The following is a 72,089-nucleotide window of genomic DNA, read 5'->3' as shown; positions in this document are numbered from 1 at the left end:
GTGATATAGATATGTCGTTGTCACAGACAAAACTCAATGTCTTGTTTTATTGACACCTGTGTGTCTGCCTGCCTGTCTGCTAATGACAATATTCAATACACAACTGCGATCACTGACCACATGCAATTTGAACTTAACACCAATCAGGCTATACACCATAAACAAAACGCATTGATTTATGGCCCGAGTTCGGTCTCTGTCACATTATGTAATTACACAGACAGGCAGGTGTGATACTTGAACACATGACATGTTATGATGTCTGTTGATTGCAAAATGTTATACACAAAAAATGAGCATGTATTTACAAAACCCAACATCTCTATATATACACTCACAATGAGCTGTGAGGGCGGCATCTGCAAATGAACCAGCCGTTACACTTGAGTGCACACCCACCTGCTCTGACTGGGTTCGGTATCCCGGCTGTTTCGTTTCGAGGGAGGTAAACCCAAGTACAAAATATTGCATTTTTTATTTGCGATTATACGCTTATAATTTTGTTTATTTGTTTTTTCATAATCAGCAATGCATATGATATGTCATGAAGAAGTGATAATTGTGTTTTAATTATGTTTGATTTTTTGGTTGCATGTGACCTTTAACGGCGCAACTTACCTTCTGGTTGGACAAAATTCAGACTATACAGAAATAAAGCTACATCATCCGTCAGAACGGCTAAACAATTACATACAGACAAAATTGATAAATTAATGAATGACAAGCATGGAACCAAAGTCTGGTGGCGTCTGATTAAAAACTATACAAAAGGCAAATAATTCATCAAGCTCCTTTCCTCCAGTATTAAATAAGGATCAACTTTATGACGATAGCACTGAAATTGCAAATATAAATGATGAATATTTCACAAATCAACCAAAAATTAGTTATCCAACAGGAATATTGAAGAGGTTATTTCGTATACTGATAATTCTTTATGTGACGTTTATCTGAACCAAAACGAAGTTTATGATAAATTCTTTCTTCTGTAGATACTACACAAGCAATAGGCCCAGACGGAATTAGCAATAAGTTCCTGAAACTGATCATGAACGCCCGATTTTTGGCTCCCCCTCTATCCGATTTCTGTAACAAATCCCTTTCTGAAAATACCTTTCCTCAAGTTTGGAAGAAAGCCTCTGTCGTCCCTATTCACAGAAAAGTAGTATTAATGACTGTTCGAATTATAGACCCGTTGCACTCACAAGTTGTCTGGCAAACATTTTTGAAAAGTGCGTTTTCAAACACGTCTTCAATTATTTCAGAGATAACGACATAGTTTCTAATCGTCAATCAGGATTCAAACCAGGCGATTCTACTGTTAATCAACTAACGTAGTTATATGATTTTATTGCTGGCGCAGTAGATAAAGGAAAAGAAATAAGAGCAGTATTTTGTGATGTAACAAAGCATTCGACAGGGTTTGGCACAAGGGTATCATTTATAAATTGAAAAGATATAGTATAAAGGGTAACTTATTAAAATGGTTTGAGAGTTATCTTGAAAATAGAGAACAATGCGTGCCGTAATTAATGGATTTAGATTTGATAATAAAGCTGTTTTTGCTGGAGTACCCCAGGGTTCAGTATTGGGGCGGCTCTTGTTTATTGTTTATATAAATGATATAGTTGAAGGTATAAATAGTAATATACGCCTTTTTGCGGATGATACTTCTTTATATGAAATCATTGATGATCCTGGGGTAACTGCTATTGTAATGATCGATGATTTGCAGCGAATTACCGAAAGGGCAGAAAATGGCAGGTATCTTTTAATCCCAATAAGACAGAGTCAATATGCTTTACTCGTTAATTGCAACCAGCTCCAATGCCGAACCTAACCATGAATGGTAATGTCATTAATTCCGTACAAAGCCATAAACATTTAGGTCTTATACTTGAGCATGATTGCAAATGGAATGAACACATTAACGGCTGTGCTAAAAAAGTTGCACCAATCGTGAATTGTCTAAGAAGTCTCAAATATCGTTTAAAACGAAACACATTAGAAACCATGTACAAACATATTACCAGTTTTTGATTATTGCAGTCATATATGGGATAATTGTACTAAACAGCAAGCAGATATACTTGAAAATCTTAATCTTGATGCTCTAAGAACCGTGTGAGGTGCTGTTCGTGGTACCAACCATCATAAAATATACAAAGAAACTAATTGTCACCCGTTTTGTCGTAGAAGGTACCTTCATAAAATGACTATGTTTACAAAATGGTTAATAACACTACGCCAAGTTACCTTAGTAATCTTGTTCCGCATAGAGTATCAGATATCGGTGGTTATAATCTGCGCGGTGATTCAAATCTTCAGACTATAAACTGTAAATCTGTAAATTATGCAAGATCCTTTCTTCCAGATACTGTTAAATTATGGAATTAATTACCAGCTGAACATAGAGAATCACCGTGCCTATAGAGATTCAAAAATGTACTTTTAATACTAATGTACTAATATCTACAGTAATTTTGACTTAAATTTCGGTAGCAGATTTTATCAAATCATACATTCTTGTCTCCGACTTGAATGTAGTAACCTTAATGCGCACAAATATGGAAGATTTATATCTCCAACGTCATCTTGATCTTGTGACCACAACTATGAAGACTCTGCTCATTATTTCTTTTCATGTACTCTTTACAACGATATACGTCAAATTATGTCTTTTTATGCTAAAGGATTTGACCTAAAATCAATTTTGTTTGGAAACCAAAGCTGTTCCTCGATAGTAAACAAAGAACTGTTAATTTCAGTGCACTCGTTTATACATTTAATAGGCAGATTTGATCCAAAATAATTTCTTCATATGACATATACTGTTTAACAACAATTGGCGATATTTCTCGTTTTTGCAACATTTATATATCATTCACATTGTACATTCATCATGACATGTTTACTCTTCCTTCCATTGTATCCCGGAGCGGTATTCATATAAGCTTATGCTCGCTTACAATCCGGTTCCTTTCTTTGGAAATAAATATGTTTAAATCATTAAAAACATCTCAATTGATGGTTATAAAAAATCAGGACGTTTGTAACCATAATGACTATATTGGTTGGAACACTTGAAGAACGAAAATAATTTCACACTTCAAAATGAGCTGGAACAGTAACATTTTTCATGTTACCATATGAGCTTCAAAACATGGAAGAAATGCTGTATGATGAAATGTATCAGTGAACGTTATAATGACAAAAATGACGCTTTAATAACACATGTAATGGCGTTATACATGTGTGTGTGTATATATATACTAGGCACATAAAGAAACTGTGCATACAAAAATTTAAAATCTAAATTTATCAAACCTGTGTAGACACATAAGGATTTAAACTCAGAGTGAGTGGGTGAGTTAAGATTTAACGTCATATCGGCAATATTTCAGCCATATCGTGACGAGAACAATTAATTTTATGCACAGTAAGCAATGGTAAACTATAAAAACCTGTCAACGAAGGACAGTAAAATAACTAGATTATCACAGATTCGAATTTAAAACTAGTAATTAAATATAAAACAGTTTAACTATAGATGACAATACAAGGTAAAAACAGGCTATATATTGCCAACAACTGAAGGTAGAACACCATACTAGGGACCATGGGGACTTACAGTACATCAATTTCTTTTAAAAAGCCAATAATTAAATGAAAATTAAGAGTGTTAAAAAGATCCTTAACTGTTTTCACATTGAAGTATTTATCCCTTATGATGGAGAATTCAACACAGTCAAGCAGGAGATGCTTGAGGATCCTCACCTTTCAGTAGGTATGCATGAGTGTATCTAGTGTGGCCAATACGACATCGTCGCATGGTGACCTCTTTAAATCTGGACTAACAACCCAAGTAAGTGTAACCAATATAGGGTTTTATTTCATGTAATTTATTAATACCTACTTGAGTGTCCCACTTCTTCTGCATCAGATCACGGATGTAAGTTCTAATGCTGGCTTTGTAATCAGAGTATGGAATAAGAAGTGGTGTCACAGATTTGTTGAGTGCTGCCTTGTCAGCAAGATCGGCCATTGTATTCCCAGAAATACCAACGTGGCTGGGTAACCAACAGAGGACGATGTCGTATTGGCCAGTGGCAAAATCATTATATAATTCAATAATTTCTAATAAAAGTGGATGTTTAAAAGAAAGATTTTTAATAGCCTGAAGGCAAGAGAGAGAGTCAGAAAAGATTATATATTGTTTATATTTAAGATGTTTATTAATATATTGAAGAGCTGTAAGTATTGCGCTTGCTTCTGCCGTGAAAATTGAACTGTCATTGGGTAATCTGGAAGATATTGTTTTGGACCCAATGACAGTGGCACACGCCACTGCGCCACCATCCTTGGACCCATCTGTAAATATGGATTTATATGTATTATATCTACTTTTTAATTGATTATAATCTTGTTTATATTGTAAGTCATTTGTTTCCGATTTTTTAAATGTTGTTAGTGTTAAGTCAAGTTCTGGTCAAACTAACTGCCAAGGAGGAGAAGAAAGAAGACGGGAAGGAGCTATATTTTCCAGCTCAATGCCAGCAGCAGCAATAAATGGCTTAATTCTGAGCCCAAGAGGCGGAACAAGAGAAGATTTTTTGCAGGCTCCAACATATACGATGGAGCCACAAGCAAGCTTCGAGCGGACAAGTGATCTGTAAATGTGTAGGAGCGTAGCTTGATCCCCTCCCCACCTTGAATTAGACACGACTTTCAATAAATCGAGTGCCTTCAGGCATTTAGTTTTTAGAGATTTGATATGCGGAAGAAAAGTTAAATGGTAGTCGAAAATTAGACCTGAGAACTTGGCCTCTTTTACAGCCTTGATGGGAGTGCCATTTAAAAACAGTTCTGGGTCTTTATGTGGTTTATATTTACGGCAGAAATGTATGCAATTAGTTTTTGATTTTGAAAATTTAAAGCCGTTTTCAAGACACCATTCATGTATTTTATTTAAACACAACTGTAGTTGCCGTTCAATAGTATGCACATTCTTACCGCTACAAGAAATGTTAAAATCATCCACAAAAAGTGATCCATCAATTGAATCGTTTAAAACCTTGGATAAGCTGTTGATCTTAATGCTAAATAAAGTGACAGACAAAACACTTCCTTGGGGGACACCCTGATCCTGATTATAATGGTCAGACAGGGTTGAACCCACTCGGACTTGAAATTGCCTGTCTTTTAAAAACTGTGATATAAAAAGAGGCAAACGGCCTCTCAAACCAAAAGCATGTAAATCCTTCAAAATGCCATGCTTCCAGGTTGTATCATAAGCTTTCTCAAGATCAAAGAAATTTGATACAGCATGTTGTTTATTTACCATAGCATTTTTAACAAAGGATTCTAAACGTACCAAATGATCAATAGTACTACGATTTTTCCTGAAACCACATTGAATATTTGTTATAAGGTTATTGGTTTCAAGAAACCAAGTTAATCTATTATTCACCATACGTTCCATGGTTTTACAGACACAGCTAGTTAGAAATATCGGTCTGTAATTAGACGGATCTGTATGATGCTTGCCAGGTTTTGGTATTGGGACTACAATGGCATTACGCCATGAAGGAGGAAATTCTCCAGACGTCAATATTTGGTCAAATATATCTAAAAGTGTCATCAGACATGGTTCAGGTAAGTGTTTCAGTAGCTGGTAATGTATATTATCATCACCCGCTGCAGTGTCATGAGCTTGCTCAAGAGCAGTATGTAGCTCATGTAATGAAAACACTTCATTATAATCTTCACCGTAATGTGATTCGAAATTAAGTTTTGTCTTTTCCTGCTTCTTCTGATATTTCTGAAACTCAGGGACATAATTTGCCGATGATGAATTTTTGGCAAGAGTTTCGCCAATTTTTTCTGCAATTTTAGATTTGTCAGTAATTAAATTATCGCCATCTTTAAGATGGTGAACAGCAGATTTTGAACCTTTGCCTTTAATTCTTTGAACCATGTCCCATACCTTAGACATTGGCGTGCGTGAATTAATTTTGGAGACATAATTTCTCCAAGATTTTCGTTTGTTTTGTTTAAAGGTACGACGCGCCTTTGCATTGAGTATTTTAAATTTATTTAAGTTATGGACAGTTGGATGATGGCGGAAATAACGCTCGGCCTTTTTCCTCGCTTTTCTGGCTTGTCTACAATCTGTGTTAAACCATGGTTTTCGTACATGTGGAGTCGTAGAGGACTTTGGTATACACTCATCAGCTATTTCATTTAAAACGTCAGCAAAAGTTTGAATGGGATCAGTTATATCACTGAAACATTAAGGTCGCAGTTTCGATTTACATATAGTTTGATATAAGACCAGTTAGCCTTCGAAAAGTTCCATCTTGTATACTATGGGGAATCAGATGGAGTTATTCCTGAAAGGATAGTTGGGAAGTGGTCACTTCCACAAAGGTCATTATGAACAGACCAATCAAATTCATTCAGGAGGTTAGAATCTGCAAGAGACAAATCCAGAGAAGAATAAGTGCCAGTTGCAGGATGCAGATAGGTGCTTGAATCATCATTAAATATGCACAGGTCATTATTGGAAATGAAATCCTCAATTATTTTGCCTTTAGTATTAGTGTTAGGAAGTACTGCCCCAGAGTGGGTTGTGACAGTTTAGGTCACCCATAAGAACACATGGCTTTGGGAGTTGATCATAGAGTGATTGAAGATCAGTCAGCTGAAGGTTCGATGAAGGCGGAATATACAGAGAACAAACTCAAAGGCTACACCCAGAGTAAGTCGCACTGCAACAGCTTGGAGATTAGCGTTAAGTGTAACAGGGCTGTGAATAACATCCTGTCGTATAAGGATAGTAGAACCTCCAGTGGATCTATCACCTGGAGGGGAAAAATAATGATACGGTACAAACTGACGTAAGTTAAAATTATCTGTCTGTTTCAGATACGTCTCTTGCAGACAGAATGCTGATGGTGTTTAATCCTGGATTCATAGCTGTATTTCATTCAAATTTGTCCGTAGTCCTCTACAGTTCCATTGCACGATATGTTTAGATAGACCTATCTTTTAGGCGGATTAATGGGGGATCTACCCCACACCGTTTTCGAGGGCGACAAGCTGTGTGCCCTAGAGCGCGCGTTTTCGGACACGTCCATGTCCTCAAGTGATCCATATTTGTTGCTCAAGTAAATTTTTTTTCTGACCCCTTTGGAGCTCTGCCACTTAGCTTTTTCAAGGAATCTGGCTTTTTACCTTTAGTTTCAGCAATTTGTTGAGACCTTACTGTTGACTGTGAGGATGATTCATGATCAGAGGATGTCTCTGATTGGATTCGGGAAGTACTAGGAAGTGGTCCTGCTGTTTGAGTAGATATGGCAGGTGCGATAAGTTGAGGAGAATCTGTTTTCACCCATGTTAAGTTAGTCTGATAACTCGCAGATGATTTGGTGACTGCAGAGGTGACTGCAGATGGTGTTGCTGACGTTTTGGCAATGGGAGCATAGCTTTGTGTTTGTTCTGAGCTTTGGACCAGTTTCTTTGCGTCTGCAAAACTAATATTTTGGGTGAATTTTATTCTATTGATAGCCATTTGCTCTTTCCAAACAGGACAGTCTTTAGAGAATGATGGGTGTTCCCCTTTGCAGTTAGTGCATTTTTTGACATTACTGTCACAATCTTCTGTTGTGTGTGTCTTTTTCACCACAGTGAGCACACAAAACAGACAATGTGCAAGTATTTACGCCATGGCCGAACTTTTGGCATTTGAAACACCTAAGTGGATTTGGAATGTATGTGTCCACGCTGATATTACAGTACCCAACCTTAAGTGATTTGGGAGCAGTAGGTGAAGAGAAGGAAAAAATATAGGTATTACTTTTAATGGTTGTGTTGTGTTTACGGGTTGAAAAACGTTTGACATATAGGACACCGTGATCTCTCATCTCAGAAACTATATCAAGCTCAGACATGTCTGCAAGCAAGCGATCGCAGTCTCGCACGATTCCCTTGCTCGTGTTCATGGTTTTATGGGCTGTGATGGTAACTGGAACGCCAAAAAAAGTACCTGTGTTCAACAATTTGGTTGACTGTTGTTTTTTGCTGCACTCAACCAACAGCGCACCAGAACGCAATCTTTTAATGCTCTTTACATTACCGGCAATGCCTTGAATACCCTTAGACACAGCAAAAGGGTTTAACTTCAGTGGTGTGTCATCTTTGTTTCAATAACAACAAAACGTAGCTAGTACTCAATTTGTTTTGGCAGTCTGAAGTCGTTTTCCGGAGGGTCATTTTCAAGAGGACGTTTGCTCTTTTTAGTGGGGGTTTCGTAAGCCATTTTGAGTTTTTTTAAATTTCATCATCCAAGCTCCCCACCCACCACGGAGTATCACAAGGACAATGCTAAAAACAAGTGGGTCTCCGACTTGCAGCACCAAGGATACTCGGATGATATACTCAAGCAGAAAAACTAAAAGATTAATTTTCCCACAGATTGGCCCATGAGCCACCGCTTTCTGGGCATAAGACTCTAGGCAAAGTTCATAATATACATATTACAAAGTCAAATGCTGTTCAATAACAAAGGGTGCCAAGACCAAAATGTAAACAATTCCAAATAAAATTTTGTGCAGTTACGTAAAAGCCATGCACAGGGCTTGGCGTGACCAGCCGATTGATAGAACCGGGCCAGTTCTACCACCCGTCTAGGTGAAGTAAGGGCCGAAGCGGTGTGATGGGCAAAGGAACGCTGTTCCTGGAACCAATGCCCTCAACCACCAGAATCCCGTCCTCCTCCGACACAGGGGCACAACCCACGGCAAACGGGTTAGTGGACCAAATATACCCCCGGGTCCACAACGGGGGGTCGAAGAGCGCTTAGCGTTACCCAGCACCCACCACGAGGAGGTGGCTCTTCACGGGTGCCTTTAAACTCAGAGATTAGTGATATGTATCCAACATCCATGCACGTGCCACGTTCCGTGACGTCAGTGGGTTCGTCCTTGAGACGTGCAATACGTTGTTGCACGTGCATTCCGGGAAAGAGAAACAGAGCAAATGAATGCCACACAATACTGTCACTTTGGAAAGCTCAACCCCTCCCCTTGCGGTCGTTCAAAAAATTAAACTGCTATTGAAACGCATAGCATGCTAAGGCTCACGTCTGCACAACGTCATGAGGCCATTGGGATGGTCCGTGGGGGAATGTCTCAACGACAAGTGGCTGCACATTTCCACTGCCACCGGAACACCATTTCTGCACTGGTGAGACGCTACCAGAACACAAATGACGTCATCGATCGGCCACGTTCTTGACGTCCACGTGTAACAACGCCAAGACAGGACAGATGGATAAGGGTGACCCATCTTCGCCACAGGTTTCAGACTGCAGTGATGACTGCCTGAACCATCCCAGGACTTCGCAGTATCCACCCCAACACAGTTCGACAACATTTACGTCATCACGGGATAAGAACACGACGTCCCGCCATACGGCCTATCCGACAAGCTCGCCGAATGTGGTGCCGAAATCATGTCCGCAGACCCTTGTTTTGGTGGAGAAATGTTGTTTTTACAGATGAGTCCAGGTTTAACAATTCCCATAGTGATGGACGTCAACGTGCCTATAGATGCGTGGGAGAACATTATGCACCGGCCTGTGTCTTGGAGAGGAATCGCTTTGGTGGTGATTCCGTGATGATTTGGGGTGGAATAACAGCACGCCAAAGAACTCCTTTGGTGATTGTTCAGGGCAACTTAACTGGTGTAGGCTACATAGATCAGATTCTTCGACCTGTGGCAATTCCTTTTCTGCAATGTCTTGGCCCTAGGTTAACCTTCCAACAGGACAATGCCCGCCCTCATACGGCAAGGGTTGCTATGGATTTCTTGCAATACCACAACGTTGACTTACTGTCTTGGCCTGCAAATTCACCGGATCTCTCCCCGATAGAGCATGTTTGAGAGGAGATGTATCGACGTCTACGCCGTCTTCCTCATCCGCCAGATAACGTCCTTGACCTTGCAACAGAACTTGAGAAAATTTGGCGTGACATCCCACAAGCCTTCCTTGCACGTTTGATAGGCTCTATGCGTCGTTAATGCACTGCTGTTCTCAATGCCGATGGTGGACATACCCGTTATTGAGTTTGTGACGTGGTGGTTTGATCCCTGTCCCGCTTGTGGACTCGTGACGTCATTGTGATTGACTTTTCAATTGAAATTCGCCCGAATCGTTATGGTCCTCCCTTTTAGTTTATATGTACCATTGACATTGTTATCGTACTTATCAACTGGGACAATATTTTGCCAATGCACAGTTTCTTTATGTGGCTAGTATATATATATATATATATATATACTCAGCAGCCAAAAAACCCATCAGTACGAATTCAAAATTAGATAGGCTTTGTAATTAAATCATTACAGAAATTGACAAAAATAAGCAGATCAAAAACATGTTTTGTGTACAATATCTTGACACATCGATGAATAACTCAGCACAATTTCAAGACATTACGTGAACATTTGCAGTCCATTCAGACTCTTGACTTCAGTATCTAGAGTGACCACCACGAGCCGCAATAACTGCAGCACAGCATCTATGCATGGAGTGCACCAAACGATTGATGAAGGCCATTGACACCTGGAACCACTCTCTGAGAAAGGCCTGGCACAATAAATCGGCTGTGTTTGGCCTTGGTATGACATTATTCAGTCTCCTCTGAATTTCATCCCAAAGATGTTCAATTTGGTTTAAACCAGGACTAAGGGCTCGCCACTGCATAATGTTGACACCGTTCTGATGTAGGAAGTCCCGTGTAACTCTGGCAGTATGGGCCCGGGCGTTATCATGCTGGAAAAATGTTGTTCCAGTGACGTGCAAAATGTGGTATGACGTGGGGTCAGAGAACTTGGTCGATGTAGCGCACGGCTGTGATACCGCCTACTCTCCCTGGACCAAGGTTCTGGAACACCACAGGACCCACTCTCTGGTTCAGGCCTATTCCACCCCATACCATAATGCATGCAACTCCCCATGAGTCTCTTTCCATACGCATTGGTCTGAGCAACGCTTGCCACGTCGTCGCCATATTCTTGTTCTGCCATCTCCATTGCCTGTATCGCCAGTTTTGGTGTTGAAGGGCAAACTGTAGACGTTCACGTCGATGACGAGGGGTGAGGATAGGTCCACGCTAAGGTCTACGGCAATGGAGGTTCCCGCTGTTAGGACGTCGGCGTACTGTATCATTACATGCTGTCGCACAACATGGCGATCTTGTCGTCTTGTGGTCACCCTTGGTCTGCCAGAACGGGTGCGATCATTTGTAATGTTGGTGGCCCGGAAACGTTGCTGCAGCCTGTAGATGGTTCGAATGTTGACCTGGAAGTGATTGGCAACTGCTTGTGCAGTGTGGCCAGCTTCAAGTCTTCCTAGCACCTGCTTCCTCTGAGCTGTCGTGAGTCGCGGCATCCTACTGACGTTGTCATGAGAATGTTTCAACCAGGTGTGGGGGACATTTTATAGGGCTGGTCCTCGTGAACAGCACGTGCAGCATGAGTTGCATGAAAAACATGGAGAACACCGTACCATCTCCGAGATCAGGTTGCGTTTTTGAGACTATTTCCAGGGTTCCATTCTGAGTTTGGGAAGGAATGTCTTTGCTCAGGTAAAGTTGGAGATGTTGTCAAAAATATACAATCAAAACAATAAATGAGTTTACAGTTATCCGTTTCTGCGAAGGAAAATTCCAAACTGACGTTTCTTTTGCTGCTTAGTATATATATAATCACTATGTTCGTTAACTCATGACTAGATACGTCAAACTGGTACCGATTTCTATCTAATATGTAAAAATTCAGTATTTCTTAGTAACTGAAATAGGATTACACGAATTTGGAATGAGATGTTTTAATCTGAGATCAATTTGTTTGGTAGCAGTTTTCTAAAGTAGAACTGAAATCAACTTGAAAAGATTGGTCATTCGCAAACTGAAGCAGATCTCAATAATACTGCAGTAAACAAGTATGGGGATACATAACGAAGCAAACCACTTACGTGATAACAACTCCCTATTTGTTGCATAGAGTGTCATTTCGATGTACATTATTCAGGATAAACAAGTTGATTGATTCCATCACTTGGACAATGGAGTGGATTTCGACTTTGTCATACGGATGTTGATTTAGAAATAGAATATGTCAATTAGTTGTTCAATTAGCATGCAATCAGTCTGTTTATAATGTGTTGATGTTACTCTGGCCCCATCCAACGATGTGCTACTTCCCAAATCACCTGTTATTGTTAATTTGTTGCTTGTCACTATGCATATATACTTCTATTCTTCCATCACAAAGGATAACTATTTCAAATCACGAACTATGAAGGATCTTTTTAATAATATAAGTTCTCGTTTAATTATTGCATTTTTCAAAGTATTAGATTTGTTGAATGATTTGTAAATAGATGAATATTTTATGAATGGAAGTTTATATTAGTAACTTCGATTGCGAGTGGCTGTATCCTCGAAGGGAGTTAAAGTACTGTAAAATTTGAGTCATCCTGAGAGGATACGTAAGTCCCTAAACATTCAAAGTAAATTAAAACTTTCCACATTTTTAATCGTAGAATACGTGTCGTTTTAATGTATGGCTAGATTTCCTGAATTGCTAACGGCTGAAGGGATGGTGTAAATCCAGCTAGGGTCCATGCAGGAAGCAAATGTACTGTAAGTCCCGATGGTCCCTAGTATGGTGATCTACCTTCAGTTGTTGGCGATCTATAGCCTGTTTTTATGTTGTATTTCTAAATAGTGCTATCAGTTTTAACTTTCCACACTAGTTTTAATTGTATTTGTGACATTCTAGTTGTTTTACTGTCCTTCGTAGACAGGTTTATATAATATAAATATATTCCATTTCAATGTCAAATATGTTCTCGTCACGATATGGCTGAAATATTGCCTATGTGACGTAAAATATTAACTCACTCACTCACTACTTCTATTCACCTGGTTGTAGTAACGTTTATCTTGATAACGGTGTAAGAATAAACTCCCTTCTATGCATCAACAAGAAATCGACATTTGTAAAGTCGTACATTAAGAATGCCGATCAAACAAGCATTGGATTACGAGTGGCGTTGTGTTCTCAATGCAGGTGTTTAATTTTCAAATAAAAGTTCCTTCGTCTCAGGTGTCACTACAAGGACATAATTTTATGTCAATACATCAAAAGATGAACATGCAGATGTTGGTTCAAGCTTTTTAAGAATCGCATTTAACAGGAGGCTACTGCAGATTTGAACACTTCTCAAACGGTTGGGGCTCGGGACGTCGACCTTTGGTCCAAACCTCACGGATAAGTGAAGAACAAAGGTTGACATCGCGTCCGTTTCGACAATTTAGCAATTAACATTGGATTATAGAGGCAATGATGGGCCTACGTGTTATGCTGATGAGAGGACACGTAATGAGAAAACGAGCCAAATTTGGTATAAAGATAGTGTTTATTTCAGTCTCAGTTCACTTAGTATATATACGGGGCGGTGGGGTAGTCTAGTGGTTAAAGCGTTGGCTCGTCACGCCGAAGACCCGGGTTCGAATCCCCACATGGGTACAATGAGTGAAGCCCATTTCTGGTGTCCCCCCGCCGTGATGTTGCTGGAATATTGCTAAAAGCGGCGTAAAACGAAACTCAGTCAGTCAGTCAGTCATATATGTGTCATATCTCGAGTCTGTCCACCACCAAGGTTTAAGACTCTGTCTTGGGTCCTTTAGAATGTGACCGCCTCCGTGGTGTAGTGGTTAGAGCATACGCCCAGAGAGCGGAAGGTCGCGGGTTCGATCCCCGACCGCGTCATACCAAAAGACGTTAAACTTGGTACTTGCTGGTCCCTGCCTGGCGCTCGGCATTAATGGGTACAACAAGAACTGGTCGGCTCGGAGTCAGTAAAATGTGTCTGAGTGGGGTAATCATGCTTCACTGCGGCATGGTATCTCAATGGGCTAGCACTATAAAACCAGCTTCAGTCTGGGCTAGTACAGGCAGCTGCACATACACATACACACGCTTGCACCTCGTCCTATGAGCGAAATATTCTCAAGTACGACGTTAAACCCAATTTCACCTCACCTCACCTCACCTCACCTTTAGAACGTCGGGGACGATGAGCCATCACTTACACAACGCCGTATAAAATTATCTTTACAATATATTACAAAACTATACTGTAACGTTAACGATCCTAATCCTGCTTATAACTGTGTCTTCAATCCCATCTATGATGATTTGTGCAACGAGAAGTCTTCTCTTGTTCCGCCTCTTGGTGTCAGAATTAAAGTATTATTTTAGGTATAAAAAAGGTTTTGTACCTGTACATACATAGTTGCCTCCCTTACACTGCATTACTCTTTGCTATTGGTTTAAGCCTAACGGAGTTATCTCCCTTAGTCACTAGAGGCGTTAGCGTCAACAGTCGACAGTTTGCGGCAGACGAGCACAAGACACGCAGATCTTAAACATATTTGCTAATGATGACTGACACAGCAAATGATGTAAGGCCAAAACGGCAGTCTGCAGGCAAGAAAATGACAGAGATCTTGGAGGCGCTTCGGGGGCAGGCACAAGCTAGTCTCGGTGAGATTACAGAGGCAGAAGCTACGGCAAGCCAAAGCCGTAGTGAGACCGAGCGTCACGCCACACCACATGGCGGTCGTCAACAATCCTTCAGCGAAATAGAACAGACCAAAACTGAAGTAGATGTCTTTGAAGCGGAACTGCAGAGACTGAAACTCAGTGCCCGAAAACGACAGCTCCAGACCGAGATTGCACAATTACGATGCGAGGAGGACAGTGCTACGTTCAACAACCCGCCAGCCGCGCCAATTCAAGATGGCGGTCGCCATCTTCAGCAACCATGAGGTAACAAGACGCGCAACCTTAAAGACTATATTTGGAAAGATTCCTTATACTCTGATCGTGAGACTATTCATTTGGGAGTGGGGATTAGATTAGAGTTTGGCAAGCAACACGGTAAATTACATCAGTCGAAAATGACCCTTGAAATGTGGAATTTGTGCCTGTTTAGGAATGCTAAAAGACTTGATGGAACATAAGGAGCTCACACTACAAGGTATTCTGGATTTCTTGAAGTATGCACAAGTCGTTAACCGCTTGTCATATGACAGAGTGTATTGCTATATGATGAAGAGTACAGGGCTTGGTTGTCGAAGGAAGGGTTTCGTTGGGGTACTCCAATACAGGAGATACGGGACTTTCAGCTAATCCCGAAACCACACACCAAGACGGTCAGAGTGTAGCGTCAAATGGAAAGCGCAGTTAGTAAGAGATCTCAGGGGTTCAGCCAGCGCCCTTCGCCCTAAAGGGACCTCTTATCCCGGATGGTCTTGAAATTTGCTCTCAACTGTTCTCTCAACGACTGTAAAATGGCCCACGTTTGTGCGCAGTGTTTTAAACGGGGTCACACGAAGAGACAGCATAACAGCCCGCCGCCTGATAGTTTTCTCCCAAACATGGTAACGATACAAACAACTGGGGACCAGGGAGTACCCCACAGCAATATTAAACCTTACTGCATGGGAGACGTTGTTGCCTCGTGACGACCCTGACAGGGACTACATACTAGAAGGGGTGTGGGATGGCTTCAAATTAGCTGATGTTGAGAACGTTGAAATTGACAATGTTAGTGTTAAGAATCACCGTTCTGCTTATTCGCAGAAATATATTACGGAAAAGCAAATTTGGAGGAGATTACATTAGGAAAGTATGTTGTGACTGATCAAGTACCTGTGATTGTTAGTGCTATTGGCGCAATTCCTAAAGACGATTCGTCTGTGAGACTCATACATGATGGTAATTTACCCCAAGGTAAAGGGATGAATAGTTATATGAAAGAATGAGACTGCGCATAAATGGACCTTAGGCATGCAATCAAACATATACAGCCAAGGAGTTACCTGGCGAAGGTGGATCTCAAAGGCGCATATAGATCAGTCAACATTCATCCTTGAGATTATGGGTTGACAGGACTGTGTTGGTGGTTTGAATGCCACTCAGAGTGTACTTACCTGTATGACTGCAAATTGCCATTTGGGGCATCGAAGAGCCTTAAAATATTTCAAACACTTAGTGCAAGTTTCTGTCGTATCATGAAGCAGTGCTATAGGTTTACTGTGTTAGCATATATTGATGACTTTCTCATTGTTTCGGATTCACCAGAGTGACTTAATAGTTAACGTCACATCGGCAATATTTTAGCAATATCGTGATGTGCAGAGGATTGTGACAAGGCCCAAGCCCAGTTACTGCGTGTTCTACGATTCCTTGGGTTTAGTACTAATTGGAATAAAGTGGAGGTACCTTCTCAGAAAATCACTTTCTTAGGCATTGTTGTCAATACATGTGACTGTACCCTCGCTATACCTGGCAATAAACTGTTAGATATACAAACTTGTCTTGTATGAATTCTCTTTGAAAGAGAGGGCAAGCAAGAGACAGTTGGAGCGTTTCATTGGCAAGCTAAATTGGGCGTGCAATGTTATACAAGGGGGCAGAACCTTCCTTCGTCGTGTTATTGACATTAAAAACAATCTTAAATCATCAAGTGACAGGGCAGTTTATGACACAGCTTTAATGGATGACATTTCGTGGTGGGTTAAGCTTTATGAAGGGCTTTAATGGGGTGAAGAAGTTTCTAGATATAAAACCTGTGTGCACAGTACAGACTGATGCCTGCAGTCAGGGGGCAGGTGGATATTGTGATGATGATCTGTTCTATGTGAATTGGGCCATAGACATGAGGCCGGTGTTTGATATGCATATAAACATTAAGGAAACAATGGCCATTGTCTTAGCCGCTTTGCGATGGTGACAATTTTGGAAGAACAAACGAGTTATTGTTAAAACAGATAATATCACTTCCAAATCTATAATAACTAGTGAGTGAGTGAGTTAATATTTAACGTCACATCGGCAATATCTCAGCCATATCGTGACTAAAACAATTTATACAAGAAAAAGTGAAATTTTGAAGATTAACACCTGTCGACGATGGACAGTAAAAATACCAGAGAATCAAAGACATGAATATAAAACTAGCAAGTAAAGCTAAAACATTCCAATTAAAGAAGACAATACACTATAAAACACGGGCTATAGATCGCAGACAACTGAAGGTAGATCACCAAAGTAGGAACCATGGGGACTTACATTACATTTGCTACCTGTATGGACCATAGCTGGATTAACACCATCCCTTCAGCTGCTGGCGCTTGTAGGAACATTTAGCCCACAGTTAAAACAACAAACACACTACGTTTAAAATGTGGTAAATTTGTATTTTACTTTGAAAGTTTTGGGACTTACGTACCCTCACAGGAGGACAATAATTTTATAGTACTTTAACCCCCTCTTTGAGGGTGCAGTCACCAACAATCTAAATTACTAATCTAACCTACCAATCTTTAAAATGTATCTATTTACAAAACACATTAATCAGAATTCATCAAATAAATCATTTCATTTAAAAAAACAATAATTAAATGAAAATTAACATTTGTAAAAGGATCCTTAAATGTTTTCACATTGACATTTTTATCCCTTATTATGGAGAATTCAACACAGTCAAGCAGGACATGCTTGACTGTGACTCTCATCACAAGGGATACATAACGGAGGATCTTCACCTTTTAACAGGTATTTGTGAGTATAACGCGTATGGCAAATGCGACAGCGTCGCATAATGATCTCCTCATATCTGGACTGACAACCCAAGTAGGTGTAACCAATATACGGTTTTATTTCATGTAGTTTATTGTTACCTACCTGGGTGGCCCACTTCTTCTGTACCAGATCTCGGATGTAGGTTCTAATGCTAGCTTTGTAATCAGAGTACGGGATAAGAAGTGGTGTCACAGATTTGGCAGCAAGATCATCCATTGTATTCCCAGAAATGCCAACATGGCTGGGTAGCCAACAGAAGACGATGTCACATTGGCCAGTAGCAAACTCATTATATAATTCAATAATTTCGGTTAAAAGTTAATCTTCCTGAGAGGGTACGTAAGTCCCGAAATTAAACTTTACCAGCTGTTTTAAATGTAGTATTTTTGTCATTTCAATTTTGGCTAAACTTGACTTCAATCGCCAGCGGCTGAAGGGATGATATTAATCCAGCTAGGGTCCATGCAGGTAGCAAAAGTACTGTATTGTCCAAATAGTGCTATTTGTTTTAACTTTCCACGCTAGTTTTAGTTTCAATTGTGATATTCTAGTTGTTTTACTGTCCTTTGAAGACAGGTGTTTTTAATCTACACATATTACAATTCAAGGACAAATATGTTCTCGTCACGATATGGCTGAAATATTGCCGATGTGACGTTTACCAGCTGTTTTAAATGTAGTATTTTTGTCATTTCAATTTTGGCTAAACTTGACTTCAATCGCCAGCGGCTGAAGGGATGATATTAATCCAGCTAGGGTCCATGCAGGTAGCAAAAGTACTGTATTGTCCAAATAGTGCTATTTGTTTTAACTTCCCACGCTAGTTTTAGTTTTAATTGTGATATTCTAGTTGTTTTACTGTCCTTTGAAGACAGGTTTTTTTAATCTACACATATTACAATTCAAGGACAAATATGTTCTCGTCACGATATGGCTGAAATATTGCCGATGTGACGTTAAATATTAACTCACTCACTCACTCGATTAAAAGTGGATGTTTACAAGAAAGATTTTTAATAGCCTGAAGGCAAGAGAGAGAGTCAGTAAATATTATATATTGTTTGTATTTACGGTGTTTATTAATATATCTAAGAGCTGTTAAGATAGCGTTAGCTTCTGCTGTGAAACTAGAGCTGTTATTTGGTTGTCGAGAAGATATTGTTCTGGATCCAATGACAGTGGCACTAGCCACTGCGCCACCATCCTTGGACCCATATGTAAATAAGGATTTGTCTGTATTATATTTACTTTTTAATTGATAAAATTCTTGTTTGTATTGCAATTCATTAGTTTCTGACTTTTTTAATGTAGTGAGTGTTAGGTCGACTTGTGGCCTAACCAATTGCCAAGGAGGAGAAGAAAGAAGACGGGAAGGAGATATATTTTCCAGCTCAATGCCGTCAGCTGAAATGAATGGTTTAATTCTGTGCCCAAGAGGCGGAACAAGAGAAGACTTTTTGTTGTATAGATCCTCATAAAGAGGATTAAAAACACAATGAAATGCAGGATTGGACTCGTTAGAATATAGTTTAGTTATATACTGCGAGGATAATTTTATACGGCGTTGGTTAAGAGATGGCTCATCGGCCTCTACATAGAGACTGTCAATAGGAGAAGTTCTAAAATATCCAAGACAAAGTCTTAGACCTTGGTGATGGATAGAATCAATTATATTGAGGTTGCTTTTACAGGCTCCACCGTATACAATGGAGCCGTAATCAATTTTCGAACGGATGAAAGATCTGTATAGGTGTAGTAGGGTAGTTTGGTCCCCTACCCACTTAGAATTTGAAACGACTTTTAACAGATCAAGTGCCTTCAGGCTAATAATAATATATATATCTATTTACAAATCAGTTAACAAGTTTAATGCTTTTAAAAATGCAATAATTAAATGAGAACTTATATTACTAAAAAGATCCTTCATAGTTTGTGATTTGAAATAGATATCCCTTGTGATAGAATATTCAACACAGTCAAGCAGGACATGCTTGACCGTGATTCTTTCATCACAAGAGATACAAAACGGAGGATCCTCACCTTTTTAATAGGTACTCATGAGTGTATCTTGTGTGGCCAATACGACATCGTCGCATGATGACCTCTTCAAATCTGGACTGACAACCCAAATAGGTGTAACCGATATAAGGTTTGATTGCATGCAATTTATTGATACCTACCTGGCTGTCCCACTTCTTTTGCATCAGATCACGGATATAAGATCTTATAGCAGCTTTGTAATCAGAGTATTGGATAAGAAGTGGTGTCACAGATTTGCGTAGTGCTGCCTTGGCAGCAAGATCGGCCATTGTGTTCCAAGAAATGCCAACGTGGCTGGGTAACCAACAGAAGACGATGTCGCATTGGCCAGTAGCAAGATCATTATATAATTCGATTATTTCAATTAAAAGTGGATGTTTGCAAGATAGATTTTTAATAGCCTGAAGGCAAGAAAGAGAGTCAGAAAAGATTATATATTGTTTATGTTTAGGATGTCTTTGAATATATTTAAGAGCTGTTAAGATGGCGTTTGCTTCTGCTGTAAATATAGAGCTGTTATCCGGTATCTAGAAGATATTGTTCTGGATCCAGTGACAGTGGCACATGCCACTGCGCCAGCATCCTTGGACCAATCTGTAAATAAGGAGTTGTATGTATTATATTTACTTTTTAATTCATTATACCCTTGTTCATATTGTAATTCATTAGTTTCTGATTTTTTAAACTTTGTCAGAGTTAGGTCAACTTGTGGCCTAACCAATTGCCAAGGAGGAGAAGAAAGAAGACGAGAAGGAGCTATATTCTCCAGCTCAAAGCCGGCAGCAGTAATGAATGGCTTCATTCTGAGCCCCAGTGGCGAAATAAGAGAAGATTTCTGGTTGTACAAATCCTCATAAAGAGGATTAAAGATACAGTGAAATGCAGGATTCGATTCGTTAGAATATAGTTTTGAAAGATATTGTAAAGATAATTTTATACGTCGTTGGACAAGAGAAGGCTCGTCTGCTTCGACATAGAGACTGTCAGCAGGAGAAGTTCTAAAAGATCCAAGACAAAGTCTTAGACCTTGGTGGTGGACAGAATCAAGTAGTTTGAGATTGCTTTTGCAGGCTCCACCATATACGATAGAGCCATAATCAAGTTTCGAGCGGACCAATGATCGATATAGGTGGAGGAGGGTAGCTTTATCCCTTCCCCACTTTGAGTTAGAAACAACTTTCAACAAGTCAAGTGCCTTCAGGCATTTAGTTTTAAGGGATTTATTATGTGGCAGTAACGTTAAGTGCGAGTCAAAAATTAAACCCAAGAACTTGGCCTCCTTAACAACTTTGATGGGTGAACCATTTAGAGATAGTTCAGGGTCTTTATGCGGTTTGTATTTACGGCAGAAATGTATACAATTAGTTTTGGATTTAGAAAATTTAAAGCCGTTTTCCAGACACCATTTATTTATTTTGTTTAAACACAACTGCAGTTGTCATTCAATAGTATGCATATTTTTACCACAACAAGAAATATTAAAATCATCCACAAAAAGTGATCCATTGATTGAATCATTTAAAACCTTGGATAAACTGTTGATCTTGATACTAAACAATGCGACAGACAAAATACTGCCTTGTGGGACACCCTGATCCTGAATGTAATGATCAGACAGGGTTGATCCCACGCGAACTTAAAATTGTCTGTCTTTTAAAAAGTTAGCTATAAATTGAGGCAAACGCCCTCGCAATCTGAAGCCATGTAAATCTTTTAAAATGCCATATTTCCACGTAGTGTCATATGCTGTTTCAAGATCAAAAAAGATAGATACAGTGTGTTGCTTATTAATTAGAGCATTTTTAACAAATGATTCCAAACGCACTAGGTGATCGACAGTACTTCTGTTTTTACGGAAACCACATTGTATATCTGTTATAAGGTTATTTGTTTCCAAGTACCAAACAGAGTCGATTATTTATCATCCGTTCCATGGTCTTGCAAACGCAGCTAATTAGTGAAATTGGCCTATAATTGGAAGGGTCAGTATGATCACGTCCAGGTTTAGGGATGGGCACAATTATAGCATCGTGCCACGACGAAGGAAATTTTCCAGATGTCTAAATATCATCAAAAATAGATAAGAGCGTCTCTAAACATGATTCTGGTAAGTGCTTCAGGAGTTGATAATGTACGTTATCAGCTCCGGAAGCAGTATCATGAGCCTGGTCAAGAGCAGTATGAAGCTCGTGGATTGAAAAGGTTTCGTTGTAATCTTCTCCATTATCTGAATTGAAATTAATAGCTTTCTTGTCTTGCTGTTTTTGATATTTTTGGAATTCAGGTACATAATTAGACGAGGAAGAATGTTTGGCCAATGTCTCACCAAGTTTATTTGCAATATCAGATTTATTAGTCAATAATTGGTTCCCATCTTTGAGATGATGAATGCTAGATTTAGAGCCCTTACCTTTGATTTTCTGCATCATATTCCACACCTTTGATATTGGCGTGCGCGAATTTATTTTTGATACATAGTTTCGCCAAAATTGGCGTTTACTTTGCTGGAAAGTACGCCGTGCTTTAGCATTTAAAATCTTAAACGTGTTCAAATTATGAACCATAGGATGGCGACGGAAGTAATGTTCTGCTTTTTTCCTTGCCTTCCTAGCTTGTTTGCAGTCATTGTTGAACCATGGTTTTCGTATGTGTGGAATTGCAGAGGACTTAGGGATGCACACATCCGCTATGTTATTCAGTTTATCAGAGAAACTCTTTATAGCATCATTAACATCAATGAAAAGTTCAGGTTTAAGTTCGTCAGCACACAGAGTTTCATATAAAGGCCAGTTAGCCTTTTTGAAATTCCATCTTGATGATGGAGGAACATCAGATGGGGCTACTGGTTTTAGAACTGTAGGAAAGTGGTCGCTTCCACAAAGGTCGTCATGGACGGACCAATCAAATTCATTCAGGAGATTTGAGTCAGTGATGGACAAGTCAAGATTAGAACAGGTACCAGTACCAGTATGGAGATAAGTGTGTGAGCCATCGTTATAAATGCATAAATCATTGTTTGAAATGAAATCTTCAAGTAACTTTCCTTTATTGCTTGTATGCATACTGCCCCAGAGTGGGTTATGACCATTTAGATCGCCCATAATGATGCAGGGCTTGGGAAGCTGGTCGTAAAGCGCTTGAAGGTCAGTTAGTTGAAGCAACGATGTGTGAGGAATGTAAAGAGAGCACAAAGTAAAAACAATGTGCATAGTTATCCGAACTGCAACAGCCTGAAGATTTGTATGAATTAAAACAGGGCTGTGGCTGTACTGAATGATTCAATAGCATCACGTGTATGGACTGATGAACAAATCTCTGCATTGTTAAGCAGGTTATCAAGACAGTTCTTTTATGAAGAGATCTCAATACTGGAAGCCTTGTCCCATTTAATGAAATGAGCTTCTTTAACCTTTGCCTTTGTATTACCATTTATTTGTATGGTAGCTACGCATGGAAAGTGATCAGATGTATCATAATTAGTGAACAACACTTTACATGATGTGACATTATTAAGTAAATGTGTGGGAATCAGGATGTAATCAATGAGAGATTTGTTCATGTTATCCTTGCTTCTGAAAGTATGTGAATTGGTATATTGAATAACATTCACTAAGTAACGAGTACTAACAAAGTGAGACAGAAGTTTGCCACGTGGTGACATAATCGCTTACATATATCCGAGTTGAAACCACCAAGGAGAATTGTGTCGCCCTGAACACACAGCTCATCATATAAGTCACAAAGTTCGTCGAGTGCCGTGCTATACCTAGAGTGAAGGGCATTGGTGGATGGAAGCCGACATGCAATCACATACATGTCGGCGGAGCATGGGTGAGTTAACTTAACAGCAATACAACAGTTGGCAGACGAACGTACACACTGTGCTTTCCATTTAGAATTAGTGTTCTGTAGTAGAGCAATACCACCACAACCTCTTGTGCAGGTAGTTACATCATCACATATGTGGGACAGAAGTCTACATCTTTCAGACATTGAATATTGCTTGTTTTCAACCAGTGTTCTTGTACAGCAATGACGTCGACATTTTGTGGGTCTGGTGGAACACACCACGCGCATTCCAGGTCAACACACTTAGCCCATCACAGACACCAGAGTTAGTATGTACAGATCCATGTTATTCGTAGATGTTTTCTCTGTATTGTTGGTGTTTCTGATCATTTTGGCGATACCTTGGCACATAGTCCCGACACACAATGTCCTCAGGCCAGAAATATTCGTCATTGTTCATGACGTCATAATCATTTAGTGGCAGGTTAACTTGTACAGTATATGTTTCTGATTTATGGAAGTGGGTCCGTTTCTTCATGAGGCAGACATACGTTACACGGACGTGACGTTCTTGGGCATAGTGGGATATGACGCTCTTTAGTTCCACAAAGGACTTGTCTGCCTTGATGTTAGACAGAACAATCCGCTTCGTTCGAATATGCGACACACCTTCCAGAGTGTTATAGGATTTGCTGAGAGATCGTATGGGATAGCCTTTGTTTTGTGGGTTACTCACGATATTCCGTTGGGTAGATTCCTTCCTTGATCCACGCGTGTCGTACTTGGTGGTCTCATTACTATCTCCATTAAATTCAAGGCCATGGGAATTCTCTGTGTATAGTTTCCATATATATTCGGCAACCGTGAAGACATTCGTAACTACTCGGGTCATTCCGGCAAGCCGGATGGCGTCTCGTACCCCGCTCTCCTACCCAGAGTTCCATGCGGCAAGCCAGCATAGTACCTCTGCCACAGGCCAGAAAAATGTGACGATTCGTCACATCTTGCAATGTCCATTCAATATAATGTACAGATTTCTTTTACTCTTTTATTTTTGACGAGTCTACACATCTAACTAAACATCTTTAATAGAATGGTTTAGTTTCACTGAAAAAATATCCAAAAACATGTAACACTATTTCGATTTGCGTAGCGATCCTTTGTTTACATAGGTTGTACGGCTCCACGTGCTGTCATCGAAGCTGATGGAGAGCAAACGATGCAGACAGTTTGATGTCTAAATATTTACTGTCATAGACCTTACTGTCGCAATTGTGGAAGAATATATATGTAACAATGTAAAACATTATGAAGAGAGCGCAGAAAGCTTTCGTGAGTCCAGTCTCTTCTTATTATGAATATGCGCGTTTGATTACAAACAAGAGAAAAGTCCGGTCACGTGATATGCAAATTAGCCTGTGGCAGTGATGTTATGTTAAGTCATCGCTGTGCCGGAGCGTGCTCGTACCCCTCTCGTGGCCATGTTTACGACTGGGCCTTGTCTAAGCGCAAACGGGCACGGAGTTGAAACTAGTCTAGATTCACGGACTATTTCCAAGGAAAGATAACTCTAAGTTTCCAAGCATGGCTACTCCAAGAAAACAACAAGATCAAATTTGTTTAACCTGCAGGAAGAAGACCGAAAGATTACTCAGTTTAAAAGGAAAGAAATTAACACAGGATCTAGCATTTAGGGACAGGTTGAGGCAGTTCATACGGATAGAAATCAATGACACGGACTTGCCGTTCGTGCCACAATAAGGTCGAAAGCTTTGCTGTCTTCCAAGCGACTGCAATAAGCAATGCCAAATCGGGACTAGAGCAACTACAACGGCCCGAAAGACTAATTGGAACACCGAAGGTAAGCACACCTAAAAGGTTAAGCGTTGCGAGTCAACTGATTTCTTCTGTAGAGAAACTAAGAATTAGTGATGAGTCCACATCCCTGTCAGACAAATCAGACCAAAAAGAATCCAGAAGAAAATTGTTTTCGGAGGATACAACATCTTCTGCTGACAAGAGAAATGATTCGTCACAGAGTGTTGACATATCTAAGCACGATCATCTCTACGCAGCAACAACACAGCCACAACATGACCCTATGAAATTTGAACATGTGTATGCAAAGTGTACTGTCCAGTCTGCTTCAGAACAAACTGACAGACAAAACAAGTTGTCTGCAGAAAGACTTATTGAGACCAAACCAGATACAAGTGGATGGGCCTCACACATTGAACATGTGTGTCAAGCACTGACTCAGATGTGTGCACCAGGAAAGAGGTTCTCTATTCAAAGTCCCCTCAGTATTTGTCTACCTGTGATGTATTTTCGGAGGCAGTGTGTGAACTGCAGAGGGTGTCCCCTTTTCTCTTTTCCATTCTGCATTCTGCACTAGGTGACAAGATAACTCTTTCCTCTAAGATTTCTACCATTGCTACCATCTATGGTATGATACTCCACTCAAACAACAATAGAGTGTCAGCTGTTCAGAGACTATTTACGACCACAGCCATCAGATATCATGCAGATAACATGGTACCTTTATTTGAATAACGTTTTGAGTTTTGTTTTATTTACAAGCTCTTTTGAAGCATGTTAAAGGAGCTTCTTTTCTTTATCTTTTGAAACAAAAAACTTGAAATTGATGTTAGTATGTTGTTATTTTTAAAAATATATATATATTTAAAAACCTAACGTATTACTATTAATCTTTAGCATTCATTCAACTTAAATTTGTTTTAATTTCTTGAAATTTATAGGATGTTTCCCACTGATTTAACTTCCTAATCTATGTACAATAAACACTTTTAAATTTGAACATTAAAGAATATTATGAAATGGTAATATGACATTGATAATAATACCATGGAATATATGAACCATCAACATATAGATTTAAATAATGGTTTTGTTCCACTTTCATTTGAATGCTGTTCCAAGTTCCATGCATGCCTGCATGCTGTTCATTGTTATTTATGGTGGGGTTGTTTTTCATGAAAACAAAACAATGATTTCCTTCACTTTGGAAATCTCTGCTGACAAAACATCTTTGGTATGGACTTTCATGATGTACTGAATAAATTTACCAAATAAGCTAGATATACTTTCAGACTTTATATAACCTTGATGAAGTTTATTTGAGATAAAGTCATCTTATGTTTTGTTACACAGTTTGCACCACCATAGATTTGATATGTTTATAGTATTTGTTACTCGTTCATTTGTTTCCTGTTCTTCGTTTAAATTCAAGCATGGCTGACCACTAAACTGAAGATGGTATCCTGATATATCAAGTAAGTGATCTTTTTAAAAATGTATCTGACATGTATTGGTAAATAAATGTATATTTTATGAATAAATTCATAATTATTAAAGCATATTTGTGTACATACATAACTTTATTTTTCATAATGTAAAAATTGTTAAACCAATATATTTATGTGTTATTTAATAATGTTTCCTTCATCTCTTTGGAAAATGTGTTGTTCAAACCAAGTTTCGTATTAAGCTAAATCTTATGATAAATATTTCAGCTTCTCTCAGTTCTGAACAAGATCCATGTGACATTATCGGACCAGCTGCTGGACAGTTATGCAGCCCACTGTGAAGATAACATCATACAGGCAGTTTCTTCAGGTTATCTTGATATTGACAATTAATTTCAGTGAAGGTACTTGTAGAATCAAGCAGTAAGCCAGTAAATCCTTCCCAAAGGTCTAGATGCCATGGCATAAAGATTTTGTGAAACACATGTTCATGTTCAAATAATCTGTGTAATACAATATGTACAGTGTGAATGTATAAATTCTAAGGTGACCAGTTGTGCAACAACTGTTATAAATATCTGTACTGTCATGCGTTATAGGATATAATAATAATCAGGAATGAAAAGTTTGGATTTGCTTCAAGAAAATTGTGTGTTTAAACTGATCTGTAATTTGCTTGTACAGGTTTGGATGGGAAGTTAAATGGTGACAATCTAGATCTGAGAGTAACAACGAACGATGTTCGAATGACAAACAAGAGTAAAGACTATCATTTCTTTGCTTCCGACTTTGTTGCGGACAGGATTGATACTTCACACTTGTCAAACAAAGCTCCTCAGAAAGAAATGGAATCAGTGGGTGCAGATGATTTCCTGCCAACTTGTGAAGAAATCAGAAACTATAAAGAAAATTTAAAGACCTTGCTGGCAAGGAAATTGGTAGAGCATGTCAGTTCATTCAGCTGGATGAGTTGCCTAATTCCAACACATGTACCACATGACAGACAAGTCGAGATGTCAAAGGCTTCATCCATTTTCTTGTTGCCAATTATTTTGAAAAATGAGGCATCATACTTGGACTGTATCGACATAATGGATGCCTACGTCAAGCACATCAACCAGTGGTATGCCAAAGCAGGCAGAGGTAAATGTTTCATGTTTCTTAAAGATTTGGTTAATCATTGCATCTATGCATATATATATATATATAGAACAATAACATTTGTGGGATTATGTAAATCATTGTCAATATAGCTATGAAATATTACCTAATGTTTGTATTCATAAGCTTACATATAAGAGTTTGTTGTTGTTGCATGATTTTCCTTTGATATGTATCTAAACATTAATAATTCATTTTAGGCTCAGAGCTTGAAACACTTCGAGTTCCGGTTGGTGGCGACCAACTGACCAGAGTAAGACTCCAAAGAGCAAAGCCTTGAGGGAAGGGACACATACTATGCAGTCAAGATTTGATCAGCTTGAGCCAGTCATTGTGGAAATGTTCCACACCCTTCAAGATTTCCTTGAGGTATGGATAATATTGTCACATGTATGTAGCCCTTATTCTTAAGTAGCCAAAAGTTATGGGGGTTAGTGGGAATCAAATGCAAAAAAACTTCCAAATACAGTGAAGCCCCATTAGTCCGGACTCCGATAATCCGGATGTCTCGCCTCCCGGGCGATTTCAGCTTGTTACCAATCTATGCCTATATAATTTGCCTCGATAATCCGGAAATTCGGTTTCCGGAACCGGACGGTAAGTAGCTGTCACCAATCAGTAAAATAAACAGTAAATTGCTTCACAGTCCGGACGCTGTAAGTCGTGTTCACGAACCGTAACAACACCTCCCGGCGATGTTTACTTAATTAACTGGCCAACTGGGTTGTTGTTTTAATTAGACATTAAAAGCTCCCGACTGAAGATACTGTACATTTACACTTTGATTGACACCACAATACAAAGGCGTGGATGACAAGTGAGCTGTTTTGTGATTAGTTACTCGGTAAAATTATTGATGTGATGAATTAAGCTTTACATTAAATGCTTATTTGTTTTATCCAGATTCGTGTCGTTTTTGTAATAGTTAGGGAAGCAACTTGGGTCTTGATTCAGTAGTCCGGACTATTCGCAATCCGGACGAATTTACTGAGAAACGCAACCGTCCGGATTAACGAGGCTTCACTGTACTTGTGAATTGAGCCTAGAGGGTTCTTGAATGTGCTTAAATTCTAAAGTAACCTTTCGAACAATGTCGACTATGCCAAAAGAGTGTAAGTGCCTTATATGTATCGATCCAACATTTCGATGACTTATGAATACACATTTACAAAGTGATTAAATGTATCATATATTTGGGATTGAATTTGCCTTGTAAAGAACAGATTCTGGTGCTTTTGTTGGCTGACTTTGTGTGCTGGCGATTAGGTGCCTTACTCTGAGGGTCTGGGTTCGAATCCCGGATGGCACTCAGCCAAACATTAGTACTACAATCTGTTCTTTATTACACAAAGAGTAATAGCAGATATAACATATGTTACAATGACTTTCATGAAAGTATCTTTGGAAATATTTGCAGAAATTATGCAAAAAGTTTCTCAAGTTTGACAAGGGAATGGACAAGGGCACGCTTGGACATTTGAAATTAGTCATTCAACGATCAAATGTTAATGGGAAAGTCAAAGTGCTGTTTAAGGTATTTCTATTTGATTACTTACATAGAATTTAGCATTGTAGCAAAAGAATGACCATTGTTACAAAAGAGTAATATAGAAGACAAAAACTATTATTGATAATACAATATGATGGTGATCAATTTGCTGAATTTTCAGTACATATTAGCAATATGGCATAGTCACATCATTTTCAAATCCTTCCAAAACTCTGTATACCGGTATTTCCTAGTTTCTCATTTTCCATATTTATCACAGTCATGGGTGCAAGTTAGTGTATTCACGGTTGAACAACATAGGTACAAAACAGCTGGCAAAAAGTCCTGTCGTCAAGAAAAATTGAGTCACCGAGCTTCTCCCCACAAGCTGGCTGGCCACACTCAATTAACTGACCAAAGCTGAATTCATCAAACTCCAAGCTGTACCTCTTAGTAGTTACATAACCCCCACCCCACCCAAGCTAAATCTAATTACTCCCAGTACACTCATCACTATCTAAAACTGTACATTATATTTATATGTTTCATTGGGGCGGTGGGGTAGCCTAATGGTTAAAGCGTTGGCTCGTCACGCCGAGGACCCGGGTTTGAATCCCCACATGGGCACAATGTGTGAAGCCCATTTTCTGGTGTCCCCCACCGTGATGTTGCTAAAAGCGGCGTAAAACCAAACTCACTCAGTCAGTCAGTATATGTTTCATCACCTATAACAGTAGACATGAACCTGAACACTAAAATGTATGTTTTCCAGGCACATGAACAGTTTGTAGCTGTCGTCGGCACGTCATACTTTCTTCAACTGACCAAGCACATGTTTGGACTCAAGGAGTTGAGCGATGAATTGAAACACCCAGATATCCCACCAAAGGTGAATTTGTGGCACAACAAGAAGGAGGAAGTGTTCCACAGAATCATGGACCAACTTTTGGATACCATGTTCATTCCACCATTGGACAAGAAAAAGGTTTGTGTTTTTCTTTCATTATGTGCAAGCCTTACAATTCATAATTTCAGTTAATGAAATGGAGTGCTGTTATGATTTTCATTTAGAACACAAGTACAGTATTTCTCAATGAAACAATATGCTGGAAGGATTTCAAAGGTTTTGCTAATAACAGTTATGGTAACATTAAGTTTCGTTATGTTTCAATTGTAGGCTCTTTTCTGTTTTTCTCAACAATAAAAAGTAAAAAGGTTCTGTAATGTTGTTTGAAATTGTACTGTTTATTCATGTGTATATGATGATATCATATTTCAAACCGGTTTTGTTTATAACCCTAGAAATCTGAAGCAGGAACGTGCAACTTGACAGTCACAGTGGGGCAGACTAAGACAAAATTGACTGTTCCAGTGGTTAACAACCAAATACAAGTCCGAGTTGGTGCTCCGGGGAATCTTTTTGTGCTTACTGCGACTCCGACACAAGTTGAGCATGGGGTATCTGTGCCTCTTCCAGGTTTAACAACCCCAGTTCTTATCAACAAAGATGTGTTAATGGAAGATGATCTCCACAACTATGTGGTTAACTTCATGAACTGGTACTTTGTCATCCTTGTTCTTCAAGATGCTATCTCAGAAGGCAACATGTACTTGAACAACATTTCTGGTGTCCCCCGCCGTGATGTTGCTGAAATATTGCTAAAAGCGGCGTAAAACCAAACTCAGTCAGTCAGTCAGTACTTGAACAACATCACTCTGAAGTTCATGATACCATATTTCTACTCACACTCAGCTCTGTCAAAATACATGTCGGAGTGTATTGACTATATTCTGAAAACTGAGATCATGCTGTCCTCCCGCATGGCTATGAGAGTACGTGCTGCATCATTTGTGAATCCCACTGGCAGACATGGCCACAACAAAGCAGCGGATATGCAAAAGGAAAATCAGGTCCTGGTGTTAAAAGGTCTGATAAAAGGTCTTGGTGCCAACAAGACAGAGAGGTCAATTGTTAAGATATCCAAAGTTGCTCCAGTTGTTGAAAGCATTAATGATAACGTTGTCTCAATGACAAAATCTGCTGACTATCACACAAGTCACAGACAGAGATCATCTTCGGATGACATCAAGGAGATACTGTCTGTCCTGCAGGCCAGTAACCCATGGAAAGTTACTCCTGGTAGGCAACTGAAAGGTTTCCAAGGAATTAGTCAGTCCCCATTTTCCTTCAACGTGCAACAGATGAGAAACAGCATCCAGACTAATGTGGACCGTCTGAAAAGGGGAGTTGTCTTTCTGCCTGATGATGATGAAGTGGAGGAAAACTGACTGTAAATAAGGGAATGAAACTTAGACACTATCACAGTTCCCACAATATTCTTAGATTCCCTGTGAACAGGTTCACTCAAACTTGTAGTTTGTGAAAGTAAAGCCACTTAATGATTCATGTTGCTCAAGTGACTGTGCCAGTGAAATCAAGCTTTACTTTATCTGTGTGTAACATTAGAACCTTAAATATTCTTTGTGCATACAGTTTTTGGTGATATACAGGGCAATGACTGTACTGTGTTATCACATTGGTCAGGATTAAAGGACAGGTGACAATATTTGTATGATTAACGTTTTCAATGTTGTTATTTCAATGTAAATAGTTATGATAAATGATAACAGAAAAGGCCAATTAACCATAATAAGTATAAAAAATTTAATTCTTGGACTTTGAGACAATCTCCATCATTCATTATGATCATGTGACATGTACATATGTTAAGAGAAAACAATTGATACTACTGTGGGATGACATGTAATTTGTCATGAAAGTAATTGCAACCCCATATTTATATATATATATCATAAAACCGGTAAAGTGTAAGGCACAAGATTAGCTTTTTTGCACATTGTACTTATATAACCTCACCTAAAAGGATCTTAGATTGGGAAAATTTCCAATGTGATATAAAAATCTGGTTGCAATTACTTTCATGCAAAACTATAGTATTGAAATATTCATCGATTGTTTGACAGAGCATTATGATGGAAATATATATTTTCTAGTCTCTGACATTTGTTGAAACACTTATTTGTAATATGATTGGTTCTGTATATAGTAAGTTTGATAAGCCTATACCACAAAATAATGACAATGATGGGCTGAAGATAACTTTATTAAAGTTAGAACAAATTCAGCGATAGTTATTCATGCTGGGTCCTATGGACTTTAAGCCACCGAGTCCTCTATCTCAGATCCTGAGTCACTTCCCATTATGTCTAGGCAATTATTCAGTAAATAAGTGTTCCATGGGATGCCTGACGAAGTATAATAATGCACCCTTCTAAATTTAGTTGCGAACAATACTTGGAACTCACAGGTAGATTCATCACTGTCAGCATGGTTAGTGTAAGCAGCCCCTTTTTACAGAATCCGCAGGTACCTCTACATTACATTTCTGAGGCCATACTCGTTTTGTGTAGTAGAACACCCAGTCAAGTTATATAATCACAAATTTCACATTCCTGTCTTAGTTGTCCTGCAGTTAATGCAACAATCAGCTGGGTTATCCGAAAACATGACTGAATCGAAACCAAAATATGAAACAAGCTGTAACCTCAAGCAAGTGGTCCTGTTTGTGCAGTACTTGATCATTGCCTCTGACATATCCTCACAATTCTTTGCAATGTCATTCTTGTTGTAAAATAGTAGGGCACTGGACTTTTTGCCGTCTCGTCCTGCCCGACCTATTTCCTGGAAATACTTCTCAAGGGTTGTAGGGGGTTGAAAATGGATTACACGTCGTATGCTAGGTGCATTCAGACCCATGCCTAAGGCAACAGTGGCCAGCACCAACCTAATTTTTGGTTTGTATTTCCTCAGTTCAGACACAATGTGTGTTTTCATTTCATCTGTGTATGCCTTGTGGTACTGAGCAAAAATTCGGTTTTCTGGAATTGGTGATTCTTTAGGAATGGATGCCTTTTCCTTTAGATGTCTTGCTACGTACTGATAGCAATATCCCAGTGCCTCATCATTGTTGATGTAAACAACTGTAAGAGGGAACTCAGCCAGACGATCACACAGGTCTTCAGCAAGTGGTTGAATTAGGTTGTCTAATTTTTCTTGTTTCCTGATATTTGGCAGACGAGTTTGAATCTGAAAAAAAAATAGGTTCAGATATAACAACTACCACAATCTTACTTGTAATAGTCTAAACTTTGTATGACTAATCTTTCACATAATACGTGGTTGCTAACATTCAGGTGAATCATGTTTCATCAAAGCAAGTAATGTTCAGATAAAAACTAATTATATGGTTGGATATTTCTTCCAAAACATAAATTATGTTCATGCTTATATTAAAATGACATACAGAAATAATGCATGTCCTACATACATTGTATTAATGTTGGGACTGGTGTCTGGGCATAACCATCAGAGTATCAAGTATAATGATTTTGAAAAAAAATATACCTCCAGAAAAATGTTCACCCGATCAGGGTTTATTCTGATCGTCTTATAGTCGACAATCTGAAGATCTGCAACAAGTTGTTTAATGGCTTGAGGGGTAGCAGTTGCAGTCAGTGCCAGATTAGCAGCATTTGCAAAAATGCAGATAACCTCTGATAATTTTTTGAATGCTGTTCTGAATTTTGGCCCCCTGTAGAAATGAAACAGGACATTTAAGGCATTTCCACAACATGGTATACAATGCTTTGTGGTATCATTTGTTTGTCTGGATAATCATTGTTTTTACCAATATTTTGGGACTTACCAAGACATTTATAATTACAGGATAGATGGTCAAAGTTTGTTTACTTCAAAGTTAAATCTTTCTGCTTATCAGTAAGAGATTAATATTATCTTGGTTATGTCTGAAGGATATGATTGACTATATGTGATGCCTTCGAGGCAATTTCCTTCTATACATCAACCACTGCCAGTCAAAAGTGCTCATACTGATATAGAATGCATACAAAAGATGTTTAGATAATTCATTTCGAATAACGAAGTAGTTAAATCAGTGAGTGAGTTTAATTTTATGCTATGTTTAGCACTATTTCAGCAAAATCACTGCAGGGACACCAGAAATTGGCTTCACACACTGTACCCATGTTGGGAATCGAACCCGGGTGTTCAGCATGAGTAGCGAATGCTTTAATACTAGGCTACCCCACCACCCCACATGTACTTTAGAATCATAAAGCAAATATTTTTTACATGCTAACTCAGTATCAAGTGATGGTTTGTATTTCGACCATGCTCAAGATACAATTCTTCCTGATTGATACAAGCCTGAATTTTTCCTGTTCATGCTCACCATTCGGATATCATGTGCACTTCATCAACAACAACAGCACAGACTTTTCCTTGGAAAAGTGGAGATCTGAGTAGACGTCCAACTGTCTTGTTGTTGAGAAGAGTCTCTGGATGAGCATAGATGATGTTGAATTGTCCCTGCTGCAGTTCTTTCATCTTGACATAAGTTGGTGCATGAATGTCATTTTCAGTTGCATCAACTTCGTCTTGATCATTGTCCTCCTCCTCTTCTAGCGTCTCCACATCAATCTGGCGTGAGATCATCTTGTATGTCTTGCCAGCAGTACCTGTGAATACAGCATCATCATGTCAATACTTAGGAGTAAAATGGCTTGGTTACTTCATGTTATTACTTGTATATATGTTGAAGTATTTAGCAGACAAACACTAACTACATACATACAGTTACAAGCCAGATTTGACTCACATACATGTTATTTATACATTGCATGGTGATTCCAAATTCTTGCTTCATTCCTTTCCAAACTGATATGGAAGCAGCTTCAGTTTCCAGTTCAACAATATATTTTAGATAGTTTTCACACAAATAAAATTCATTACTCTCTGAATAGCTGACAGTGCCAAAGTTGACACTGGAAAAGTACATGTTTAAGTATATGTGTTAGATCTTTTAACATGTTTAAGATCATTCTCACCTTATAAATGCACAAAGAAGCTGATGTGCAAATAGTTCAGATTATTTCCCATATTGGTGCAAGTAATAGTACAAGTTGACTAAAGACTGAGATGATGCAAAGTTGTCATTTTATATTGACTTAACATGGGGTTCTCTTTTTACTAAACCTTTAAAGACATACTGTAGATCAATGTTAACTTAAATGTTAATAAGATTCTTAATGTGTCTAAATATTTGTAGCCATGGCTCATTGTCTTCTACCTCATCTTAAAGGGTAGGAGTACATAATTGTTTGAGAAACTCTAGTAAATTGCATATTACAGATATCATTTTTTTTGGTTTGAGGTCTTATTCATCTGAATTAACAAAAATTCCATGGTGCTAGAATAGATCTATACTCGGTATGGATGAGAAAGTGTTTATTATGAAAACATGCTAAGTCTATGCACAGTCATCAGGTGGAGGTAACAGTCTGAATTGTAATTTACCATCTAAATAAAATTAAAAAAACGCGTACCTTGTGAATTAAGGAAACAGGCTTTGATCCCTCAGTCACACAATGACATGACCTGGTCCTGCATCAAGGAATTAAGTGGACACACAACGATGACCATCCCTGGAACAGACAGCTATACAGTCATTCCCTTCGTAAAGATGTCTCAATGTTGAAAGTTGCTGATCCTTTAGCTCAAAGTTAATGTTTAATTTGTGCTTAGCATAGTTTAGCGAAGTCTCAAAGTTTTGCGGTGTAGCCATGCTTCGAATGCGTCAACAATCCCATACGCTAATTAATTTATATTACATCCCAAAAATCACTGTAAGTAGGTTTCTTATGCCGTTAACAAATATACGTCACTAAATAATTTTATAATCACTGAAATAATAATGAAAACCGATAATCGCAAAGAAACTATTTGACACATTTTCACATGTTACTACTCGCGATTTGATTGGTTTGCCACGATTCTTGGCAAACATGGCGTACTATAGGGGTACGAGCCTTCTTGTAGGTCACGGAAAGAGGCGAGTAGTTATGAATGCCGTGAAGAGCCACCTCCTCGTGGTGGGTGCTGGGTAACGCTAAGCGCTCTTCGACCCCCCGTTGTGGACCCGGGGGTATATTTGGTCCACCAACCCGTTTGCCGCGGGTTTTGCCCCTGTGTCGGTGGAGGAAGGGATTCTGGTGGTTGAGGGCACTGGTTCCAGGAACAGTGTTCCTTTGCCCAACACACCACTTCGGCCCTGACTTCACCTAGACAGGTGGTTGAATGGGCACGGTTCAACCAATCGGCTGGTCATGCCAAGCCCTGTGCATGGATTATTTTATATGTACTTGCACAAATTTGATTTGGAATTGTTTTACTTTTGGTCTTGGCTCACTTGTTCTTGTTTGATTTTGACATATGATGTTTAGAAATTTGCCTAGAGTCTTCATGCCAGAAGGCGGTGGCTCATGGGCCAATCCGGTGGAAGAATTATTATTTTAGTTTTTCTGCTTGAGTATATCATCCGAGTATCCTTGGTGCTGCAAGTCGGAGACCCACTTGTTTTTAGCATTGTCCTTGTGATACTCCGTGGTGGGTGGGGAGCCCGGATGATGAATTCTATACAATAACCATGGCTTACGGAAAAAACCCCAAAAGACCAAGCGTCAACTTGAAACTGATCCTATTGATACTGACCTCGGACTGCCCACACCAATCGATTACTGGCCACGTTTTCTAGTCATTGAGACTGAAGATCACACACCGTTGAAATTAAACCCTTTCGCTTTGTCCAAGGGTATCCAAGGCATTGCTGGGGATGTGAAGAATATTAGACGATTACGTTCTGGTGCACTGTTGATTGAGTGTGCCAGAAAGCATCAATCAAACAACCTGTTGAACACCAAAATGTTTGTTGGCATTCCGGTGACCATTACGGCCCACAAAACACTCAACACGAGTAAGGGTATCGTGAGAGACTGTGATCGATTACTCGCTGACATGTCAGAATTAGATATCGTCTCTGAGATGAGAGATCAGGGTGTACTCTATGTGAAACGTTTTTCAACTCGTAAAAATAATGAAACCTTCAAAACCAATACTTATTTATTTTCCTTTTCTCTACCTTCAGCTCCAAGATCACTTAAGGCAAGCTATTGTAATCTAACTGTTGACACATACATTCCAAATCCTCTCAGGTGCTTCAAATGCCAAAAGTTCGGCCATGGCGTGAATTCTTGTACCTTGTCTGTTGTGTGTGCTCACTGTGGTTAAAAGACACACACAACAGAAGATTGTGACAGTACTGTCAAAAAATGCACCAACTGCGCAGGGAATCACCATTCTTATTCTAAGGACTGTCCTGTTTGTAAACAACAAATGGCAATTAATAAAGTAAAGTTCACGCAAAACATCAGCTTTGCAGATGCAAAAAAACAAGTTCTAAGCTGAGAACAAACTGAAAGCTATGCTTCTATTGCCAGAAGAACGCCTGAAACAACACCTAGAGTAGTAACGGTATCCACATGCTGTCAGACAACCTTGACATGGGTGAAAACGGATTCCCCTACCATTTTGTCATCTACTACCTCTACTCAATCAGACTCACTGCCTGGTACATCTCAGACACAATTAGAGACATCCCCTGATCATGAACCATCTTCTCAGTCATCAGCACGGTCTCAAAAAGGTGTCACTAAAACCAAAAGTAAACAGCCAGATTCTTCAAAAAAACTCAGTGGCAGAGCCCCAAAAGGGTCTGAAAATAAAATTCAATTATACAACAAATATGGATCTCTTGAGGATATGGACGTGTCCGAAAACGTCCGTTCTAGGGCACATAGCTTGTCGCCCACCAAAAAAGTGCGGGGTCGAACCTCAGTAAATCCCCCCAAAAGATAGGTTATCAGAATAATATTATATAGTGGAATTGCAGAGGCTTAAAGACTAATTTCAATGAATTGCAGCTTTTAGTCCAGGAGTTAACACCATCAGCGTTCTGTCTGCAGGAGGCCTATTTAAAACAGACAGATGCTTTTGTCCTGCGTTCTTTCAATGCGTATCATTGTTTTTCACCTCCGGGTGACAGAGCCACGGGAGGAACTTCCATCCTAGTCAAACAGAACTTTATCCATAGTCCTGTTTCACTAACTACTAATCTGCAGGCTGTTGCAGTGCGAATTACTTTGCATGTTGCGTTTACATTATGCTCTGTATATATCTCTCCGTCTTCAATGTTTCACAAAACTGATCTTCAAGTTCTATTTGACCAGCTGCCCAAACCATGTATTATCATGGGAGATTTCAATGGCCACAATCCACTCTGGGGTGGTGCAACTACAAACGCTAAAGGTAAACTACTAGAAGAGTTTTGTTCAGATAATGATTTATGTATTTGTAATGATGGTTCCAACACATATTTATACCCTGGTACAGGAACCTATTCTGCTCTCGACTTATCAATCACAAATTCAGAACTACTAAATGAATTTGAATGGTCAGTCCACGATGACCTCTGTTGAAGTGACCATTTTCCCACTATACTAAAACCTGTAACTCCATCTGATGTTCCTCCCTCATCACGGCGGAATTTTAAAAAGGCTCACTGGGCTCAATATGAAACACTGTGTGCTGCAAAACTTACACCTGAACTTTTCATTGACGTTCCTGATGCTATCAAATGTTTTTCCGATGAACCGAACATAATAGCTGATGAGTGCATACCAAACTCCTCTGCAGTTCCACATATTCGAAAACCTTGGTTCAACGACGAGTGCAAACAAGCTAGGAAGGCAAGGAAAAAAGCAGAACGTTATTTCCGTTGCCACCCTATGGTGCATAATTTAAATAAATTTAAAATTTTAAATGCTAAAGCGCGGCGTACTTTTAAACAGAATACACGCCAATCTTGGCAAAATTATGTATCCAAAATCAATTCTCGAACGCCCATGTCCAAAGTATGGAACATGGTACAGAAAATAAAAGGTAAAGGTTCTAAATCTAGCGTCCATCATCTTAAACATGGAGATCAATTACTTACTGATAAATCAGATATTGCGAATGAACTGGGTGAAACTCTTCCAATGCTAAACGCTCTTCCTCTTCTAATTATGTGCCTAAATTCCAACAATATCAAAAACAGCAAGAAAAGAAACCTATTAATTTCAATTCAGATAATGGGGAAGACTATAATGAACTATTTTCTATTCATGAGCTCCATACTGCTCTTGAACAAGCTCATGATACTGCTACAGGGGCTGATAACATACATTATCAACTCCTTTAGCACTTACCAGAATCCTGTGTAGAAACTCTTTTAAATATTTTTGATAATATTTGGACATCAGGTAACTTTCCTCACTCATGGCGTGACGCTATAGTAGTACCAATACCTAAACCTGGACGTGATCACACAGATCCGTGAAATTATCGACCTATTTCACTAACTAGCTGTGTTTGCAAAACCATTGAACGCATGATAAATAATCGACTTGTTTGGTACTTGGAAACAAATAACCTTTAACAGATATACAATGTGGTTTCCGCAAAAACAGAAGTACTGTCGATCACTTTGTGCGTTTAGAATCATTTGTTAAAAATGCTCTCATTAATAAACACCACGCTGTGTCTGTCTTTTTTATCTTGAAACGGCATATGACACAACGTGGAAATACATGGCATTTTAAGAGATTTACATGGCTTTGGGTTGAGAGGCCGTTTGCCTCAATTTATAGCCAACTTTTTTAATGACAGACAATTTCAAGTCCGCGTGGGTTCTACCCTGTCTGACCATTACAATCAGGATCAGGGTGTCCCACAAGGCAGTATTTTGTCTGTCACACTCTTTAGTATAAAGATAAATAGTTTATCAAAAGTTTTAAACGATTCAATTGATGGATCGTTATTTGTGGATGATTTTAATATTTCTTGTCGTGGTACAAATATGCATACTATTGAACGACAACTGCAGTTATGTTTAAACAAAATAGATAAATGGTGTCTTGAAAACGGTTTTAAATTTTCTAAATCTAAAACTAGTTGTATACATTTTTGTCGGAAATATAAACCGCATAAAGACCCTGAACTGTTTCTAAATGGCTCCTCCCTCAAAGTTGTTAAGGAAGCCAAGTTCTTGGGCCTAATTTTCGACTCTCATTTAACGTTTCTGCCGCAAATTAAATCCCTTAAAACTAAATGCCTGAAGGCACTTGACTTGTTGAAAGTTGTTTCGAATTCTAAGTGGGGAGGGGATCAAGCCCCATCATATATGGTGGAGCCTGCAAAAGCAACTTAAAACTCTTATCTTCTGTTCATCACCAAGGTCTAAGACTTTGTCTTGGATCCTTTAGAACTTCTCCTGTTGACAGTCTCTACGTCGAGGCAGATGAACCATCTCTTACACAACGGCGTATAAAATTGTCCTTGCAGTATATCACAAAACTTTATTCTATTGAACCTAACCCTGCATTTCATTGTGTCTTTAATCCTCTCTATGAGGATTTGTACAACAAAAAGCCTTCTCTTGTTCCGCCTCTTGGTTTAAGAATTCAACCATTCATTTCTGCTGCCGGCATTAAGCTGGAAAATATATCTCCTTCCCGTATTCTTTCTTCTCCTCCTTGGCAATTGGTTAGGCCACAAGTTGACCTTACATTAACTACATTTAGAAAATCAGAAACAAATGAATTACAGTATAAACAAGAATTTAGTCAATTAAGAAATAAATATAATACATACAAATCCTTATTTACAGATGGGTCCAAAGACGGTGGCGCGGTGGCCCTGTGCCACTGTCATTGGGTCCAAAACAATATCTTCTAGAATACCGGATAACAGCTCTATATTTACAGCAGAAGCAATCGCCATCTTAACAGCTCTTAAATATATTCAAAGACATCCTAAACATAAACAATTTATAATCTTTTCTGACTCTCTTTCTTGCCTTCAGGCTATTAAAAATCTATCTTGCAAACATCCACTTTTAATTGAAATAATCGAATTATATAATGGTCTTGCTACTGGCCAATGCGACATCGTCTTCTGTTGGTTACCCAGCCACGTTGGCATTTCTGGGAACACAATGGCCGATCTTGCTGCCAAGGCAGCACTACACAAATCTGTGACACCACTTCTGATCCCATACTCTGATTACAAAGCTAGCATTAGAACCTACATCCTGATCTGATGCAGAAGAAGTGGAACACCCAAGTTGGGTATAAATAAATTACATGAAATAAAACCGTATATTGGTTACACCTATTTGGGTTGTCAATCCAGATTTGAAGAGGTCATTATGCGACGATGTCGCATTGGCCACACTAGATATACTCACGAATATTTACTGAAAGGCGAAGATCCTCCGTTTTGCATCCCTTGTGATGAAAGGATCACAGTCAAGCATGTCCTGCTTGACTGTGTTGAATATTCCATCACAAGGGATACGTATTTCAATGTCAAAACATTGAAGGATCTTTTTAATAATGTCAGTTCTCATTTAATTATTGCATTTTTAAAGGTATTAGATTTGTTAAATGATTTGTAAATAGATATATATTTTATTATTGGTAGTTTGAATTAGTAACTGAGATTGTTAGTGGCGGTACCCTCAAAGGGGGTTGACGTAGCGTAAAATATTGTCCTCCTGCGAGGGTATGTAAGTCCCCAAACATTTGAAGTCAATTTAAGTTTACCAGGTTTTTAATCGTAGTATTGCTGTGTTTTTAATGTATGGCTTAATGTCAGCATCAACGCTAATGGCTGAAGGGATGGTGTAAATCCAGCTGGGTCCATGCAGGTAGCAAACGTACTGTAAGTCCCCATGGTCCCTAGTATGGTGATCTCCCTTCAGTTGTTGGCGATCTCTAGCAACTTTTTTATATTGTATTGTCAAATTAGTGCTATTTGTTTTAACTTTCTACGCTAGTTTTACTTCAAATTGTGATATTCTAGTTGTTTTACTGTCCTTCGTCGGCAGAATTTTATAATTTACCTTAAATTGTTGATATATTTATAACTTGCTTTAGTCACGATATGGCTGAAATATTGCCGATGTGACTTAAAATCTTAACTCACGCACTCACTCCATATATATTCTTTGTCTGAGAGATCTACCATATTACTCGATCCTTGGCAACTAGTGTTCCTATGAGTTTTCGAGGGTCCTGTGTCGGACACAGACACTTCGGTGACAGAGTCAGCATGTGTGACCTCCATATTGAGGTTCGACTGTTCATCGGTATGACTCGTGGGAACATTTATGAGGACATTAGTGATAGATGCTCTGTCGTCAGTGACGATGTCACAGTCACCTGTCGATTTGGCGTCGGGGATTTTATCACGTGTCTGAGTACTAGATTTTGATACATCGTGTTTTCTTGATGCAGTTACTTTGGAAGGAAATTTTGTTATCCAAACTTTTCAGTTTCGCATCAATTTGGTAGTTAGCACGTAACAATTAACGTTCCAGTTCTGTTATCCTGTCTTTTAGTGACTTCATTTCCTGTCGTTTTAGTTTCAACTGTGCACTGAGTTCAGTTCGTCGTGCGTCTGATTCCTGTAGTTTTACGTCAGTTGTTGTATTTCCTTTGTCTTGGAGTCAATCATCGAATTTTTTAATGTAATGTCAGTGTTCAATTTAATTTCGATGGCGTTTATTTGATTTCGTAAAGACTCATTCCCATCCACTACACACTGTTTCAGCTGTACAAGGTGACTCATTACATATGCAACAGCATCTATCTCACCTTGTGGTGGTGTCGTATTGGGTACTTGTGCAGAATCCTCCTCCGTGTGTGTGGTAGATAGAGATAGGTGCCTGATGCTAGCCTTGCTGAGCACCTTGCACTGTAACACATGATCCTGAATACCTCCCCCCGATGAAGTGGAATAGATAGTAGATATCCTGTGCATATTTTTCAAGAACACTCAGGTCCTCCATTATTGATATTTCTCCGTCTGACCAATTAACCAGGGGGAAAATTGCTGCATGAGTCTTTGGCGTAGTCGTAAAGACTCTCTCGTATGTGGTTAATTTGTACGACATTTTCTTCGTATATTTTGACAAGTCCTTCTTCAAAACACTGCTTGTCACTTTGTCCAAATTTACGCTTGATTTCCAGATAGATTTTTTTGTCTTGAGCGTCACTCGGCTGAGTGCTGTATAGCTCGTCTCCGTCTGCCATTGTTGGTCAATTAAAACGTAAGCTTGGTTGTATTTGGGTCACCACAGGTCCCTCGTACACACAGAACAATGGGTATCAGTAAGTTTTTTGTTTGTATCAAGTAATTAAAGTAATAAAGTACATTCTGAACAAACAAACTCACGGTTGCCATCATGCGTATGTACATCACATTCTGGATGGTGCTTTAAAGGTATAATCTCCTTCAAAATACATAATATTGATAAAAAATGTCAATGTGAAAACATTTAAGGATCCTTTTACAAATGTTAATTTTCATGTAATTATTGTTTTCTTAAAATGAAAGTGATTTATTTGATGAATTCTGATTAATGTGTTTTGTAAATAGATTCATTTTAAAGATTGGTAGGTTAGATTAGTAACTTAGATCGTTAGTGACTGTACCCTCAAAGGGGGTTAAAGTACTATAAAACTATTGTCCTCCTGTGAGGGTACGTAAGTCCCAAAACTTTCAAAGCAAAATACAAATTTACCACATTTTAAACGTAGTATGTTTGTTGTTTTAACTGTGGGCTAAATTTTCCTACAATCGCCAGCGGCTGAAGGGATGGTGTAAATCCAGCTATGGTCCATGCAGGTAGCAAATGTAATGTAAGTCCCCATGGTTCCTACTATGGTAATCTACCTTCAGTTGTTGGCGATCTATAGCCCGTATTTTATAGTGTATTGTCTTCTTTAATTGGAATGTTTTAGCTTTACTTGCTAGTTTTATATTCATGTCTGTGATTCTCTGGTATTTTTACTGTCCATCGTCGACAGGTTTTAATCTTCAAAATGTTTTCACTTTTTCTTGTATAAATTGTTTTCGTCACGATATGGCTGAGATATTGCCACGAAATGTCATCCATTAAAGCTGTGTCATAAACTGCCCTGTCACTTGATGATTCAAGCTTGTTTTTAATGTCAATAACACGACGAAGGAAGGTTCTGCCCCCTTGTATAACATTGCACGCCCAATTTAGCTTGCCAATGAAACGCTCCAACTGTCTCTTGCTTGCCCTCTCTTTCAAAGAGAATTCATACAAGACAGTTTGTATATCTAACGGTTTGTTGCCAGGTATAGCTAGGGTACAGTCACATGTATTGACAACAATGCCTAAGAAAACGATTTTCTGAGAAGGTACCTCCACTTTATTCCAATTAATACTAAACCAAAGGAATCGTAGAACACGCAGTAACTGGGCTTGGGCCTTGTCACAATCCTCTGGTGAATCCGAAACAATGAGAAAGTCATCAATGCATGCTAACACAGTAAACCCATAGCGCTGCTTCATGATGCGACAAAAACTTGCACTAAGTGTTTGAAATATTTTAAGGCTCTTCGATACCCCAAATGGCAATTTGCTGTCATACAGGTAAGTACACTCTGAGTGGCACTCAAACCACCAACACAGTCCTGTCAACCCATAATCTCAAGGATGAATGTTGACTGATCTATATGCGCCTTTGAGATCCACCTTCGCCAGGTAACTCCTTGGCTGTATATGTTTGATTGCATGCCCAAGGTCCATATATGCGCAGTCTCATTCTTTCATATAACTATTCATCCCTTTACCTTGGGGTAAACTACCATCATGTATGAGTCTCACAGACGAATCATCTTTAGGAATTGCGCCAATAGCACTAACAATCACAGGTACTTGATCAGTCACAACATACTTTCCTAATGTAATCTCCTCCAGTATTTGCTTTTCCGTAATATATTTCTGCGAATATGCAGAACGGTGATTCTTAACACTAACATTGTCAATTTCAACGTTCTCAACATCAGCTGATTTGAAGCCATCCCACACCCCTTCTAGTATGTAGTCCCTGTCAGGGTCGTCACGAGGCAACAACGTCTCCCATGCAGTAAGGTTTAATATTGCTGTGGGGTACTCCCTGGTCCCCAGATTTTTTTGTGTCGTTACCATGTTTGGGAGAAAAACTATCAGGTGGCGGGTTGTTATGCTGTCTCTTCGTGTGACCCCGCTTAAAACACTGCGCACAAACGTGGGCCATTTTACAGTCGTTGAGGGAACAGTTACCGAAGTTGTATCGGCGGCAAATTTCAAGACCATCCGGCATAAGAGGTCCCATTTGGGGCGAAGGGCGCTGGCTGAACCCCTGAGATCTCCTACTAACTGCCCTTTCCATTTGACGCAACACTCTGGCGGTCTTGGTATGTGGTTTCGGGATTAGCTGAAAGTCCCGTATCTCCTTCCTTCGACAACCAAGCCCTGTACTCTTCATCATATAGCAATACACTCTGTCATACGTACTTTGATGACAAGCGCTTAATGTCTTGTGCATACTTCAAGAAATCCTGAATACCTTGTAGTGTGACCTCCTTATGTTCCATCATGTCTTTAAGCATTCCTAAACAGGCAAAATTCCACATTTCTAGGGTCATTTTTGACTGATGCAATTTACCGTGTTGCTTGCCAAACTCTAATCCCCACTCCCAAATGAATAGTCACATGATCAGAGTATAAGGAATCTTTCCAAATATAGTCTTTAAGGTTGCGCGTCTTGTTACCTCATGGTTGCTGAAGATGGCGACCGCCATCTTGAATTGGCACGGCTGGCGGGTTGTTGAACGTAGCACTGTCCTCTTCGCATCGTAATTGTGCAATCTCGGTCTGGAGCTGTCGTTTTCGGGCACTGAGTTTCAGTCTCTGCAGTTCCGCTTCAAAGGCATCTACTTCAGTTTTGGTCTGTTTCGCTGAAGGATTGTTGACGACCGCCATGTGGTGTGGCGTGACGCTCGGTCTCACTACGGCTTTGGCTTGCCGTAGCTTCTGCCTCTGTAATCTCACCGAGACTAGCTTGTGCTTGCCCCCGAAGCGCCTCCAAGATCTCTGTCATTTTCTTGCCTGCAGACTGCCGTTTTGGCCTTACATCATTTGCCGTGTCAGTCATCATTAGCAAATATGCTTAAGATCTGCATGTCTTGTGCTTGTCTGCCGCCAACTGCCGACTGCTGACGCTAACGCCTCTAGATACCTAAAATAATACTTTAATTCTGAGACCGAGAGGCAGAACAAGAGAAGATTTCTTTTTGTACAAATTCTCATAGAGGGGATTGAAGACACAGTTATATGCAGGATTAGGATCGGTAACGTTAGAGTATAGTTTTGTCATGTATTGTACAGATAATTTTTTACGGTGTTGTGTAAGAGATGGCTCATCGGCCTCGACATGGAGACTGTCAACAGGACAAGTTCTAAAGGACCCAAGACAGATTCTTAGACCTTGGTGGTGGACAGAATCGAGAATTTTTATATGACCACTTATATGACTGACTGACTAAGTTTGGTTTTACGCCCCTTTTAGCAATATTCCAGCAACATCACGGTGGGGGACACCAGAAATGGGCTTCACACATTGTACCCATGTGGGGATTCGAACCAACACTTTAACCATTAGGCTACCCCACCGCCCCACTTATATGACAATAGTTTGAGAAGGTGTCGGCTCAGGAAGCCGACCTTTCGATTTTTATAAGGCTCAGGACGTCAACAAGTGGGACGCTTTGAAGTTTGGGTGTTATTTTGGCACATGGCTAATCTCATTTGATGTGTTATTACATGGCTGGTGGTTAATGGAAGAGAACACATCGCACACGGAAGCCGACCGTGTCAAAACATGATCAAAACAATCATAGTGAGTGAGTGAGTTAATATTTATCGTCACATCGGCAATATTTCAGCCATATCGTGACGAGAACAGTTTATGATTATATTATAGATCAATAAAGTAGGACATTAAAAAAACCTGTTGTCGAAGAACAGTAAAACTACTAGTGTATCACAGATATCCATTTAAAACTAGCAATTAAATCTAAAATATTGGAACTATAAATGACAAAACAATATAAAAACAGGCTATAGATTGCCAACAACTGAAGGTAGATCACCACACTAGGGACCATGGGGACTTACAGTACAGTTGCTTCCTGCATGGACCCTAGCTGGATTTACATCATCCCCTCAGCTGTTTGCAATTGAGATATATCTAGCCATACATTAAAATTACACATACTCTACGATTAAAAAACGGAAAGTTGAAATTTACTTTGAATGTTTTGGGACTTACGTACCCTCTCAGGACAAAACAATATAAAGAAGAAGAAATACCAATACTTGGAACGTCGTCTTAAAGAACTGAGACACCAGTTTCAAAATGGAATGTTAACTGTAAGACAGTTATTAAATTTATAATGTACTTGTATAAATGTGTATGTATATTTAAAATGGTGTAATATTTTATAACATTACGTAATATAACTATTTATGATTCCTGTAAAATGGAACATGTAGCATGTTGTATCATGGTTAAAGAAAATATGTCTATATATGTAGTCTCCCCGTTACCACTCGTGGCTTACGCCCTCTATGTATTTTATGTGTTTTACGATTTAATGTATATATACTACTAACGGACTGAGTTTGGTTTTACGCTGCTTTCAGCATTATTCCATCAATATCACGGCGGGGGACACCAGAAATTGGCTTCACTCATTGTACCCTGAGATGAAGGAACTTTTATGTGAAAATTAAACACCTGCATTGAGAACACAACGCCAGTCGTAATCCAATGCTTGTTTGATCGGCATTCTTAATGTACGACTTAACAAATGTCGATTTCTTGTTGATGCATAGAGGGGAGTTTATTTTTACACCGTTATCAAGATAAACGTTACTACAACCAGGTGAATAGAAGTAGTGAGTGAGTGAGTTAATATTTAACGTCACATCGGAAATATTTCAGCCATATTGTGACGAGAACATATTTGACATTGAAATGGAATATATGTATATTATACAAACCTGTCGACGAAGGACAGTAAAACAACTAGAATATCACAAATACAAAAATAACTTTGCTTGAATTTAAGGAAAATTCAAGCAAAATTCTAAAAAAAAACGATGTTCGAATTTCTGAAAAAATTGAGCCCTTGGGAGGACCTGGTCCCGTACCCCATTGTGTATATTACTGGTCCAGACTCGATTATTTACAGACCATCGCCATATAGGTGGAATATTGCTGAGTGCGGCGTAAAACTAAACTCACTCACTGACTGTATGTGATATAATGCACACTTAGAAATAGAGCTCTTGGATATTGTGGTGAAAATATATCCCTTCTACGTGTAGACACGTTATCAATTTCACGAAGAATAAAAGCACAATAGATGTAACCGATGTATGGATAACTGAACACACTGTATATGTACAAATCGCGCAGTTTGTAAATAGAAATATTTGAGCATATTTTAATGTAGTCACGAGAATAGCTGGTGGTGGTATCTTTTGACCACTGTGAATGTTCATCTGTTTCATTGTGGCTATTCTTGACCCCTATAACATGACCACTTTCAAAGTTCCACTGGTAGTTAGAGACCTACTGGTAAATATAATGGCGTCTGCTTAATCCGGATATGGTGACTCTGGAAACATTTAGGGCATCTTACATATTGCACAGGCCACTGCCCTTGGTCACTGTATCTATGACACTGGAAATCTATTAATTTACTTCAACCTTACGATCGAACCACCCAGAGCCCCACAATATTAGTATGTGTTAGTTATGATGTGATCGGGGGTGGGATTCTTGGCTACGGCTTGCTGCTATCGTATTAACACACATACCGTGTGAAGTCTAGTTTACTGGAATGCAGAAAGTTATTTCTTGCAATCACAATACAAAGAATGCTTAAAATACATTTATTCACGCATATGGTACATGAGAGAAAGAGAACAGAAAATACAGTTCAGTATATGCACGGTCATTATTACAAACATAGCAAATCAGAGTATTTACAAGAGAAATTGACTGCATTGTTATTTTCAACTGGGCATTTTGGCGAGTGCATTGGTGATATAGTCGTGTCCATGAGATGTGCCAGAAGCCTGTTTGCTCCCGTGTCAGACACACCCTGATAATGTTGACTGGTTTGTCCACAGGGGGATGTAACACAAAATAGTGGCATCAAGGAATATAGTGTCACTCACGGGGTCTTAACACTATATAAAAGGACTGGGGTGTAACGAGGTTAACTCATTAACATTTTAGGCGAACTCATTAATGCTCACTGTAGATATCCCATTAAAATTGTACACGCATTTCAAGCAAATATGTTTTCCTTCAACATGAGACATATAACACAAAAATGAACAGTACAGGGACCCAGGGTCTTTGTGAACATCCCTCTTCAGAATTTGTACCCTTGTTTTGTTAATGTCATCGTATACTCAAACATGCGGAAATGATTGTAACTGCCAGCGCGCTAATCGCCATTCTTTCAAAGACTGATACACTTAACTGCCATAATGAGTTTTATTTATTCTTTATAATCAGGCCTGCGTGGTGCCCTTTCACCATTGACGATTTTGGCTTTGCCCTCTGAAAAGAGCTAGCGATCTGATTGGCTATGAATAGAATATGTCCCATCAGATCGTTGATAGATGAAAAGAGCTTCGTTACTCCCCTTTCCGTTTATATAGTGTCAAGATCCCGTCAGTGACAATATATAGCTTGATGCCATTTTCTCGGCTTACAAGCTCCTGTGGGTTTCTCAACACTATCAAACTATCCACATGTATCAACAAAGTGCTTAACGTCTAAGAAATGCATGACGGTCGGCTGCTTCTACGCTCTCACTTCCAACACTACTGTTAAAAACAGCGTAAAGCACAACCGACTCAATAATCAATATGATAAGAACCATGTCACATAAACCTGATACAACGTTCTAGTCACAAATGTACCCTGCGAAAGTCAGTGAATAATAGTTTGAACATACGATGACTTAGACGTTCCATGTTGGTAGCTTTACCAAGTTGAAAACGGTTCTTTCACTTTCACTTCTATTCTCTATCGAAATGTTGTTACATATGTACGATATTCCCACCACAGATCTATTAATTAAAAAGCAGTACAGGGAAATAGCGGTACAGGACCGCAAAGGAAAAAAATAATGATAAATTAAGAAGGAAAATACCAAAAAGAGGAGGTGCACTCTGCATTTGAGTATATATAGACACTCTTTGTTTGCATTGTCTTTTTTTTCACGGTCCCAGTAGTCCATCCAACCCCAAGACAGGTATACGGAAAACAAAAATGGAGTCCAGCGCAGAAAAACAACAACAGTATGTTGATGGGGTTTTGGACCACTCTCATGTTGTTTCTACACCGGCGAAGGTGCACTCGAATTAGAGATACATAGGTACATAGCTATAGGAATGCCTGGAACCAAGCTATCGCATGACGCCTATGCCGAGATCACATTGGGTCGTTTGTCCCTTCGGGAAGCGAAGAGGAAGTACTACATATCGCAAACCCGATACACACAAATCTGAGGTGGTATAGAGTCCGAGACAACTTCCGACATGGTCTTCAAGAGACTGCTGGAGAAGTGTCCCCACGTGTTGCTTTCTGACCGAGAGAAACAAATCCTGGAGAAATCGGGACACACCTTCTATGAGCGCTACCAGATCCCTCACCAGTTTCTCGAACTGTATTTGCTGTGCTATCGCCAATTCGTAGAAGACGGCAAAATAGTCGATTTCGTGTACATCTAGCCATCCAACCAATTTTTGCCCCTTGGCAGGCAAACTCCGAATCATTCTCACCACTGACTGCTGCCCGGAACCAAAGGACAGACACAACCGATGCACCGACTGCCTCGCCGCCATATCGTAACTCCCCACTCTCTTCGAGCAAGACAACTCTACGTGCAAGTGCAGCGCCATTGACCACTGTGTCGACAGCAAGAAATGCGTTCTGTGGAAAAACAAAGCGATAGAACACCACCCCAGGAGGATCGACTCCCACTCGAGGTTCCGGAAGAAATCGCGAACCCCTACTGTCTCTTTAACATAGAAAACCTGTACGACGACAACTGCCTCTTGTGGTGCCTGCGCTACCAACGCCTCGTCGACAAGTTGTAGGTCAATTGTCCATGCAGCGAGAAAGTGTCTTGTATCTTCCGGCAACTATTTGGACAAGCAGATCCACCACGAGGATGGGCACGGCATACTACCCCCTTGCCCAACTAAGGTGAGTCCAAGGATATAGAAGTAGCAGCCCCACCGTGCAATGAACACCGGAAAGCCGCAGAAATTCCGGAAGGAAACTACATCTGCAAAAAGTTTGCCGTAGCGAAATACGAAGGGAAGTACCGACTGTTGCTGCTACTTGATTCGCCGTTGACTGGAGAAAAAACGATTCCAGTCTTCGGCTACAAGATATGAGAAAAGGTTCGAAACGCCGGCAGAATAAAACGCCTACGGTTGGTTGTTGGACTGTTTCATTGCAGGCTCGGCAAAATCTGCCACTCGCCCATATGAAAAAGGAAAGACAATTGAGAAGTCGAATTGCTGCTGCTCCCAGAGACCGAGCAAACAAGCGCTGGACGGGGAAAAAAATGGAGTGCCAAAAAGACGATGTTGTAGACTATGGATGGATCTGTCGACAAAGCCCATCTCTAGGGCAAAACGCGACTTCTCTAGTGCATTTGGTGGGGGTCCCTATGTTTTTGCGTCGTCTCGTGGACCTGTCTGTGGACCGGTGTGCTGCTATGCTTCCAGGTCTTGTAGATGACATTCCAGACAAACACGGCGACTGTCGAAAGGAAGGTCCACTTTTAGGTCGATTCTACCGTCTGCAGCACCTTCTGGATATCCGGACGCGTCTCTTCCTCCTGGAGGAGGGGAGTTCTTCGTCGTTATCGTCGTTGACCAACACATTCGTTTTTTGCTGCACACAAGCCGACAATGTCTTCGTGGTTTGCTGCGCACGAGCTGACACTATCGTCGCGTTTTGCTCCACCCGAACCTTGATGTTCCCCAGATGATAGCAGAAGTCCTGGACGGTCGACGGAGCTGTCTTGCTAGCGGGCAAGATGGTCGCCGGTTTTGTGATTGTGCTGGATGTCGATGCTATCTCACCGGCGGGCAAGAGGGTCTTCAAAGTTTCTGAAGCAGTAGCAGGCTCTCGCCATAGCTCGTACAGCCTTGTGGACCTAATACTGAAGCGCTTTTTGACCTCGTTTGCTGGAAGCACACCGCGAAAGGAGCGTATTTCTTGGATCTGGTCCAAAGACAAATCGTTTGTTGGAGCCATGGTCGGTATTTTTCCTGGGTAAATATATTCCATACGTTCCATATGTCTATATGGAAATCCAATCCTCTCCTGATCCTCTCCCAGGAATTCCAAGAAATATGCTCCCTTTGTGGTGTGCTTCCAGCAAACGAGGTCAAAAGTGCTTCGGTATTGGGTCCACAAGGCTATACGATGTATGGCGGGAGCTTGCTGCTGCTGCAGCATGCAGAACCTTCGATGACCCTGTTGCCCGCTGGCGAGATAGATCCGATGTCCAGCACAATCGTATTGCCTGCTGCCGCAAAACCGGTGACCATCTTGCCCGCTAGTGAGACAGCTCCGTCGACCATCCAGGACTTCTGCTATCGTCTGGGGAAGATCGAGGCTCATGCAGAGCAAAACGTGACGATGGTGTCGGCTCATGCGGAGCAAACCGCGAAGACATTGTCGGCTCGTGTGCAGCCAATGTCTACAACATCGTCTTTTTGGCACTCCATATTTTTTCCCGTCCAGCGCTTGTTTACTCGGCCTCTGGGAGCAGCAGCAATTCGACTTCTCGATCTTCTTTCCTTTTCGATATGGGCGAGTGGCAGATTCTGCCAAGCCTGCAACGAAACGGTCCTCCAACCAACCGTAGGCGTTTTATTCCGCTGGCGTTTCAAACCTTTTCTCGTAACTTGTAGCCGAAGACCGTAATCGTTTTTTCCCCAGTCGACGGCAAATCAAAATCAAAGAGTTAAAAACGGGTAGCTAGTTTGAGTTTTCAAAATATCGGTAGAACCCGCGAAATACGAGGGTGATGTTTGGCTACAGAGACTTCCATCGATAAATGATGACTATAGATAACTAGATGGCCAAATAAAATGCAGTCATTACATACAATTATTATTATTATTATTATTATTATTTCAATGTAGAGATGAACTGGATGCAACATTGATAACTTTGAATACCCTTTGGAAACTGTAGGTGGGAATCTTACTATATCGAATAGCCTTCATAAAATATATGCTTGAATATCGATTTTTTTCCCGAATTATGTATCGTGTTTCAAAACAGGCTGTGGGTATGTTTCTTCACAGGGCAGACAACTCAGTTTTCTTGTCGGTTTTCCCTGTCAGTTCAATTGGTTCATCAGTGCGTTTATCGTCACCTTGTAACTTGACAACAATGAAGGCGATAGAGAAGAAGAACATGCTAGCAACCCTGAAGGAGAAATCCGCGCCGGTCAGTCTGAACCGCAGAGATTCCAGGTCGTACTGCTCACACGCACCTCTTACCCCGCATGATCTCTCCCAAATAAGGCATGTACTGTCGATGAGGTAACCGAACATAATTGGAGCAGGAATTAAAACTGCAACAGCAACAACACAGTAGTTCATGATTCAATGTGAGGCATGTCGACACGTCTTCAGAAATAACCCTTTTTCATAAATATTTAACTCACTTCTCACTATCTGGTAGCAATACTCTGATAAAAAACAGTTCGGTCCATGCAGTAGTAATGGCACTGTGTACGTACCTCTGGTCCCCTGTATGGTGATATACCTTCAGTTCTTGGCGATCTATTGCCTGTTTCTTTGTTGTATTGTCATCAATAGTTAAACTGTTTTAGATCTAATTACTAGTTTTAAATTTATATCTGTGATAGTTTAGTTGTTTTACTGTCCTTCGTTGACAGGTGTTTATAATTGACTTTTAATTATCATAAATCTATAACTTAATTTAGCCACGTCATGGCTGAATATATCCGATGTGACTTTAAATATTAATTCACTCACTCTGATAAAAACAGCATTTAACATGATAGGCGATATTTGTGTGATTTGCGCGGGCCTGGTCTATGCTATTTTATGCCATGTTAATTAGAAGTATCACATCAACATCATGGCGCCCTGCTAATAATCAAGTCTGGTTCTGAAAACCAATGATCGAGAGTACGAGCAGTGCTTTGTGTCTTTCAGTCACGACGACACAGCAACAGTTACACACTGCAGTACGGAATGATCAAAACTGTTTTCCTGCTCAAGGGCGAGTGGGTCCTGGAAACGCCATAACCTTTTCTGAATCCCATGGGCTTTCCCTACATTGAAACGAGCTAAATCTACAAGAGAACGGTCGATACCGACAAGGTCTTAAACATTGAAAAGAAATGACAATAAAGCCTGATGCGAATGTAGTTACTTTAAAGGGACATACATGATAAGTTCGTTACAAACAAAATCTGGTTTGAAGTTTCTGAATGTGTTTGCAGTATTATCGATATTTTGCGTGGCCTGATTTCTATATATACTAGGCACATAAAGAAACTGTGCATACAAAAATTTAAATCTAAATTTATCAAATCTGTGTAGACACATAAGGATTTAAACTCAGAGATTAGTGACATGTATCCAACATGCAAGCACGTGCCACGTTCCGTGACGTCAGTGGGTTCGTCCTTGAGACGTGCAATACGTTGTTGCACGTGCATTCCGGGAAAGAGACACAGAGCAAATGAATGCCACACAATACTGTCACTTTGGAAAGCTCAACCCCTGCCTCTATGCGTCGTCGATGCACTGCTGTTCTCAATGCCGATGGTGGACATACCTGTTATTGAGCTTGTGACATGGTTGTTTGACCCCTGTCCCGCTTGTTGACTCGTGACGCCATTGTGATTGACTTTTCAATTGAAATTCTCCCGACTTGTTATGGTCTCATGATCCCTCCATTAAAGTTTATATGTACCTTTGACATTGTTATCGTACTTATCAACTGGGATAGTATTTTGACAATGCACAGTTTCTTTATGTGGCTAGTATATATGGTGTTGACTACAGTACAAATACATTGGATAGCTGTTATACATACCGAACAGGGATGCCATAAACGAAAACAACCCAAACACCATCGACTTGTCCTTGTCCTCTACGCTCCTGTATAAACACACAAAGGTATATTAGTAATGGCGCCACAAATAGCATAAGCTTTGTTTGTATTAATATTTTATTCAATGGGGACAGACTCTCTCGGACTTGATGGAGTTCGAAAACGGAAACCGTGTAACAATTTATTACAGAGTTATGGCCCTTGTCATGGGTTTCTTGACTTTGTACATGCTATACCCAATGGGAACAGATTTTCTCAGTAACCGTTATAAATGTTATAGTGCAAATATTTCATCAATATTTCACACATAATAACTATAATATTCAATATGTATATGAATTCACAAGTGTACCTATATTGGAATTTTTCTTCCACAAACGAGAGTAACTCACTTAGGTTGTAAAAAACATGCCGCCAGACATAGACACACTGTAGACAATAGATGACTGTTTCCACTACAGTTACAGGCTGCATGTTTTTACAACGTAAGTGAGTTATATGTGTGAAATATTGATGAAATATGTGTACTATACTGACTGAGTTTGGTTTTACGCCGCTTTTAGCAATATTCCAGCAACATCACGGCGGGGGACACCAGAAATGGGCTTCACACATTTTACCATTGTGGGGATTCGAACCCGGGTCTTCGGCGTGACGAGCGAACGCTTTAACCACTAGGCTACCTCACAGCCCCTATTTGCACTATAACATACATAGGGAAACCAAGTGTGGTATGTGTTGTCAGGACATGAATGTCGTGGTGGAATAAAAAAAAAAAAACAGGAACCAAATAGGAACAGAACACTGTGATGGGAGATGGTGAAGAGCATTTCTGCTTATTTGATATGTCACGTATACCAAGCTCTTTGATCAAACAATTTGTGCAGTGATAAATGATTTCAGGCCTTGTCAGTGGGAATAACGCCCAATTGGAAACATGAGAGCCCTTATGTAAATATGAGAATTTGAGTCTTTAAACGTTCGTGACCATATGTTTATTACATACTTCAAATTAGACAGCACTTCTGTAAGCTGTTTTCTTTGGAATGCCAATATATCATTGTACATTGTTATTTTTGAAACAATCTCATAATACCATACCCAGTTTATTTACGCGGTTATTTTCATCAAAGTACCTCCTTCCTTTCGCGAAGTTTGATTGTCATATTTTCACGCATAACATTCATCGAGAGGGGGGCGAATCTGTACCGGAATTCCACGAGTAGGTCACGAATGATCCTATGCGGTGCAACAACAACTTTAAATGTTCTCTCACACATACATTAAAGTGGGAGAAAATTTCACTGGACAATTAAAGTGAGGGAGTGCGTTCATATTTAACGTCACATCGGCAGTATTACAGCCATATCGTGACGAGAACAATTTAATTTATATCAACATTAAAAGCAATAAATTGAGAACAAAAAGCTGTCATCGAAGGACAGTAAAACTACTAGAGTATCACAGCTCTTAATCGTAACTTAGTACGAGAACAATTTAATTTATATCAACATTAAAAGCAATAAATTGAGAACAAAAAGCTGTCATCGAAGGACAGTAAAACTACTAGAGTATCACAGCTCTTAATCGTAACTTAGTACGCTATCATAAAAAAAATATCCCTATAGACAACAATATAATACAATACGGGCACTAGAACACCAGCAACTGAAGGATGATCACCATACTAGGGACCATGGGGACCTACAGTACTTTGGCTGCCTGCATGGACCCAAGCTGGATTTATATCAACCCGTCAGCAGATGGCGATTTTGGTCAAATTTAGCCAAACTTAAAATGACAAAAATGCTACATTTAAAAATCTGGTAAACTTTAATTGCCTTTGAATGTTTCGGGACTTAAGCACCCTCTGAGGAGGACAATAATTTTACAATACTTTAATCCCCCTTGAGGGTACAGCCACTAACAATTTAAGTTATTAATCTAAACTACCAGTTATTAAAATACATCTATCTACATATTAATCAAAATTCCTCAATTAATCAATTTCATTTAAAAAAACAATAATTAAATGAAAATTCTAGCATGACAATGTGTGATACTCGATTCTGATTGGCTGAGGGCTCAAATACATCTATCTAAATGTTTAATTTAGCGGTCTTAAATTAACGATAAAGGACCGCAAAATTGAAAACAGAGTATCTTTATCTTCTAATTAACAGTTGTAAATTGATCCTTAACGGTTTTCACATTGAAAAATTTATCCCTCATGATGGAGAATTCACCACAGTCAAGCAGGACATGCTTGATCGTGACTCTCTCATCACAAGGCATACAAAACGGAGGTTCTTCACCTTTTAACAGGTACTTGTGAGTATAACGCGTATGGCCAATGCGACATCGTCGCATAATGACCTCCTCAAATCTGGACTGACAACCCAAATATCTGCAACCAATATAAGGTTTTAGTTCATGTAATTTATTGATACCTACTTGGGTGTCCCACATAATCGGCCTCTGTGTTACCACAGATTCCAACATGGCTGGGTAACCAACAGAGGACGATGTCGTATTGGCCAGTAGCAAGATCATTATATGATTCAATAATTTCTATTAAAATAGGATGTTTGGAAGAAAGATTGTTATTAGCCTGAATGCAAGAAAGAGAGTCTGAAAAGATGATGTATTGACATACTTAGGGTGCTTATTAATATATTTTAAGGCTATTGATATGGCATTTGCTTCTTCTGTGAGTTTAGAGCTATTATCGGGCAATCGAAAAGATATTGTTTGGGATCCATTGACAGTGGCACAAGCCACTGCTCCACCACACTTGGACCCATCTGTAAATAAGGATTTATATGTAGTACAATTAAAGAGTGATACAGCTACACCTGAATACACCCCGACCAAACGCTGTGCAAGAGGGCTGAGATGAACAATGAGGGCGTCATCTACAATGAGTGAGTTAGTGAGTTAAAATTTACTTTGGCAATATTTCAGCCATATCGTGACTAAAACAACATACAGATTAACAATAATAAAAGATAGAGTATAAAATCCTGTCAACGATGGACAGTAAAACAACTAGAATATCACAGACACAAATGTAAAACTAGTTATTAAATCTAAAACATTTTTAACTATAGAGGACAACACAATATAAAAATAGGCTATAGATCACCAACAACTGAAGGTAGGTCACCATACTAGGAACCATGGGAACTTACAGTACCTTTCCTACCTGCATGGACCCTAGTTGGATTTACAACATGCCTTCAGCTGTTGGCGATTGTACGAAATGTTAGCCAAAATTAAAATAACCAAAATACTACGTTTAAAATCCTGGTAAGTTTAAATTGACTTTGAAAGTTTTGGGGCTTATGTACCCTCTCAGGAGGTCAATAATTTTACGATACTTCAACCTCCTTTAAGGGTACAGCCACTGATAACCCCAGTTACTAATCCAAACTACCAATAATAAAATATACATCTATTTAAAAACTATTCATCAAGATTTATCTAATGAGTCTATTTCTTTTAAAAATTCAATAATTAAATGAAAATTAACAGTACTAAAAAGATCCTTAACAGTTTTTACATTGGACAACTTATGCCTTGTAATGGAATATTCAACAGTCAAGCAAGACATGCTTGACCGTGATTCTTTCATCACAAGGGATACAAAACGGAGGATCCTCGCCTTTAAACAAATATTCATGAGTATACCTTGTATGGCCAATGCGACATCGTCGCATGATGACCTCTTCAAATCTGGACTGACAACCCAAGTAGGTGTAACCGTTAGTTGGTGTTGTTACATGTAATGTATTGATACCTACCTGGGTGTCCCACTTCTTTTGCATTGTATGTTCTAATGCTAGCTTTGCAATCATAGTATGGAATAAGAAGTGGTGTCACAGATTTGTTGAGTACTGCCTTGGCAGCAATTTCGGTTATTGTGTTCCCGGAAATGCCAACGTGGCTCGGTAACCAACAGAAGACGATGTCGTATTGGCCAGTAGCAAGATCATTATATTATTCAATAATTTCGATTAAAAGTGGATGTTTACAAGAAAGATGTTTAATAGCCTGCAGACAAGAAAGAGAGTCTGAATAGATTATATATTGTTTGTATTTAGGGTGTTTTTGAATATATATTTAAGGCTGTTAATGTGGCGTTTGCTTCTGCTGTAAAAATAGAGCTGTTATCTGGTAATCGAGAAGATATTGTTCTGGATCCAATGACAGTGGCACAAGCCACTGCGCCACCATCCTTGCACCCATCTGTAAATAAGGATTTATATGTATTATATTTATTTCTCAATTGACTAAATTCTTGTTACTGTAACTCATTAGTGTCTGATTTTTTAAATGTGGTTAATGTTATGTCAATTGCTCTGCCTCACCAATTGCCAAGTAGGAGAAGAAAGAAGACGGGAAGGAGATATATTTTCCAGCTCAATGCCGGCAGCAGAAATGAATGGTTTAATTCCGTGTCCAAGAGGCGGAACAAGAGAAGAGTTTTTGTTATACAAATCCTCATAGAGATGATTAAAGACACAGTTAAATGCAGGGTTAGAATGGTTAGAATATAGTTTGATAATATATTGTAAAGATAATTTTATATTATACGGTGCTGGGTAAGAGAAGGCTCATCTGCCGCGACGTAGAGACTATCAACTGGAGAAGTTCTAAATGATCCAAGACAATGTCTTAGACCTTGGTGGTGAACAGAATCAAGTAGTTTAAGGTTGCTTTTTGCAGTCTCCGCTATATACGATCGAGCCATAATCAAGTTTAGATCGCACTAATGATCTGTATAAGTGAAGGAGGGTAGTTTGATCCCCTCCCCACTTTGAATTGGAGACAACCTTTAACAAATCGAGTGCCTTCGGGCATTTAGCTTTAAGGGATTTAATGTGTGGCAGGAATGTTAAATGGGAATCGAAATTAGGCCGAAGAATTTGGCCTCCTTTACAACTTTGATTGGAGTGCCATTTAAAAATAGTTCTGGGTCCTTATGAAGCTTATATTTTCTACAAAAATGTATACAATTAGTTTTTGATTTAGAAAACTTCAAGCCATTTTCAAGACACCATTTATTTATTTTGTTTAAACATAACTGCAGTTGCCGTTCAATATTATGCATAATTTTACCACGACAAGAAATATGGAAATCATTCACAAATAATAATCCATCAATTGAATCATTTAAACCGTAGATAAACTATTGTCCTTGATGTTAAACAGTATGACAGACAAAATACTCCCTTGTGGGACACCCTGATCAGACAGGGATGAACTCACTCGGACTTGAAATTGCTTGTCTTTTTTAAACTGTGATATAAAAAGAGGCAAACGGCCTCTTACACCAAAATCATGTAAATCCTTCAAAATGCCATGCTTCCAGGTCGTATCAAGCTTTCTCAAGATCAAAGAAAAATGATACAGCATGTTGTTTATTTACTATAGCATTTTTAACAAAGCATTCTAAACGTACCAAATGATCAATGGTACTACGATTTTTCCTGAAACCACATTGAATATATGTTATAAGGTTATTGATTTCAAGATACAAAGTTAACCTATTATTCACCATACGTTCCATGGTTTTACAAACACAGCTAGTTAAAGATATTGGTCTGTAATTAGACGGATCTGTATGATCCATGCCAGGTTTTGGTATTGGGACTACAATGGCATTACGCCATAAAAGGAGGAAATTCTCCAGACGTCCATATTTGGTCAAATATATCTAAAAGTGTCATCAGACATGGTTCAGGTAAATGTTTCAGTAGCGGATAATGAATATTGTCATCACCCGCTGCAGCGTCATGAGCTTGCTCAAGAGCAGTATGTAGCTCATGTAATGATAACACTTCGTTATAATTTTCACCGTTATTGATTCGAAATTAAGTTTTGTCTTTTCCTGTTGTTTCTGATATCTCTGAAACTCAGGGACATAATTTGCCGATGATGAATTTTTGGCAAGAGTTTCGCCAATTATATTTGCAATCTTAGACTTGTCATTAATTAAATCATCACATCTTTAAGATGGTGAACAGCAGATTTTGAACCTTTGCCTTTAATTCTTTGAACCATGTTCCATACCTTAGACATTGGCGTGCGTGAATTAATTTTGGAGACATAATTTCTCCAAGATTGTCGTTTGTTTTGTTTAAAGGTACGACGCGCCTTTGCATTGAGTATTTTAAATTTATTTAAGTTATGGACAGTTGGATGATGGCGGAAAGTCTGCCTTTTTCCTCGCTTTTCTGGCTTGTCTACAATCTGTATTTAACCATGGTTTTCGTACATGTGGAGTCGTAGATGACTTTGGTATACACTCATCAGCTATTTCATTTAAAACGTCAGCAAAAGTTTGAATGGGATCAGTTATATCACTGAAACATTCAGGTCGCAGTTTCGATTTACATACAGTTTGATAAAAAGATCAGTTAGCCTTCGAAAAGTACCATCTTGGATACGATGGAGAATCAGATGGAGTTATTTCTGAAAGGATAGTTGGGAAGTGGTCACTTCCACAAAGGTCATTATGAACAGACCATCAAATTCATCTAGAAGGTTAGAATCTGCAAGAGACAAATCCAGAGAAGAATAAGTGCGAGTTGCAGGATGCAGATAGGTGCTTGAATCATCATTAAATATGCACTGGTCATTATTGGAAATGAAATCTTCAAGTATTTTGCCTTTAGTATTAGTGTTAGTACTGCCCCAGACCGGGTTGTGACCGTTTAGTTCACCCATAATAACACATTTTTTCGGGAGTTGATCATAGTGAATGATTGAAGATGAGTCTGTTGAAGTGCCGATGAAGGCGGAATATACAGAGAGCATAATGTAAAAGCTACACCCAGAGTAAGTCGCACTGCAACAGCTTGGTGATTGGTGTTAGGATGTTATTCACAGCCCTGTTACAATTGTCGTATAAGGATAGTAGAACCTCCAGTGGCCCTATCACTCAGAGGGGAAAAATAATGATACGCTTCAAACTGACGTAAGCTAAAATTATGTGTCCGTTTCAGATTTGTCTCTTGCAGACAGAATGCTGATGGTGTTAAATCCTGGATCAATAGCTGTATTTTATTAACATTTGTCCGTATTTCTCTACAGTTCCACTGCACGATATGTTTGGATAGACCTATCTTTTAGGTGGATTAATTGGGGATCTACCCCGCACCTTTTTCGAGGGCGACAAGCTATGTGCCCTAGAATGGACGTTTTCGGACACGTCCATGTCCTCAAGTGGTTCTGGAAGTGGTTCTGCAGTTTGTGAAGATATTGCAGGTGACAAAATCTGAGGAGAATCTGTTTTGATCCAAGTCAAGTTCGTCTGACAGCTGGCAGATGATTTAGTTACTGTTGGGGTTGTGTCTGAAGATGTTTTGGCTTTGGAAGCATAAGTTTCCTTAATTTCCAATCTCAAGACAAGCCTTTTGCATCAGTAAAACTGATATTTTGAGTAAACTTTATCTTATTTATCTCCATCTGCTGTTTCCAAATGGGAAAGTCTTTGAGAACGATGAGTGATCACTTGCACAATTAGTACACTTCTTAAAGGTACTGACACAATCTTCTGTTGTATGTGTCTTCTCACCACAGTGAGCACACACAACAGACCATGTGCAAGTACTAACACCATGACCAAACTTTTGGCATTTAAAACATCTCAGTGGGTTTGGTATGTAGGTGTCGACATTAATGTTACAGTACCCTGCCTTTAGTGATCTGGGAGCAGCTGGAGAAGAAAATGAAAACAGATACGTGTTTGTTGAAATGGTTTCCTGGTTTTTACGTGTTGTAAAACGCTTTACATATACGACCCCTTGATCTTTCATTTCTGAATCAAAATCAAGTTCAGACATGTCGGTGAACAATCGATCTCGGTCTCTTACGATTCCTTTGGTGATATTAAGTGTTCTATGAGGAGAGATCGAAACCCGAATGCCGACGAACGTTTCAGTAGTCATCAGGTTAGTTGCCTGTTGCCTTTTGCTGCACTCAATAAGTAGTGCCCTATAAAGTAAACGTTTGATGTTTTTTTACATCACCGGCTATGCCTTGTATGCCTTTTTGTGCAGCAAAAGGATTTAACTTCAATCTGGTGTTATCTTGAGTCTCCTCCACTATGAAACGTGGCCAGTAATCAATGGATGTGGACATACGTTGGTCGTTACCATCTGGATCAGTGTCAAGTCGACGTTTTGGTTTTTTTAAGGGGGGTTTTGTATGCCATGGTTCATCATCCGAGCTCACCACCCTCCACGGAGTATCACAAGGACAATGCTAAACACACGCGGATCTCCGACTTGCAGCACCAATGATATTGGATGATATACTCTAGCAGAAAAACTATAATATTAATTCTTCTACCAGATTGGCTCATGAGCCACCGCCTTCTGGCATAAGACTCTAGGCAAAGTTCACGATAAACATATTACAAAAATCAAATTATGTTACATGAACAAAGGGTTGGCACCCTTTGTTCATGTAACATAATTTGACCAAAATTTAAACAATTTTAAATCAAATGTTGTCAATTACATAAAATCTATGCACAGGGCCTGGCATGACCAGCCGATTGCTTGAACCGGGCCCATTCAGCCACCCGTCTAGGTGAAGTAAGGGGTGAAGTGGTGTGTTGGGCAAAGGAAGCCTGTTCCTTGAACCAGTGCCCTCAACCACCAGACTCCCTTCCTCCACCAACACAGGGGCGCACCCCACGGCAACGGGTTGGTGGACTAAATATGGCCCTGGGCCACAACGGGGGATTAAAGAGCGCTTAGCGTTACCCAGCACCCACAACAAGGAGGTGGCTCTTCACGGGTGCCTTCATGTACGACGAGAGATCAATGTTGATAAGTTGGCAGTGTCAGATAAAGGTATGAACCTGGTTTTGAACGATAACACGCGCGATGACCTTACGTCAGAAATGTACGTACTGATAAGGTATTGATGAGAGTCATGACATGTCTTTATATGAATGAAGTATCTGTTGACAGTCATGCTCATTTTTCCACGTCCATATCATTAGACATGTCATGTTTCGTATGTGTGACGATGTGTATGTATGATGAAAAACATGAGGGTCATATGATGATTAACGACGAACGTTGTGTGACGAACCTTATTAGTGTCAGGTAAACTGACATGCCTGTTGTGGATTGGAGCAACTTCTGGATCATGTCGACGGCGATGTAGTAATAGAAGTAGGGGCAGTCGCTGACACACATCCCTGCCGTTGTCTGGCTGCTCGTCACTTTGCTACAACCTCCAAACATCTGGGGAGCACACATACTAACAATATGAGACAATTAATGAACTTAAGAGTGGATGATATTCTGTCATTCTGAAGACCAGCTTCCACAGTAAACTCCCGTTTTATGATAATCTAGAGGCAGCAAACCTTCAATTTTGCATTAATGTGGTTGTGTGACTTTTGTCTTGTTTGATCTGTCACCTTCTGATTTGTTTGTTTTAAGTAGTGTCCCTTGACATGTTATATCAATGGGCTAACACAACAATCCAAGCAGCAGCACAAGCACCACAATATTTACGTGAAATATACCTATACGCAAAATTCAACCACATTTTTAGACTTCAATAATCAGCACAGTGGGTGATTCCATACCGATAGAGTTTGGTTTGTACAGCCAGCGAAACAAGGGGAGAAGTACGTCATCCTGTCGTCTCCACAAACAGGAAAGAAACTGGTGCTGTCGCATGAACACACGCTGTCATTGAACGTGATGATTCTGAAAATATACCACATAACCAGAGTGCACACAGTGAATGAGTTGGGTTAAATGTCAGTATCATTATTTATCTAATCACATCACAGCATGGTGTTGTGAGATAAGGGAGTTACGCAGGTACTGTGGTGAAGTGAATGAATGAATGAACAGTTACGCGACTACAGCCTTGCTTGGTGTGGGAAGGAAAGCCTGCAGTATTGCAGGTCTAGGATGTGTAGGATGTCAGTATCCTGTTCTAGGGTTTGGTGCGGTAGCCTAGTAGTTAAAGGGTTTGCTCGTTGCGCCGAAGACGTAAGGATTCCATTCTCCACATGGGCACATTGCGTGCAGCCAATTTCTGGTGTGCCACGCCAAGATATTGCTGGAATATTGCTAAAAACGGCGTAAAGGTGAACTCAGTCACTCGCAGAGTACAGAATACACACTCACCCTTCCACACTCATAGATCTGGGTTTGAATTGGTCTTCAGCAACCCATGCTTGTCGTAAAGGCAACTAAAGGGTCGGGTGGTCAGGCTCGCTGGCTTTGTTGACACATGTCATCGTATCCCGATTGCGTAGATCGACGCTCATGCTGTTGATCACTGGATTGTCTGGTCTAGACTCCATTATTTCCAGACCGCCGTCATATTGCAGGAATATTGCTGAGTGCGGCGTAAAACAACACACCAGCCAACCATAAAACCGGTCAACATGATATTTTCTTTATGTGCATTTATCTAAAACAAATTTCCGGAACAAATCGAAGAAGACAAGTAACAAGTGATTTAAATTTTGAAATGTCGCCCCCACCCCCGCCCCAAAACCCAACAGATTTGTTCGCTTAATCGTTTTGTATTGGGGATAAGAAATCTATAAAAAGTATTGGTATGTTGTCGGAAAATGTGAAAACAATCAGGGCGAGGTCCGATTCAACCAACGACCATGTGTTTTGGTTTCAACACTTCACACTGTTTAGATGTTCCTATTCTCTTGTTCTGGAAAAGGGATTGTACAAAAATCTTAAATAACATTAACATGTTTACCCTTCTTTGTCATGGAAACCATGGATGACTGGCGTATCACAGCCGAGGAAAAACATAGCAACAGTGCCCAGTAAGGCTATAAAATGCATGGAGATGATCCACTTGAGGTAACCAACTCGGTCGGTTATCAGACGAGTCGTCAGAAGTCCCCCAGAGAAGACCCCGACGGTGGCGCTGATGAAAGTGCCGACCCCTGCAACACAGGTCGTGCGTGTGAGCGGCCTCGCTCTGTGTCTATATACCTCATGCCTCTACAATTGGTAGAGGATGATTAGTAACATATTCAACAGTTTTCATGACCCTGGTCAGCATCGGGAGAAATGTGTATTGAGGTTCATTGTGAAAAAATTACCCTCACTTTATGATGCGATTATATGTTTGAAAGATCTCCCCCGCGTCCTTGTGCATTTTGTTCATGTACAAAGACTAGATGCAAATTATAGATATTGTTTTCTCTTAATTGTCCATTTCACAATGTCTTTATACATACGTATGCATTTAATGAATGGGAGCGATCGAATAAGCAAGCTTGGTCTGAAGCCGCTCTTTGCAAAACTACATTTTGATCACAGCATTTGTTTTGATACTGAAGTTTAAAATACCTCTACAAAAAAATTGTTATGCTAAAGCAGTTACAGCTGACGGGAGAAAAGCATCGGTTTAGGAAATGAATTGAGGAATATGTGAACTGAATGGTACCCACCTAGGGCGATGTTTGTTTTGGATGCAGAGACCATGAACTGATTCTCGACATACTTGGATGTGAAGCTCTGACCTCCATTTGCATACCACGTAAACAGGAGGAGGCCGACAAGCATCAGACTGCAGACAGGATTCCTCAACACACGGAACACAGACCGGGGCAGTTCTGACGTCAACGCCATGTCATAGAGAATGGATTATTAGCATGGTTATCGTGGGCTGATAACGTCATACGGATCGTTGAATAAAGCAGTAAATTGTATAAAATCAACAAAACCAACAATACTCTAACTATGATACAAGAGACACGTAAGGATGTATAAATGTATTACTTAAGATTCGTCATGCCACGACTTTGAACCTCTTAAAACGTAGAATTATCACGCGGACATTAGCTACAACAAAGGATGAATCACAAAATGCCCCGCATCGGTGATTTTACAAAAAAGTGATTAGATGATACAATTGTGTAAACAGCCCACGGGGTCATGATGTATAATACGTGACAGTTTGTGAAATAATTCTTCAGTGTGTCGAGGCAGCACAGGCATGTTTCCTACGTGTAAGTAAACTTCAATACTATAGCAATCTTTCACCTTTTATTTTGGCCTTAATAGGAACATGCCCTTTGGGTGATTGTTTTTCTGTAGTTGGAACAATTTGTTTCGGGAAGAACAGTAAAGGTATTCCAGCGACGACACCCACGCAGCCGAACAGGAGAAATCCAATCCACCATGCTCCAATCCATTTGGGATGTCTTGGTGTCAGCACCGTGTCTAGAGAGACAAAAGAATGTTTTTATGATCAAGGACCAATCAACTTTGTTGCACAGGCAAACAACTGGAAGATGTCAGCATCTTTATCTGTCTTTATGTACTCACATATTTCAATCTACTGCTCTACAAGCTATTGGTCAGGTCAGGTATATTCATACTAAACTAATAATGTTGTCGATCTGAGAAGGTCACGATATCGACAGTTAAAAAATACCAATGTTTCATTTCACTCAACTCAACGAATATTGAATCAGTTGCTTCACTGCATGTTCCAACATGTCGTTTAAAGTGCCCATTAAGCACCCAAAAGTTGCATTTACCTTAGAGTATAAAAGACCTCACCACGTTTAAGTTTAAATATGCCACCTGCCTTGCATTCAACATGCGCTTCGAATGCCGCAATGAAACGTGACCATATCTCGTCAGTGTTTGGAGCTGGTAACATTTCTGGAGGCTTTTTCTCGTGCTCATCAGACCCACGGAGACCAAGGTGGAGTATGTTACTGAACAGAGTGTGTTTATTTGTGTATCTGGAGTCGAACTGCCTAAATGTTTAACCTCCCACCACTTTTCAAGTTCGCTGTCAGTAATAGCATCGGATCTGTTTGGTAAGTTCCCTTTTCCCATTGATTTTATCTGGTTTTGACGCGCTTTCATTATCTCCCGATACTGGGTGACTTCAACGTCATCTCTCAAAGAGCAACCATAGTTGTGACGTTGAAGTTATCTATCAATGTATGACCCGATTCCCCTCAAAGTATTTGTCTCAAATTCACAAGAACTCAAGAACTGTATTGAGTTCCTTTGGTTGACTTTCTCTAAATGAGGCGAATCTCGGCAATGAAGAATGTATAATGACTGACAAGTTTAATGTCATGAAGGGTTTTCCTGGCAGTGTTTTTGTTTTCTTGAAACTGTATTGATTTGTCAATATCTGTGTCATCCACGTCAACAAACAGTGAGTCAGACATAGAACCTAGTGGCGCAATTGACGCTAACGCTGCCTTCTGTCCACCTGAATTCTTGAAGTGCCGAGAAGCTTCACACGTGTCTCCATCAGTTCCATTTTGTAATCAATCCCATCGAACGTACACAGGTAATTTCATTCACCAACCTATTTCACAACAGTAGCTTGCCCCGAACCGTCTATTGATACTTTGTCACCTGGATAAAACCCTTTGATCTCAATGACAGACGCTATGATTGTTTATATTTACCTTCAGAGAAAGATAGTCCCTATATGGTCAAGGTCACCTGATCAATCATTGAATGAGTGAGTGAGTTAAAATTTACAGTCACTTAGGCAAGATTTCAGCCATATCGTGACTAAAACAGTAATAATTTTATTTAATAAAATATGTCGCCAAAGGACAGTAAAACAACTAATATATCACAGTTAGAGATTTAAAACTAGCATGTAACTTAAAATTACATACCATTTAGGACATTACAACATAAAAATGGGCTATAGATCGCTGACCAATCAATGATGAAAGATGATCTACATTGTAAATATCGCTTGATCTCACACAAGCGATCTCTACTGTGGGACCCAGTTTTTGATAAATTGCAATGCATTGACTGGAAGGTTTCTATCCAAGTGCGTACATCATACATTCATTTAGCTCTCTGTGCGCGACATCATCTTTCCCATTGTGTATAGCTGTATACCAACGGTTTACAGACATATAAAATGATATATATCTTAACGTGGAATTTTTAATTGAAGTATTACAACAAAGTGTTGCGAACATAATTATAAAGGTAACAGTACAACATGGTTTTCATGGTCAGTGTTATTTCCTTCAACCGAATGCACAACAAATGCAGTATGTAATTATTCTTACTGTATGTCAGTGATGCGTTCAAATTCAACTCCAACATAAACATGTGTTTACATGAACTTTTGCAAAATGAAACAAAAACATGATTTAGGTGAACCATTTGAGCTTAAAATCTCATGTGACCTCCAATAACTAAGGTCCTTCACTAGGATATACAGTTCTACAAACATTATTAGACTAAGGCCGTTATTGTGGCGGATGTATAATATTGTATTTTTACAGTCATGTATATATTAGTTTTAATATTATTAATTTTATGAATGTTAACAGTTACATTGCAGTTTCAGGGATATCATTTCATATTTGGATATTTATGGATTATGTGTATATTAACTGTCACTTTGCATTGCAGGTATAATATTTCTTATTTATAGTAATGAATGTTTTTTTATCAACGGGTCTGTTCATTTTGAAACTGACTATACTCATCTTAAAGCATGTCTATTAATAGCTATGTAGTCAGTGCTATTCTTGTTTAATTAAGGGTGGTTAGATAGGGTCATTACATTATTATGTGCCCTCAGTTGATCCAATCTGATTGGATCATTCAAACTCTTGCCCTCTTTTACTAATTCAATCTTCACTTCACTGCCAATGCTTGCACCGACAAGACGTTTATCCCGTGCTGGAATTTATCTACTTTATAAGATCACCACAGGTCAGTTGAATCTTTTATATCGATTAATCAGTGTGTATACCTTTAAATGTTATATTGTTAATGCTTATGTGTAAATATAAACTGTAACTTGTGTGTAAGTGTACAAGTTAGGTTTAGCTTGTTAGGGTCACTAAGCTAAATTGCAATCCAATAATCTTTTAGTATCCAAATAAATGATTCAGTTCATTAAAGTGTTTTCTCTCTCCTATGAGTGAATGGTTACATATTTGCACGTTTGACTGATTGATTTTATAAATGAGAGAAAGTATAGTGTGTATGTGAATGTAAATATGACTGCGATATAAGTTTGAACCGCTTATATTATATCCTAGGTTTTTGAAATGGTAGAATATATATATATATATTTAGTTTAAGCTATTGCAGCTTTAACGTTGATCATTGTTTATACAGATTGTACGTACGCTTGACTGGCTTGGCGGCTTGACAGGGCCGTAATCTGCACCCTAGTGCCATACACCGGGTAGGCATTACATTGTGGTTGATTGTATGTATTTATGTAGCATTGTATATACATACTTTATATTTTCTATCTGGGCATGTTTATAGGATTTATATGCCTCTACCTTAACTATGTTTGTCATTAATATGTAATCAGTAAATCAAGGAGTGATCGCCCCTTGTAGTTTATTTGTCTAGAATGTGTGTCATAGTAGTATTTCATCTAAAGGATGTGATGACGGATTTTAAATCTTATGTATATATTATGACTTTGTATTTATTGAACCGTGTATTGTTTCAGGGTGTTGTTAATATTGGAATAAAAGGTCTCACCCCCGTAACCAGTGTCCTGGATAATTTTGTTGACATCCGCTCACTATCCCGGTTACAAAATGGAGCCCCCAGTGAGGACTAACATTCCATAGGACAGTACAGCCAAGAGGGTACAGTCAACAGAGCCAGCCAGTCAACAGATTCCACGCCAGGTGATCATTGTTCCCGGTTACATTATGATAAATTGATAATATATGTCCCATTATGAAACAAACGACAATACCCAAATAATGTGAATAGTGAAATGGCCAATGTCTCCAAATTGTCACATATGAAACCATTCAAACCCACAAAACTTAAAGCATTTGGTAGAATATTTGGCCCATTTGGAGCCACTAATAAAGATGCTTCCACTTATAAAATGTTACATGAAACCAACAGAAATACAAATATATATATTCTAGATTCGGACTGAAGTCTTGAAAAGTATAACTTTTTTGTAAAATATGATAGAAAGTATGAAACTTAAAACTAGTTAAAATTAAGGCACACTCTTCCACGGTAATCTCTGTCAAACTGTAATAAACCGTCAACGTTATCCACATAAGTGGAGACCGCCTCCGTCGTGTAGTGGTTAGAGCGTCCGCCCGAAGAGCGGAAGGTCGTGGGTTCGATCCCCGACCGCGTCATACCAAAAGACGTTAAAATATGGTACTTGTTGGTCCCTGCCTGGCGCTCGGCATTAATGGGTACAACAAGGACTGGTCGGCTCGGAGTCAGTATAATGTGTCTGAGCGGGGTATTCCTGCTTCACTGCGGCATAGTATCTCAGTGGGCTAGCATTATAAAACCAGCTTAAGTCTGGACTAGTACAAGCAGCCACACATACACATACACACGCATGCACGTTGTCATATGAGCGAAATATTCTCAAGCACGACGTAAAACCTAATTTGACCTCACCTCACATAAGTGGAAATGAACCTATCACCACAAAATAAATGGTTAAACTAAACTTGATAATTCTAAGGGAAGTATTTCTGAATAACCCTATATATTACACAATCTGAACCATATCTCGATATTCGTATTGCG

At 39.4% G+C, this 72,089-nt stretch overlaps 3 protein-coding genes and 1 long non-coding RNA gene across 4 annotated transcripts; 2 read left to right on the top strand and 2 right to left on the bottom strand.

The window, feature by feature from the left end:
- The first annotated feature begins 27,514 nt into the window (after positions 1–27,514).
- LOC124291387 lies at positions 27,515–32,039 on the top strand. Its single transcript, XM_046728371.1, is given in 7 exon segments — positions 27,515–27,962; positions 28,181–28,248; positions 28,251–28,349; positions 29,398–29,514; positions 30,242–30,454; positions 30,772–31,089; positions 31,180–32,039. Coding segments are annotated over 7 exon segments (1,791 nt in total). The 5' UTR covers positions 27,515–27,565; the 3' UTR covers positions 31,759–32,039.
- Positions 32,040–32,110: 71 nt separating this feature from the next.
- On the bottom strand, positions 32,111–36,134 carry LOC124291297 (ATP-dependent DNA helicase Q-like 2). Its single transcript, XM_046728271.1, is given in 5 exon segments — positions 32,111–33,577; positions 33,896–34,082; positions 34,743–35,028; positions 35,896–35,993; positions 35,995–36,134. Coding segments are annotated over 5 exon segments (1,353 nt in total). The 3' UTR covers positions 32,111–32,935.
- A 17,437-nt stretch (positions 36,135–53,571) lies between these two features.
- LOC124291365 (solute carrier organic anion transporter family member 2B1-like) lies at positions 53,572–55,529 on the bottom strand. Its single transcript, XM_046728353.1, has 2 exons — positions 55,501–55,529; positions 53,572–54,001 (listed from the first exon to the last, which is right to left on the bottom strand). The coding sequence occupies exons 1-2, from the start codon at positions 55,514–55,516 to the stop codon at positions 53,724–53,726; spliced, it is 294 nt and encodes a 97-aa protein (XP_046584309.1). The 5' UTR covers positions 55,517–55,529; the 3' UTR covers positions 53,572–53,723.
- Positions 55,530–70,255: 14,726 nt separating this feature from the next.
- Positions 70,256–71,062, top strand: LOC124291362. The gene is made up of 2 exons (XR_006902197.1): positions 70,256–70,743; positions 71,023–71,062. It is a non-coding gene; the product is annotated as an uncharacterized LOC124291362 (long non-coding RNA).
- Positions 71,063–72,089: the final 1,027 nt, after the last annotated feature.

Source organism: Haliotis rubra, unplaced genomic scaffold, assembly GCF_003918875.1.
Source record: "Haliotis rubra isolate DU_JTF1 unplaced genomic scaffold, ASM391887v1 Scf49, whole genome shotgun sequence".
NCBI classification, from domain to species: Eukaryota; Metazoa; Mollusca; class Gastropoda; order Lepetellida; family Haliotidae; genus Haliotis; species Haliotis rubra.
The sequence above is the reverse complement of the archived record's forward strand: the minus strand, read 5'-3'. Positions and strand labels throughout refer to the sequence as shown.